Source organism: Prunus dulcis, chromosome 1 (assembly GCF_902201215.1).
Source record: "Prunus dulcis chromosome 1, ALMONDv2, whole genome shotgun sequence".
In the NCBI taxonomy this organism is placed as follows: Eukaryota; Viridiplantae; Streptophyta; class Magnoliopsida; order Rosales; family Rosaceae; genus Prunus; species Prunus dulcis.
Genome location: NC_047650.1, coordinates 30,155,358 through 30,217,778, shown reverse-complemented (window position 1 = coordinate 30,217,778; position 62,421 = coordinate 30,155,358). Strand labels below are relative to the sequence as shown.

At 37.7% G+C, this 62,421-nt stretch overlaps 5 protein-coding genes across 8 annotated transcripts; 3 read left to right on the top strand and 2 right to left on the bottom strand.

The window, feature by feature from the left end:
* The first annotated feature begins 9,903 nt into the window (after nt 1-9,903).
* Nucleotides 9,904-16,062, top strand: LOC117633388 (filament-like plant protein 4). Of its 2 annotated transcripts, none has more exons than XM_034367027.1 (7): nt 9,904-10,347; nt 10,910-10,995; nt 11,305-11,421; nt 11,855-12,116; nt 12,229-14,671; nt 14,926-14,968; nt 15,280-16,062. In XM_034367027.1, the coding sequence occupies exons 3-7, from the start codon at nt 11,320-11,322 to the stop codon at nt 15,721-15,723; spliced, it is 3,294 nt and encodes a 1,097-aa protein (XP_034222918.1). In that variant the 5' UTR covers nt 9,904-10,347; nt 10,910-10,995; nt 11,305-11,319; the 3' UTR covers nt 15,724-16,062. The 2 variants fall into 2 exon arrangements, with proteins under 2 accessions (XP_034222918.1, XP_034222917.1); XM_034367026.1 differs by having other exon boundaries at nt 10,024-10,347; nt 10,935-10,995.
* A 3,869-nt stretch (nt 16,063-19,931) lies between these two features.
* LOC117614691 (auxin-responsive protein SAUR50-like) lies at nt 19,932-20,928 on the bottom strand. Its single transcript, XM_034343579.1, has one exon. It carries the CDS (start codon nt 20,607-20,609, stop codon nt 20,292-20,294), a length of 318 nt encoding a protein of 105 aa, XP_034199470.1. The 5' UTR covers nt 20,610-20,928; the 3' UTR covers nt 19,932-20,291.
* A 7,512-nt stretch (nt 20,929-28,440) lies between these two features.
* On the bottom strand, nt 28,441-31,590 carry LOC117614122 (ATP sulfurylase 2). The gene is made up of 5 exons (XM_034342820.1): nt 30,814-31,590; nt 29,799-30,204; nt 29,307-29,567; nt 28,961-29,047; nt 28,441-28,822 (listed from the first exon to the last, which is right to left on the bottom strand). Exons 1-5 carry the CDS (start codon nt 31,371-31,373, stop codon nt 28,685-28,687), a joined length of 1,452 nt encoding a protein of 483 aa, XP_034198711.1. The 5' UTR covers nt 31,374-31,590; the 3' UTR covers nt 28,441-28,684.
* A 975-nt stretch (nt 31,591-32,565) lies between these two features.
* Nucleotides 32,566-42,424, top strand: LOC117631402 (5'-3' exoribonuclease 3). Of its 3 annotated transcripts, none has more exons than XM_034364546.1 (23): nt 32,566-32,988; nt 33,277-33,379; nt 33,477-33,553; nt 34,315-34,506; nt 34,650-34,769; nt 34,889-34,951; nt 35,099-35,248; nt 36,045-36,209; nt 36,445-36,522; nt 36,625-36,711; nt 37,195-37,455; nt 37,641-37,736; nt 38,243-38,338; nt 38,428-38,498; nt 39,103-39,231; nt 39,308-39,384; nt 39,477-39,517; nt 39,624-39,698; nt 39,799-39,956; nt 40,392-40,496; nt 40,707-40,782; nt 41,223-41,323; nt 41,424-42,424. In XM_034364546.1, the coding sequence occupies exons 1-23, from the start codon at nt 32,785-32,787 to the stop codon at nt 42,094-42,096; spliced, it is 3,198 nt and encodes a 1,065-aa protein (XP_034220437.1). In that variant the 5' UTR covers nt 32,566-32,784; the 3' UTR covers nt 42,097-42,424. The 3 variants fall into 3 exon arrangements, with proteins under 3 accessions (XP_034220437.1, XP_034220429.1, XP_034220446.1); XM_034364538.1 differs by having other exon boundaries at nt 40,380-40,496; XM_034364555.1 differs by lacking the exons at nt 32,566-32,988; nt 33,277-33,379 and having other exon boundaries at nt 33,493-33,576; nt 40,380-40,496.
* Nucleotides 42,425-47,254: 4,830 nt separating this feature from the next.
* On the top strand, nt 47,255-49,506 carry LOC117614123 (cytokinin riboside 5'-monophosphate phosphoribohydrolase LOG1-like). The gene is made up of 7 exons (XM_034342821.1): nt 47,255-47,517; nt 47,990-48,087; nt 48,206-48,236; nt 48,351-48,450; nt 48,594-48,664; nt 48,756-48,899; nt 49,030-49,506. Exons 1-7 carry the CDS (start codon nt 47,383-47,385, stop codon nt 49,111-49,113), a joined length of 663 nt encoding a protein of 220 aa, XP_034198712.1. The 5' UTR covers nt 47,255-47,382; the 3' UTR covers nt 49,114-49,506.
* Nucleotides 49,507-62,421: the final 12,915 nt, after the last annotated feature.

The following is a 62,421-nucleotide window of genomic DNA, read 5'->3' as shown; positions in this document are numbered from 1 at the left end:
AATTCGGCCCAGCCCAACCCGATGTTTTCTCTCTCATCTTTAAAGCCCAGCTCGGCCCATCTCAAGCCCATTAAATTTGGTTGACAAGCCCTAAATGCAACTGCTCATCTGGTAGCATCGCATATATCTCGTGTGGGTGGGAAGTTTAAATGGGATCGACTTTGGCCTGAGTGGTTGTTTGACACTCTTGCTGCTGACGTAAACATTACAATTCGGCTTTAATAAATTTCTTCCATCGTTTGACCGAAAAAAAAAAAAAAAAAAAGGCCCTAGACTAGATAGATAAAGAAAAGAAGACGAGAAAAAGATGGAAATTGTTGGTAAGATGAGATTCAGATGAGATGGCCTGTTTTTAAGTAATAAAAACAGGCAGCTAGGCCTGGGTCCGTGGTTTAAATCGGCTTCTAAGCCCACACAGTATGTTGAGCCTCAATTACTGGACCCATAACAAGTTTGCTGGTGATGAGCTATTTGGGCTTCAAACTAGGCCACACATTTCTGTTTAAAAATATATATAGTTGGGCTTTTTTAATTTGTAGGGGGTTATTATACAGAAAACATGTTGAGGAGATGATGAATCAGATTGGCGGTTGTTGGAGGCCTAAAATATCCACAAGTTTAGTACGGCAAACCAAACACTGCTCCCTCACCGGCACTGCTTAGTTAATGAGGAATTCGATAATTCATATGTTAGCTGTCAGCCCTTTAATACAAAGCTTTGGTCGGCCAAAATGTCGCACTCTAGCTCTAGACTCTGCTCTATATATAGCCTATAGGAGGTGCATGCACAAAATCACTACCTAACAAAACTCTCCGTTTCTTTCTCACTGCATGCCTGCCTGCCTCATGTGACAGAGAGAGACAGAGACAGAGAGACGTTGAAATTGAATGTGGACCGGGCGCATGTGAACCACAAACGTGCAATTACAGTAGCTATCAAGCCAAGATTGCAAGTCTCATGTCTGACCCCATCATGATTCATGCGCCATTTATCATCTCTTCAGACTCAGACTGAGGGCCATCCTCCAAAACGCAAAATAACAAGTGATGAGAGAGAAGCTGACAATTTATGAGGTTGAGAACATTGTGAATGAATGGGACGAGCTTTGGATCTCCACATCTAATAAATTGGACCACTTAGCTCTTTATTTTCATGGTTGCTTCTACTTTATAAATTGGACCACATTTGTTTATTTTTTTTAGTAAAGAAATAGTTCACACGCACAATAAGGACAATATTAGGGTTTTTACTTTTTACAGTCACCATCATCATCACAGCATTAGGCGTGGCAACAAACAAACAAACAACAGAACAGTAGTAGTGGAAAACAAGAATGAATTGAATACGTATAGAAGAAGAATATCAGTTTAACTTGTGTGTTTCCAAAACAGGAAGTTCAACGAACTCTGTAAGAATTCCCTCATGCTCATGGGCCACGTGGTCATTCTCTCCAAAACATTACACAAAAGAAAAGTTGTTACTTCATTCACTCTCACTCCACCAAACAACCACATTTCCCAGAAGAAGAAAAAGCATCATACTATTTACATTACTAATGCATTATATATTAATTCTTTTCGACATAGATATTCAGAATTATATTTCTCTCTCTTTGTTCTTTTTTTTTTTTTCCTGTTTTGGGTTTGTCGTTACTTTACTTTTAGCATGTAGGATGGATGAGTTAATGTAGCTATAGGAGGAAGGGACTCTGTAGAGGTAAAGATTACTTCTCTTAATGATGGATTACCGAAAGCAAAGATAGCTATAATCATATCCCATTATCACTAATATCTATTAGTGAAGAAAACAAGGAAATTTACTTGGCACTTTTCCGGCAAAAGTGATTTATTAAATATAATTTTAATAATGACTTATGCAGAAGAAGCCAAAACCCCATGAATTGTATGTTGTTGCTTTCAAATGATAAAATGAATGAATAATTGTACTGAACAACAGCTAGCAAAATAATAAGTCATTCGTTCTCATTGATAAACACGAGTCAATTATGATTTGCATTGCTTAATTAATGGGTTTGGATAGATTCATTTACCTGAAAAAAGAAAAGCGGAAGAAGAGAGAGAGGGGGGGAAAGGAACAGTAGTAGCTAGTAGCTAAACTAGCAGAGAAAGTTTGTAGGTTGGCTGACACGCAGTCACTGCATAAAATGACTGATGACATGATGGTGTTGTTCTTGTGAAGCCTCGGACAGAGCCTCCTCCTCCTCCTCCTCAGTCAGTATTCAGTAACTAACAGGCCAACAACTGTTATGTCATGATGGGCCCATTGATTCTTAATCTTCCCTAAGCCATGGCCCAGCTTGTATCCTATCAGGTTAGTTTTGGGTGTCAAATCGAAGATGCCCTAAACCAACCCCGACTTAGAATTCCCAACATATTATTTCTTTTGTTTTCTTTTTAGAAGGGTTGTTAAAATTAAAGTAAATACATAAAATGCCATAGAAACAAACAGCCTAGTAGTCTACCTACTTTCGCATTCATCTAAGTCTAGTAATGCATGATCAGTCAATTTTGTAGAGAGAAAATGGATGACACTGTTGTTGGCGTTACTCTCCTACTCACGCTAACTATATGCAAATAAAGACATAATAACAAGAGATATTTAGTGATATACCCATTTCTAGCACTAATATTATAAATAAACCCTACACAATTGAATTCCTATAAACAAACCCAAAAAAAACCCAAAAAATGATAGCTAGCCTTATAGAATTTAATATTGATTATTAAATTACTTTGATGCCCTATTGAGTGCTTTGGGTATTTTTATGAGATTTTGGAGTTTGGCTTGTTTTAAGAAATTGATGGCAGTTTTGTAATTTATAAGAAGTTAAAAGTTTTTTTGTTATGTTGTAAATGGGTTTTGGGTGTGTTTCTAAAGTCCATTTTATATAGGGTATTTTTATAATTTGGGCCCCCATATTGGGTATAATAGTGAATCTCCCTAATAACAACAAGCAATATGATCAGAACCCATAGAGATTTTCCTCTGACAAAAAAGTAAATGTAAATGATGATGATTATGATGCTGATGATCGCTCTGGGGAAAAGCTACAAAAGAAAAGAAAAGAAAAGAAAAGCAGTGTGGATAGGTGACTTGTAGAAGTACCAAAGGCAAATCGAATCCAAGGAAAGAAAAACTCAATTACTTTGGCATAGGAATTGAAAAGTGTGGGTATATGGTAATGGGAAGGTGGTCTAAAGCTGTCTGTCTCTGTCTGTCTTGTGCATTCTATTCTATTCTATTCTTACTAGTTACTATTACATCTACTACGTATGCACCCAAATGCCACTCCTACTCTACTACTAACCTATTCACAAAATTCTTTCGTACCAACCAAGCAAAGGTAGCAAAATTCCCTATTCCCACAACAAAGCATTCAATTATAAATATTAAATATATTATGAATGATCAAAAAACACCACCATTTTAGCAATCATTCTCGTCACCTCAAACACCACTATAACCCAACCCAACGTTTTTTTCAATATGAAATTTTTTTTTTTTAAAAAAACCCTCTATTTTATGGAATTTGAAGGCTGTAAAACACCACAACATTGGTAATACAAATGAATGATGATGATATGTATAATGCTTACGTACGTGCGAGGTGTGCATATGCGTTGCAACTTTTATAAAATAAAATTTTAAAACCTAATTAAGATATTCTCTGTATTATGAAGGCAGAGTTTTTGTATCTTTTTATGATGTGATTCATCTATTTAAATATCTCATAGTAATTGAATAACTATTAAAGATACTCGAATAATAATAATAATAATGTTGTATTGGCAATTCAATACCTTCTATATTAATATATTCATGCTCGTGTGTGTGAGCTTGAGCCATGTAAAGAATAACATTTCACCCTTTCTCGCAAGACCCATTGGTTGGTGGATGCCTCTTTTTAAAATTTCCCTCCTTCCCAAATCTGGGATTGCAATGCAATGCAATGCAAGCCTGTTTAAACTTTGACTGCTTCAAAAGAAAGATAAATTAAATTAATTGAACAAGGGGCGAATATATATACATTATTCTGTTTGTTTAATAAATAATATTGCAGGCAGGCAGGTGATATGAAGTATCTCTTTGACATGCAAAGTCACCATCGCACCAATATTTGGTATAAAGCGAGTATTCTAATTGGGGATGCATGCGCCTGTGCCTATCCTTTGTAGCTGGCAATGGAATTTATTTTACAATTCCATATATAGTTAATAGTTGGCACCTGGCACCGTGAAAGCATCTGTTTTTCAACTTTATCCTCCTCCTCCTCCTCCTCCTCTCTTCCCTTGCCACCACCATGCCACCACCTACAAATCATATAACATCTCAGTAGAGTTTTGTGTCAAAATGACAGCTAAACCACTGCTGTTATAAATTATTTACACCAAACACACCCATTTTTCCCATTTATAGATGTAGATTTGGAGTGCATCAATCAAGTACTTCGGCAAAAGTCAATTGCCCAAATATTCTATTTGTGTACATAATCATATTTTCATTAACATAAAACCTGAATAAAATTGTCAGTGGCTTGGGGACAAACGAAGGAAGGGTCAGGCTGTTGACAAATGCGCAGGCATGACATGACTTGGAATGGATTGTTCTGGTCTGGTATAAGCAAAACTGTGGTTGCCTTGTAAGTCTTTGTATTGTATATCATCCCGCTAATGACTCTTATTAATTGTAGGTGTCGTTGATTAATTAGTTGTGGATATGTTCCTTTAATTTGGATTGGTCGACCAAATGGACTTCTTAATTAGAGAGACTTCTTAATTTCCAATGCATGCATTTTATAATGCCCCATTGGTGTTGTCAGTCATCTGCATCTCATCTATATCAACTATCACTTAAAAGGTATATAAACTGCACAATAAAATATATCTAACTTCAAATACTCAAAAGTCAAAACCTTCCAATTTCCAATCTATATACACTAGGGTAGTTCGGTTTCGTTAGCATATATAATATTATTATACAACTAAATGCACACATAAACAAACAACTCCCATCTTCATATGTCACGTAGTCATACTTGAAGGAAGTTGAGCTTCCATTCCAAAGTCAACTAACAAGGAGGGAGTAGCCCAACTCCTTATGAACCCCTATAAGGTTTTAAAACTTTTTAATATGAGATTTTTTATCTTCACATTCTCACAATACTATCCTAGGTATTCTATAATTTCTTAATGTTTGGTTGATAGGTATTGTTAGAGTGATAATTTTTTAATAAAATTTCTATTTTTCAAATGTGGGATCTTGAGTCCTAACATATTCTCATTATATAGTGTTTGGAATAACAACATTGAAATCGAGATAATAAGGAAATAGTTTTGAACATTTCAATATCAAACTATGTTTTGAGCATTTTACCTATAACATAACGATGATGTAGGAAAACAACGAATGCATGTGAAAAAAACAGAAAAAAGGTACTGGAAAGTTTTATCTCCTTTTCTTTTTCCTTATTTAGAAAACCATAAGTAGGAACAATTTTGAAAACATATCCAGTGGACTACCAACCAAATTTTTTTTTAAAAAAACTCATATTCTTCAATACGTATTTTTCCCATAAAAGGAAAAGAATACTACTTTAGATTCTCCATCCTCTAATCACAAACTTGACTGGTTCAAATGTATCCATAACCACTTTAGATTCTTATACAGTTATTTTAGTTATCCATATTTAAAAAGGAAAAAAAAAAAAAACAGAAACAGTATATACATTGAGTACATTGTGATGGCTGTTCATGACTCGTGATCGTTAGTTAATTGTATTTTCTCCATCTACAAGAAAAAATGATATCGGATTAAACCCTGTCCTGTGTGATGATTTAAGGGAAAGGAACAGAAGCTGTGTCTGTACTTTGACCGTTGAAAATTAGCCAAAGAGGCAAACAGAAAACAACCCTCCTAAATTTTCTTTACAGATATATATACTTGGGTTTTTACTTGCTGAGTTGCTACGGAAAGAAAACAACTGCAGAAATTTTATAAAAAAGGAAAAAACAAAAACATGTGAAGAAGTAGTTGGTAGGTAGGTATTCGTGGAGTCCAAAAGAGAACGGAGAGGATAATCTTGGTTTTAATTTTGGGTTTGTCGTTTTAATAATCTTGTTGGGATGTTTTGTTTTTGTATTGTAGGAGCTTGGACTTGGGTTTGGTAAGTTTTGTGTATTATAGAATATAGACTGTCGTCATTGGAAGCTAAAATTAATAATTTAATTAAGGGCTGCCGACGCTGTCAATTTCGGCAATTAAGGCCTAAGTAGTCGGGTTATATGAAACGCGGTCGCTCTCTATCAACACGTGTCCTAGCCTATCTGAGGTGGGAGAGAGAGAGAGCGAGAATCAGTGGTCCTTACCTGATAAAAAGCCTAAAGCTTGTCTGCGACAATGGAAGGCTGAAACGTGTGGTGCGTGGGGACCACGTGTCTTTTTCCGCCTCGTTTTCATTGGATGCTGCTGCTCCACTATGAACTGTAGAGACGCTCTCTGCCTCTTTATGCGCCTTATCTCTACGCGCTTCGGTGTGCTTGTGGACCCACTCGCTCAATTTTCGGGTCCATATTAAGTAAGCAGCGAGTTTGGCCGGTTGAGTTTAGATAAATTTCACTTGCAAATTGTAATTAAATTAACAAGTCATTAAACGGTGTGATTTGGCTACAAAATTATTCATTAGTATACAATATCACTGGTCATATGATACGTATGTTGTAGAGTACGAGTATGCCTTTTTATTTTAGAGAGAGAGAGAAGGAAAAAAAGACTAGGAGCATGGGAGGCCCTAGGCACAAGCAAGGCGGGCGGCTGCCTAGGGCCCTCCTACCCCAATTTGTATAATATCATATATACATATCAATATTATTTTTAAAAACTATAATATATAAATATTATGTTAGTTCCAAACCAATTATTGTAAATATAAAAAAATTTACCAAATCATTCAATTCAAAACTAAAAGAGGAAACTCAATAAAGGCCCACTAATTGTAAAAACAAAAAACTTGTCCAATTACTTTCAAAATTAAAAAGAGGAAACTCAATAAAGACCTCATTATTTTTTAAAACTTATAGCTGAAATGAATTAACCTAATTGAATCAATTAGGAAATTGAAAAAGATATAGTAGAAAAACTTGATTATGTAAAATTAATTGATATTTTTGAATGGAAAATGCAGTACGAGTGATATTTAAGTGATGTTTTGATGCATTTTTTTAAGTTGTTGTGTAAATTACATATTGATTATTTCTTTTTTTAACTTACCTAAGAAAAAAAAATACATAAATATACATATAGAGTAGAAGGACCCATTTAGGAAGTTCACCTACGGCCTCCAAAACGTAGGACCACCGTTGACTATGAAGAATCATTTTCAGTTTATTATTGCAAAAGATTCTATAAAAGTTTATACAAAACCATTTGTTCAAGGGTGAATTTTAATTGAATAAAAACTAATAGTAGGTAAACTTATTAAGGGTTTATACAAGAATGTGGGTTGGCTAAGAGTTAGAGAACAATTTTGTTTTAGCATGCTTCGCTTCCCTTTGGTAAAGTTGAAACCATGGAAAATTAACAAGCTGCATCTAAATTTTTGTTTTTACTTTCCTCTAAAAATAGTTAGTGTTTGTAGTTTGAATTGAACTGTGTGATTGACCCATATCAACTAAAACAGGTTGACTTTTTGGGAAACTGGGCGCAGGTGGGTTCTGAGGTACGGACGAACCATATATTATCTCATCAACACACAGTAATTGTCACTGTTGATGTTTCACGTTCATAGTCGCCGTCGTTGTGTAACAGTGCCATGGCATAGACACCCTTTTTTGATTATAGACTGACTGTGCCACTGCCACTCCCCACACTGTCTAAAATCCCCGCGCTAAATCATTAAAGTAAAAATTAAATAATTTATTTGTCATTTTTCAGGTGTGTATTAGGTTTGGGTGGGTGAATGCGTCATTTTCGTTTTGATTAGGGGTAAATGAGTCATTGGATTCTGTGATGGCTGCTTAATTAGAGAGAAACTCTCATGTAACGGGAATATCACTTTTTGCTATTCTCGATCAATAACGCAATGACATATAGGATAATTTTTTCACGTGTCATTGTGCTATTGGCCGAAAATAGCAAAACAGTGCTATTCCCGTTATAGGTAAGTTTTTTTCGCCTAATTAACTTCATTCTTCGTGTTTCTGCATCTGTTCAAAATTACAATTGACTTTGGGTCTTCGTTACAAACACTAAGTTAACTCATTTGTTTAACACTCTTATCGATGTTCTGATTGTTGTTATCCCTCACAAGTTCACAAGTTCACAAATTAATCCATAATCAATGCTTATCTTCCATGAAAAGGTGTTATTCATTGTCGGCATAAAATAAGGGCCTTGCATTTTTGTTTTTTAGGTATCGGGTTTTGTCCAATAAATAAATAAAGAAATAAAATTCCTCCGCCATTTAGGGTTAAAAATACAAGAAAAAAAGAAGAATCGCATTTCCTTTTCTTGTGATGATTGTGCTATGCGAGATATTGAAGTCAGCCTGTGTGTGTATTTGCGTGGTGATGAAAGAAACGCACCACTGCACTCGTCTCACTCAGTCTAAACATTTGTAGTAAAAAAAGAGACCCGACGCCTGTGGAAAACGACAGGAGCGCCTTACACTTGCAATCTAACGTCAAAATTCATCTGCCCAAAATATAACACCACTCCAAAACTTACTTTTGTTTGTCGTGCCTTCTTTTGTTTGCTTTGGTTCAAAGTATTGTATTAATCATGTCGTATGACTATTTTCTACGAGGTCCATTGTTTAATGATTGATTGGGCTATGAATCACAGAAATCATCCATAAACAGAAAATTAACAGCATCTTGCCTGCTTTTGTGTTTAATTTGTACAATGCAATGACCCAAGAAATTATAAAATACTATGATAATATAGTTATACGATACATTTTGTACGCTAGTTATAATATGGGTGGAAAACGTTAACAAAGTTTATTTTTCCTATTTTTAAGGAATAATATTAATAAATATTCACTTATATTATAACACGTATACAAGATGTACCATATAATTGTACCATCGTAGTATTTTATAATTGGTGTTGGCCTTAAATTTTTAAATTTGAATTTTTACATTAAAAGAGTTTGGAACAATTTGAGGGGCACATTAGGTGGTCAAAGATTAAGCAAATCTTAAAAATGAATTTTACCTTTAATGCAGGGAGATTTTGTTCCTTTAATTAGGGCCTAAAAACCTATCAAACAGATTAAGGGGTAAAAGTCAAAATAAAGATCCACAACAAAATTATTTGTTGAGGTTGGCCTAAATTACGGGGATAGAAAATAATATCCTAAATTAAATTATACTCTAATTAAAAGAGAAAAACCCAAAAACAAATAATAAGGTGGGTCCAATTGACGACCTGATGTTCCAATCTTATACTTAAAAAATAAAAATAAAAATAAAAACTAACCATGCTGTGACGGTCCACGTAGTGCCTAGTAGCCGCACTGCATTCAACACAAGACATTATAGTGGTGAGCTGGACTCACTGACCATTCTAGGAGCGGTGGTCCAAACCCAAACCCCGTAAAGTTAACACAATGTAAACATAACATACGCCAAACAGCCTTTTATCAAAAAACAAAAAAACAAAAAAACAAAAAAACAAAACAGAAAAGAAGAAAAAAATGAAAATACGCCAACAGCCTAACAGAAGTTTCTAAATATCGCGTTACAGCTCACCTCTTGCTTCCCGCACAAGCGTAGAGGAGGTGGGACTCCCCCGCCATTCTCTTTGCTCTCAGGGGTAGATTCGTCATATGATCAACCAACTTGGCTGCCAGATTCTTAATTAAGTTAAGAAGGAGGAAAAGAAAAGAACCATTCCCCGATGCTTTATTTAATTTGTTTTTGTTGTTTTCTTCTCCTTTTATTTCTTTTTCTTTTTCAAAAATTTATTACTAAATTGAAGGTGATGGTTTTTGGAGCTTTTTTCTAACGTCTTGCCTTTTAAGTGACACCTAAGTCCGAATATTTCACTCTTCTCGCACGGTCACACCCACCACCACCACACCACCATTTTCTTCTTCTTCTTCTCCTTCATTGCTCTCTCTCTGCTCTTCTGTTCCTCCACCTCCACCTCCACCTCCACCTCCGTCGCACTCTTTTTCTTTCTCTCTCCAAAACCGAGACTTACCGAATAAGTAAATCCGAATTTCGGATCTCCATTTCGGAATATCGGAAAACTCTGTGGTCTCCATCTCGGAGTCTCATACTCTCTCTCTATATCGGAGTGTTTCCGAAGCTGCATTTGTTCCGGTAAGCCGATTCCTTAGCCATTTCTTCACCATCGACTTCTTTCTTTGTCTGTTCATCACTGGCATCTACCAGAAGGTTCTCAGGAAAGAGCGAAAAATAAATTTATACATAAAAATAAGAAATAACAAATACGGTTTTGTGTTTCTGATTCCTCCTTCTTATGTTTTCTGAAAACATGCTCTGGTTTTATGCGAGTTTTTACTCTTATCAAATTGGACATGAAGTTTTTTTTTTTTTCCTTCTATTTTTGTCGGTGAGGCTTCTATGCTGGTTTCGACCGATTTCCTGTTCATCTTTTTGTGTTGAATAATTTTGTTCGAGCTCGGTTTCTCAAATATGGCCATTTATTTCCGTTTTGAATCAGATTTTGAGCTTTTTCAGTGTCAGTCTTTTACTGTTGCTCATCATATTAATTTTGGGTTAAATTACAAATATCACTCGTCTTTCACATTAACAGTCAACAGTTGGACATATATTGTCTTTGTTCAAACTGGATCGAATATATCAGTTTCTTCATAATTATAATTTTTTATATTTAATTTATATACCTTCAATTTTTAAGGTACGGTTGTTCTTCAAATCTGTAGGATCTCCAGCTCAAAATAGCGCCGTGTCGAGATCTCGGCATATTCTCTTCTGCATTAGTTGGTATGTCCTTTTTTATGATATGTATCTGCATTTCTGTCCTCCCAATGCTCTTGCAGGTTCTCTTACCATTGTTTGATTTAGTTGACATTAATTTTTTGTTTTACAAACAGATCATCATGAATATCATTCATTAAAAGATTATAAGAGTAGAAATGTAGACTCGTATTATCAAACATTTCAGCTCATTATATCATTACAAGTAATGAAGTTTCCTTGTTTTTCCTAATCAGTCATTTTTGTTAATCACTTCTTTTGTTTTTCCTTTTTCTCTCAACTAACAATTGTCAGTTTAACTCGTAATTTTTGCAGACATCGCAGTCTAATATGGACCGACGCAGTTGGCCGTGGAAGAAAAAATCTTCCGACAAGGCTGCAGCTGAGAAAGCCGCAGCTGCAGCAGACTCTTTTGCAACCGAGGCAGAGCAAGTAAGTTCTGTCATGATATCTTTTTCTGCTTCCCTTTCTATTGATCAGGATTCAGGAATACCTTTGCCTTTCGAACATTTTGCATATTTGCAACATTGACCCTGAAAGTGGGCACTTCTCATGGGTTTTTGTTACGCAGCAACTTCTGCCTTAGTTTGATGGAATTATTTAGGTCTGTTGTATACTAGTTAATTGGGGCAATATTTATTCATTAAATGTTGTGGGAGACAACCCACATTTGTCACTTGCTACAGCCCTGCCTGATGCATGTATGTATGTATACACAGCCTGGGACACAAACATGCTGCTGTTGAGTTTGTTATTTCTTTTATTTCGATAAATACTGTGCTCACCAGCTTATCTTCTTAGTTTCTTTCGAATTTTGGTGCAACATGTTAATTATTCTCTTTTCTGGTTTGCTTATTACAATCAGGATAAATACAAGAAACCAAACTATGTTCAAATTTCTGTCGAGCAATATTCACATCTGACTGGTTTGGAAGATCAAGTGAAGACTTATGAGGATCAAGTGAAGACTTATGAGGATCAAGTGAAGACATATGAGGACCAAGTTCAGTCATTGGAGGATGAAATTACAGATTTGAATGAAAAGCTCTCCGCAGCCAATACAGAGATGACTAACAAGGAGAGCCTGGTTAAACAGCATACTAAAGTTGCCGAAGAAGCTGTCTCAGGTATGATATTGATATAACCCGACTACAGAAAAATTGAGTTCTTGATCAAATTCTGGTAAAGGATTTCTTGACTTGAGAGAACTTGGTATATTTAAGCACCTACTTCCTGCAGGTTGGGAAAAGGCTGAAGCAGAAGCTCTCGCGTTAAAAACTCATCTAGAATCTGTGACTCTTTTAAAGCTCACTGCTGAAGATCGGGCCTCACATTTGGATGGTGCTCTTAAAGAGTGCATGCGGCAGATACGAAATCTGAAGGAAGATCATGAACAGAAATTACAAGAAGTTGTTTTCAGCAAAACCAAGCAATGCGAAAAAATAAAGCTTGAGCTTGAAGCAAAGATATCTAATTTGGACCAAGAACTCCTAAGGTCGGCTGCTGAAAACGCTGCTATTTCCAGATCTTTACAAGAGCGTTCAAATATGCTATTCAAGATAAATGAAGAGAAGTCACAAGCTGAGGCTGAAATTGAGCTTTTCAAGAGCAACATTGAGTCTTGTGAAAGGGAAATAAATTCTCTGAAATATGAACTCCATTTAGCTTCCAAGGAGCTAGAAATTCGTAATGAGGAAAAGGACATGAGTATGAGGTCTGCAGAAGCAGCCAACAAGCAGCATATGGAGGGTGTAAAAAAAATAGCTAAGCTAGAAGCAGAGTGCCAAAGATTACGTGGTCTTGTGCGGAAGAAGTTACCTGGTCCTGCTGCACTTGCCCAAATGAAGTTAGAGGTTGAGAGTTTAGGCCGAGATTACGGAGAAACTCGACTAAGGAGGTCTCCTGTTAAGCCTTCTAGTCCACACATGTCCCCAGTGACTGAGTTTTCTCTTGACAACGTACAGAAATTTCACAAGGAGAATGAATTTCTCACAGAACGTTTATTAGCAATGGAAGAAGAGACAAAGATGCTGAAAGAAGCTTTGGCAAAGCGCAACAGCGAATTGCAGACTTCAAGGGGTATGTGTGCTCAGACAGTCAGCAAGCTTCAAACATTAGAAGCACAACTTCAAATCAACAATCAACAGAAAGGTTCCCCAAAATCCATTGTACAAATCACCACTGAAGGTTCCTCAAGTCAGAATGCAAGTAATCCGCCAAGCTTGACCTCCTTGTCCGAAGATGGAAATGATGATGACAGAAGCTGTGCTGAGTCTTGGGCTACAACTTTGGGGTCTGATCTCTCTCACATCAGGAAGGAGAAGAGCAATCAAAAGTCAAACAAAGCTGAAAATCAAAACAATTTGAATCTTATGGATGACTTTCTGGAGATGGAGAAGTTGGCTTGTTTGCCAAATGACTCTAATGGAGCCGTCTCCATTTCAGCTGGTCCAAACAATAAGACATCAGAAAGAGAGAATCATGATGCTTCAGGAGATGTCACTGCTGAAAAAGATATCCAATTGGAGCAGCAGCAGGATTTAAGTCCTTTGGAAGGTGATCAGGCATCTTCTAATGTGAAACTGTCTGGATTAAGTCCTGAATCTGATGAAAACCAGCTGCCCCTGGTGAAGCTCCGATCAAAAATCTCTATGCTATTGGAGCTCTTATCGAAGGACACTGATTTTGGGAAAGTTATTGAGGATATCAAACATGTCGTCCAGGAAGCACAAGATACTCTGCACCCGCACACTGTAAACTGCATTTCTGAGGAAGTTCACAGCTCAGATGCCATATGTGACAGGCGGGCAAATCCTGAGGATTCTGGCTTAACTACAGAAAAGGAAATCACTTTGTCCCAGCCAGCCAGGGGGACCATGGAGCTAATGAGCGAAGATCTGGCATCTGCCATTTCTTTGATTAATGACTTTGTGCTATTCTTGGGCAAAGAAGTGATGGGAGTGCATGACACGTTTCCTGATGGCGATGAATTAAGCCATAAGATTGAAGAATTCTCTGGCGCATTTAATAAAGCTATTCATGGAAACTTAAGTTTGGCTGATTTTGTTCTTGGCCTTTCTCATGTTTTAGCAAACGTCGGTGAGCTGAAATTTAATGTTCTAGGCTACAAGGGTGTTGAAACAGAAACTAATAGTCCTGATTGTATTGACAAGGTAGCATTACCGGAGAATAAGGTAGTTGAGAAGGATTCATCAGAAAGATATCAAAATGTTTGTGTCCACATTTCTAATCATTCCAACCCTGAAGTTCCTGATGATGGAAATCTAGTCTCTGGGTATGAATCAAATGCGGCACCATGCAAAATCTCACTGGAGGAGTTCGAACAAATGAAATCAGAGAAAGATAACCTTGCAATGGATTTGGAAAGATGTAATGAAACTCTGGAGATGACAAAGTCTCAGTTGCAGGAAACTGAACAGCTTCTCGCAGAAGCTAAATCACAATTTGCTTCTGCTCAAAATTCAAATAGCTTAGCTGAAACGCAGCTAAGATGTATGGCAGAATCATACAGGTCACTAGAGGCACGGGCTGAGGAATTAGAAGCTGAACTGAAGCTTCTGCAAGTCAGAACTGAGACTCTGGAAAGTGAGCTTCAAGAAGAAAAAAGAAATCATCAAGATGCTTTGGCCAGATGCAAGGAACTTCAAGAGCAGTTGAAAAGGTTAGTTGCAATCTTTGTTCCATGAGGTGGCATCTGCCATATGTACTTTCAGAACTGAAGCACCAGTCTACTTAATTAGTTGCATTATATCCGCATTTTAAAAGTAGCTATTTATATGTTCCAGAAACTAGTGTTTTTAGTCCTTGCACTTGCATGACACTGTTGGTTGAAATTGAGTGAAAAAAATTAAACTATTTACTTGGTCTCAGGTTTTGTGATTGTCTCTAACTTCTGCATCTCTTAATCTTCTTTAGGAATGAGCTCTTGGCAGCTGAGACTGAATTCAAGACCAAACAGGTGAGGCTACGTTCACTTTGTGCTTCTAAAATTGGAGTTGGAGAGACTGGCTTTTAACAACTTGAAATGTCGTAGGAAAAAAAAAACACCAGATATTTTCAATCATATCAAAAGAAGTATAGATCAGTCACTCAAGAATTTGTCCTTAGGATCTCTTATCCCGAATATATTTTTATTCAAAGCTCAGTTCAACAGAATTCTAGAACTAATTGGGGTTAGCTACTAGTTTTATTATCTGTCAGTTAGCCCTTGTGCATGCTTTTGTATTTTCAAGATGCTAATAGTTTGAACTTGATATTTTGTCGTTACAGGACAGGGAGTTGGCTGATGCAGCAGAGAAGCTTGCCGAGTGTCAAGAAACCATATTTCTTCTAGGCAAGCAGTTGAAATCTTTGCATCCGCAAACAGAGCACATGGGATCTCCATTCAGTGAGAGGAGTCAAAAGGATGAAGGGTTCACTGAGGACGTACCCACTACCACGGTGCGAGACTCAGATCAAGCCGAGATGGAAGGCACTGCTTTTGCCAATGTAAACAGAGTGGGCAGCGAGTCACCGGTGAATCTGTATGACACCCCATGTAGCCCCTCCGATACAGAGGCGAACACTCTCTTGAAATCACCAGTCAATTCCAAATATCCAAAACACAGGCCTACCAAGTCAACTTCCTCATCTGCCTCTTCTACCCCAACACCAGAGAAACATCAACGCGGCTTCAGCAGATTCTTTTCCTCCAAAGCAAAGAATGGTTATTAGACTTTGCAGCTCGAGAGCCCGAATAATATATATTGGTGGTTGGAAAGACCGTTAAAAAGTAATAATTAGAAGCAGCACCAAAGATGGAGACCTCCATTCGTGTCGTGTGATAGAAAAATCATTTGTTGGGAATTCCTAGGTGTTTGAAGCTTTAATCTGAGGGGAATACTTGTGAAGGTCAGGTAATTTTGTAACTAATGGCTCTGTATATGATATCCATCTGTTAATTTGTTTCTCTCTCTTGCACACCTTCTGTATTTTGGTTAATTCAACCATGACATAGTTTATGGACTGCTTCAAAGTATTTGAATATAATGTATGTCACAGTTTTCATATGAATTCGTTCTTCTTGGCAGAAGAGCTCTTCTTCTTCGGAATTTTGCTTCGGCCATGGGCTTTTAATTTATCTGGTCTTTGTATCCAGGTCTACTGGATTGAAACGTCTAATGGATATGGGTTCTTGTGATAACCCATCGGGGTTTATGGGTTTGGAAAGAATAATGACATGGGCTAAGTAGTTGGTCGAATAGATATAGGGTAGGTAGCTCTACCGTCACATGGTGGTCATCCCCGACTCATATGAAATGTTTTTGGTGTCACCGGTTGTATACACCCATAAGTTTATTGCTCTCTCATTATATACGACTAAGACATTTTCGATCTCCCGGAATTTGAGTACAATCCATCATACACTAGTAGAATTTTGTTTCTTTTATAAGCCCAAAATATTAAGTTTTTTCAATCGATTTATTGACACTTTTTAATTGATATGACTGTTCACCTCATCTGCCACACAAGGTGTTATGAGAATGTAGTATACAAATGTCATAAGAATAATATTATTTAAAAAGAAGGGTTCATGAATCATCATGAGGTTTTTGGTGTCACAAATATTGGGGAAATGTTCCGCTTCAATTAAGGCTAAAGTTTTGGCCTCGATCATGTTCTGCGTTCGTCAGGCTGTATCACAAGAATCGTTCTTGTCGCACGACATCCTTTTTACATGCATAAATTGAATGGTTTGAGGGAGATTTCTGTTTTGTGCACAAAATGTTGTGAAATAATGGTTAATTGTTGTTGTAACTTTCAACAAAGCTGTTAGTTGCATTAAGTAATTCCCTTGAAACAATTACTGTCGATTTCATGAAAGCCCATCCACAGTTTCTGCAAAAAAAATTGTTACAAAGATTTTATCAGTCAAGTGATTAATAATATCACTTGTTTGTACCACTGCATCTTTCTTTGAATTTTGTTGTTGTCCCTTTGGTTTCGTGTAGGACTCTTTCAAAGTTGGGTTGAAATATCTAAGGGTTGGTTGAAGAGCAGTTTGCTGCTCAATCGCTCAAAAAGTTGAAGATGAAGATACAGGAAAAGGAAGGAAATGTGGTAGCCCACGATTTGCCAGAAGAGAAACACAGAAATGTGATATATATGAACCAAGTTGAAAATCCAACATGCCTACCCTACACACCTCCCAACATACATGGCTCTCCTTGTCCAAAACCCAACTCTCTGACTCTCTCCTCTCCAAAAGTAGATAGCAAAAGCTTTATGGTCAAAGCTCAGATTTCAAACAAACCCACTTCAAAATACATGATCATGATTCATACATAATATGAATACAACAACAGCAAACTTGTACAGTCTAAACTAAAGATGAATAATATCATCCATGCAGCATTTAATATGAGCGCACCGTGCACGTACTTCTCGTTCGCCTCTCCTCTGCTTTTTCGTGTTGACATTTGTTTTTCGGTGCTGTCAATTCAAGATGTACAAGGCTTGACTTGATTGATGAGTTTGCTTGCACATCATTCCCTTTTTTTTCTTTTTGAGTTGAAAAAACACCAATGGAAAGGAAAGTGGTTTACCTCATTTTATTTACTACTTTTCCCCTTCATCAGTAGATAGATTCATGCGAAAGTTATTGCCTTTTTCAATCAAGAGACATAAGATTTTTTTATATATATATATAAATATTTTAGCAAGACGTTTCTTTCAATCCATCTGGATGGAAATTATAATATTCATGATCTGAAAAGAAATCAATGAGAATTAAAGGAAGTTAGGAAAAAGCCCTTTCCTTAATTATTCAATTATGCCATGCTTGTTGTTGCCTGCTGGCTGCTGATAATAATGGTGACTTGAGAACTACTTGATTTGATACTTGCATTGCATCATTGAGTGCTGCTGCTCTTCATCTATCCCCTTCTAAGTTGTATTATTAGTCTTCAGTTTTCCATGTTATTATAATCACTAGTTATTTCCCTCTTGTTGTAGTTGTTAACTGCTTGGAGTGGGGAGGGGAGCATATTAATATTATCTGAGTGTTAATTTTACACTGTTGATTATATGTAAATAAATATAATGTGTTTCCTTCCTTGCTCATCCTCCTACTAATTAATACGATAGGCTATAGGGCTATAGAGCTATAATACATGTGAAATTTGTCTCTTTTTCAACAGAGTGGTCCCGGACCCTCCTCCATCCATCTTCTGTTGGCTTTATTACAATATTTGATTAATTAAACCCGCCATTCATGGTTAACTGTATAAAAATCAACTACCCACTAAATGCATGATGAGGGCTAAGATTCATGGCTTCTTTTGCTAATTCCTTAATTAGCAGGGATTAGGGAGGGAGCGTGATACATGAACATGCACAAAATGGCAGATGCAGCATGCTTTTCGAGTCAGTGGTAGCTTCTAAACTTATTAAAGTTAAATATTTAATTAATTTGTGTGTAATTGGAATTGGATACAGCAGAAAGCTTTGCTTGCTTGCTTGCCTGCCTGGTTCACTGAATATATATCTCTCTCTTTTTCTAATTTCATGCTTTCCTAGTAAACGGCCTACTTCTGAAAAGACTCTCCTCCACTACCACTAGCCCAAGTAGCCATGTTCTGTTTCAAACTTCCTGCTAAACAGTAGACTGATGACCTCCCCAAGTCAAAGATTTTAAGCAGATCTTGGGGCCTCCTGCCTTACCATTAAGTATAGATGTTCGGTTCATTTTAGCCCAGACAAATTATGTTAGAGAAAAAGAAAGCGAGAATCTTTTTCAAGGCATGGCATGGGCAATTTCTTTGTATATTCTAATTTACGTTGTACAATTTTATCATATATCTGGATTGTTTTGTCATTGTCTTTCGTCCATCCATAAAATGTTTTCCCTATAATTTCCATGTGCAGGTGGGATATGATCTTATCTTTTCCGTTTTCAATAGTATATCCCATAATTCCTTTGATCCGTCAAACCAACAACCTAAGGAATTATAAGCGTATCCTTTAGAAAAACTTTAATTTAATTTATAAAAAATAAAAATAAAAAGCATAATGTGACATTATTTTAAGTTTTACAAGAACAAAGCAATTACTTTTTCAGTTTTCAACTCAACAACCGGAAAAAGTGAGTTGGTTCAAAGGGCACAAAAAGTCCGGACATCGATGCGATGCGAGAGAGCATGTACATGTACGGTATTTGAGTACAGTACACTGCAAACTGGAGAGACTGGAGGACTCGCTGAAATTACCATTCTACCCTACAATAACGCTGTGTCTGGAGAGACTGGAGGACTCGCTGCAGCAACGGATGGAAGAAGCTGATAATAATCTTTTAATTCCTTCCTGGTCCAAGCTCCAACAGTGGTATTGCTATAAAACCAAACATTTATATGGAGGAGGAGAAGGTCAAGTGGGTCTGAAATCTGAACCATCCATTTGGTGGGACAGCAATTAAAGGTTGCTATAATGCAACATTTGGACCAAATTCAGCAGAATATTCCATGTTATTGCTACCCCCACCCCACGCCCAAACCAAACTATAGAAAATGAAGTGCAGAACCAGATTTTCATTGGTGAACAACCCTAAAGACATACATGATACATGGATGCAGATTCAGGGTACTAGTGGTGTTTTGAAATTTGTAGACTGACTGACTGACACAACACAACATTGTGCAATACTTGATGTGATGACCCTCAAATCTAAAACAGAACATGCATGATCGTATCGATCTGCTCCATATTTTATGTTGCTTGCTTGCAAAATATTTCTCAACAGAACAATCCGTTAAGAATCTCTGTTGCTGTTTAACAGTTTTAACCGCTAAACTGTTGAGTAAAGTTAACCAGAGAGAGACAGAGCAGCATAAAATATGGGTATGCACGCACATCAGACAAAACCCAGAAAAGAACACAAGAGCAGGTGAAACAAGAAAAAGGGTGACAACCCCAATTATAATATTATTAATATTCCTTCTCCCACAGGGTACATTGGTGTACGTACAACCCCACACCACCACCGTGAGGAAAGTTTCAAACTTGATCAGATTTACAAATTCCAAACCCCGATAATATAATTTCAATGGGTTTTTCTTGAATTTCTTTTTGGGTCAGACAGAGAGAGTTGTAATTTCAAATTTGTAAGAGAACAATCCCATAACAGAGGGGGGAAAAAAAGAGAAGCAGTAAAGCAGCTTCATCTTGAATCTTCAGCCATTTTCTCCCAAAGCAACTAACAAGCAAGGCTAGGCTAGGCTAGTGGTGACTTGAAAATCTTGTCTTTTTCACCTGAGCATGGATGTTAATGACTGAAAAGCAACTTCTTCACAAGGAATTGTGAGACCCATGTCGTGGTCAAATCCAAATTCTTCTTCTGCTTGATGAAGCAAGCTTTGGAACTCGGGGCGAGTTAAGAAGGAGATTGGGATAATGTATCTGCTTCTGTTTTCTCCAACATAAACCACAAAATGGCCCTTGGGGACATCCAAAGGGAGGCCTTGTTCATCATAGTGTTGCTGTTTCTTCCCCAAGCTTGAGCACCTCTTGAGAATTTGCTTCAGCACAGCTGTTTGTGGAAGTCTGTTTGATTTTCTGATAGCCATTTGATCTGTTTTTCTTTTTGAGTAGCTTGTGTCTGTTTCCTCAAATCAAAATCAAAATCAAAATTAAAATCAAATTGAGGATTTGGAGTTTTGAGTAAAAGGTGAAGAAGGTAGAGGGGGTGCGTGGGGGTATTTATGGTGAGACACTGAGGCTTGAGTTGAGAGGGGAGAGAGTAGAGAGAGAAACAGTCATGTGGGGTTGTAGGGATATAAGACACAGAGAGGGTGTTTATAGGTGTTTGTGTGAGCTCAGAGACATGCAGGGAGCCAACCCCATTGGGTTTACATCCCCTTGTTGCCCTCCCAAAGGACAACTTGGTCCCTCTTTCCTCTCACTGACTTCCTCACATTTCAATTTTCATGTAACTCTCTCCTCTCCGGTAATAAATTTGTCTTCATTAATGTCCTTTCACTTTGAGAAACATCCCACCAATTTCCTACTATTGCTCCTTTTCAACTTATTTACTTTATTTAGTCCTCTTCCATTCAAAATTTTGTCCCAGGATAAAAGGGAAATAGGGCAATTTCCTGGAAATTGATATTAAAAAGTAGTAAACTCTAATGCTATGTCCAGTCCAGTGTGTACTAGTCTAGCAGCCTGTAGCTACAACTTTTTCCAATTCTCATGCTCTCTGTTTAGGATGCTATTTTTTTCAAGTTTCAACTAAGGCCATTTTTAGTTATAGGACTAAATGTGGTTCTAAATGTGACAGTAATTCAGAACTGGCCCTAAATGTGGCCCGGTTGGAGGGCTAAAGGGCCAAATGTGGCCTCCAACTTTAGCCAAAATTTTGTTTTGTCAGTAACTGGAGATGAGTTTTGCATTATTTTAGGACTATATTTAAGATATATTCCATTATTTTCCCAGTTGGGTTTGTCTCCTCTTTTTGTGTCGTTTTACACATTCTTCCATAATTTATTATTATTTTTTTGTTTCAGCTTTGAAATCCCCCAGAGCCCATTGGTAACTTTTCCCACATCCCTCCCTCTCTCGCTTTCTCAACAAGTCACGAGGACCTAAGCATTGTTGTTCTGATTCTGAGTTAATTATTCCAGGCCCTGGCCCATGAACAATTCCGCTTGCTAATTGTCAATAGTTATAAGTTATAACCTAATAAGGCTTTTAAGTAAAACTGGTAATTTCCTAATCCTAGACCCAGTCATAAACCATTATTTCCATTCAAAATGAGTTAATTGAAAACTGCATGTGCATGCATGTAAGCGTACGACCAGTTGTAGGGCTTGGTCATCTTAAATGCCGCTGGGTTCATCATTTGGTGTGTTGTTCCTACTGTATATAAATCATTGGCAGATGAGAGGTGCAGTTATTCACATGCATATAGCTAGCTAGTGATGCATTGCTTGCAGGATTTCAACGGGTTAATAATCCCGAGCCCCACCACCCCCACCCGCGACAGCAACGTACATTACACCAAAATAACAATGAATCAATTGACCAGTTACAAGGATCATTATTCTTAAACCTTTCTGATGGTATCTGCTAAAATATGAATATGGTTTGAATGTATTAGGTTATCTTTATTATTCTTCATAAGGAGGTATATATAAGAGTTTACATGTGCTATACAAGGAATTAAATACAGTAAAGAATTATGAAAGTATCTCATAATTATATAATGATTTATAAACTATATAAAAATAGGAAAGTAAATTCCTTAATTAATAAGGAAGTAAATCTCCTTGATTAATTAGGAGACTCACATCAACACTCCTCCTCAAGTTGGTGCATATGTGTCACAAATGCCCAAATTGGTAAGTGAGTCATAAAATACTCTTCCACAAACAGCTTTAGTTAAGATATCTAACAACTGATCTTCTGATTTTACAAATGGTAGGCGAATGATCTTCTTCTCAAGTTTTTCTTTGATAAAATGTCTATCCACCTCAACATGTTTAGTTCGATCATGTTGAACTGGATTATGGGCAATATCGATGGCTGACTTGTTATCACAATGTAACTCCATTGGCTTTTCTAGCTTGAACCCCAATTATGTCAATAGTCTTCTTATCCATAGTAATTCACAAACTCCTTGAGCCATTCCTTGATACTCTGCTTCAGCACTAGATCGAGAAACTACATTTTGTTTCTTACTCCGCCAAGTGACTAGGTTACCTCCCACAAAAGTGAAGTAACCTGAAGTAGAGCATCTGTCAGTAACGGAGCCAGCCCAATCAGCATATGTATATCCAACAACTTCGAGATCTCTATTTTTGGAGAACGTTAACCCTTTCCCAGGTGCTGACTTTAAGTATCTTAAGATTCAATCAACTGCATTCCTATAGGACACACTGGGTGAATGCATAAACTGACTAACCACACTCACAGCATATGCAATATCTGGTCTTGTGTGAGCTAAATATATCAACCTTCCAACAAGGCGTTGTTATTGTTCCTTATTGGTTGGTTCTTGATCCATGTCTTCACATAACTCGTGATTCATCTCGATAGGTGTATCAACAGGTTTGCATTCTAGCATTCCTGTTTCAGTGAGCAGATATAATATATACTTCTTTTGAGACAGAAATATACCAGTTGTGGACGTGGCTACCTCAATTCCTAGAAAGTACTTCAGATCACCTAAATCTTTCATCTCAAATTCTTGAGATAAATACTTCTACAGTTTCAGTTGCTCTCCTGTGTCGTTTCCAGTTACGACTATGTCATCCACATAAACAATCAATGCAGTAAGTCTTCTTCCATCACGCTTCAAGAACAAAGTGTGATCTACATTACTCCGAATATATCCAAAATTCTTCATGGATTTAGTGAATCTGCCAAACCTTGCCCTAGGGGATTGCTATAATCAGGCGACCGGTTGCTATAATCAGGCGACCGGTTGTTTTCAGTCTGAGACGTTTCTGCAGGAAAAAATTCAGAAATTGGAAAAGTGTTAGCATTTTGATCCTCCTCCTGGACGGCTGAAAAATATATGTCGAATTTCCAGAACACAACATCCATAGAAGTATGGACTTTCTGACTCGGATGATGATAACACCGACACCCATTCTGATGAGGTGCATAGCTGATGAAAACACATTTTTTGGCACGGGGATTCAATTTGCTGTGTTGGTGATCATGTAAGTGGACGAAGACCACACAGCCAAAGATCTAGGGTTCCAGGTTTTTGGTATGAGGTATTTGGAGATGGTGGTAGAGTGTTTGAAGAGAGGTTTTGGAAATTGAGGATACTTGAGGGAATTCGATTGATAAGGTATGCTGCAGAGAGGACGACTTCTCCCCAAAAAGACCGAGGCATATTCGCACCAAAAAGAGAAGCACGAACCACTTCCAATAAGTGTCTATTCTTTCGTTCAGCCACACTATTCTGTTAGGGAGTGTAAGGGCATGAGCGTTGATGTATGATGCCATGATTTGGTAAGAACTGATTAAGATCATGGTTGAGAAATTCTTCGCCATTGTCAAACCGAAGAACCTGAATTCTAGTATAAAATTGTGCCTCTACCATTTGATAGAACTGTTGAAATTTGGAACTGACTTCCCCTTTCGTTTGGAGAAGAGAAACCCAGGTCATACGTGTGCAGTCATCGATAAATGTGACAAACCATCTAGCTCCCCCAGGAGTGGTAATTTTAGCCGGTCCCCAAACATCAGAATGAACAAGAGAAAATGGAACCAAACTTTTATGTGAACTTAAGGGAAAAGGAACACGATGACTCTTGGCTAGTTCACAGATGTCACACGTAAAACTGGAGATATCTAACTGGGAAAATAAGGAAGGAAATAGCTTCTGTAAATATCCAACAGACGCATGTCCAAGACGTCGATGCCATAACCATACTGCGGAAGTTTGCTTCTCAACACTTGTACCCCCAATTTTGTAAGCTTGACTAAGGCTCGCTTCACTGTCAGAGGCCAAGTCCAGATAGTAAAGTTTGCCCATCCTAGTACCACAATCAATCGTATTGCTGCTGAGGATGTCCTGAAAAACACAATGAGTAGGCCAAAATGTTACAGTGCAATTCAAAGCCGTAGTAATTTGGGCAACATACAAAAAATTATGATGTAAAGATGGAATAATCAACACATAATCTAGAGAGAGAGAGAGAGAGAGAGAGAGAGAGAGAGAGAGGGAATCCTCCCTAATTACTGGGGAAGGGGTACCATTGGCATTAGACACCACCAATTGAGAAGACGGTGTATGAGAGGTACATTGTCCAGGATCAAAGGTCATGTGATCAGTGGCTCCGGTGTCAATGACCCAGATGTGTTTCTTTGAAGAACTATGCAAAACATAATCATGGGAACCTGTTGTGGCAATTTTGGAGGATGGGGAACTGAATGCATTGGTTTGGGAAGATAAGACGATATTCATGGCAGTGGAAGGATTTAAGAATAAAAGAACAAAAAAAAGAATTTGTGTTTAGGGCTTTGGGATAAGAGGATATGAAGATTCGGGTATGAAGATTTGAATCTGAAGCAGTAAATATGAGGAATTTGATTTAGGATTTGGGTGTGAAGAAATTTGATTTGAGGATTTAGGGTTTGTATTTGAAGAAATTTTGATATAAGAATTTAGAGACAACCGAGGATCGATTACTCTGATACCATGCTAAAATATGAATATGGTTTGAATGTATTAGGTTATCTCTATTCTTCTCCATAATGATGTATATATAAGAGTTTACATACGCTATACAAGGAATTAGGAAAGTATCTCTTAATTATAAGATGATTTATCAACTATATAAAAATATGAAAGTAAATCCCTTAATTAATCAAAGAAGTAAATCTCCTTAATTAATTAGGAGACTCACATCAACACATTAAACATTTCCTTGAGAGACTTTTCTGGTAAACACACACAAGGAGAACATGAAACACGAGCATTGAAGGTGCTTGTACTGCCTTAAGTAGGAAAACAAGAAACAGAGACCTTCGCAAACAGAGGGAGGATATAAACATAGACGACCTACCGGTTCCAGCCACATTAATGTTCAATTTGAACACCAGTAGAAAGAAACTCAACCATAAAATAAAACCATTAAAATTTGAGCCAATTACGCAAGCAAAAAACATGTATCCAAAATTCATGAAAAGGGCTTCTTAAAGCGAAAGCAAGTAAGAAAAGCTAAACTAACAGAATTAAAAGGGCTGGCAAGCTGGGAAATGTGGGGTCTTTTTCTTGAAGATATTCTTCTTCTAGCTCCTTAATCTAATATAATGAATTAGCTTGAGGATTACACGGCAAAGAATTGATGATAGACGTGTGTAATGTGTTGTGGTCCTTGTGCTAGTACTAGCATCAGTACATCCAATACCAAGACAGACAGGAGCCTAGTCATAATCAGCTCTGCCTCTGGCTGGCTCTATGCATAATTAATTAATTGGTATGAGGTGGATTCATTCAAGAGAGATGCCACTGCTGATTGCTGATTGCTGATTGCACCCCCACCCCCATGTTCTGAGGCCCAGAAAACAGCTTCTGTTTCTCAACTATAACAATGCCCTTTTAAATGCTGATATACGGCTATGTCCTGCAATGTCCTCTCTGTTTTTTTTTTTCCCAAGCTGCAATGTCCTCTCTTCAGTCTTTACTAAAAGTTTCTCCCTTTCCCATTTACCAACCATCTTAATATCTTCAGACCAAAAAAAAAAAAAAACCATCTTAATATCTTTTTATTATAATATAAATGCATAAAAGAGGAGTGAAAAAATCAGTTCATTTTATTTATAGTACTTGGGTTTCGACGGCTATGATTGCATTGCATGCGCCTACTACATCACGTTCCCGTTTACAGAATTAACAGACTCATCATCATGATTCACGAGTGGTTAACCCAAGACTTGACAGTTGATTGATTGCATTTGGAGGTCTTCATTGCAAAGCGTGTTCATATATGTCAAATTTATATATCGATTGTTAATGTCTATAAATTATAATTTGCCCCCAAAAACAAAACCAAGGAAAATATTATTAATCACCGTCACACTGATATTTTCAAACTGAGTATAAATGAAGTACGTGAGAAAATTGACTTGATGACTAAAAATAATGGTGAGAAGCTAATTGAGCTGGTATGAAATTGGAGGCTATAAATGCAGAGTTTTGACTGGGCCATAGGCTTTGCAATGTTCAAAAGAAACTACCCCCCATGTTCTGCGGTTTAGATTGGCTGGTAAATGGAGGATAAAAACAGCGAAACACGAGGATATGGACCCGCCATTTGTAACCCAAGCACACTCACTGACTGAGACGACTATATACTGGGCTCTCTCTCTCTCTCTCTCTCTCTCTCAATTACCAACCGCTTCTTTTTTGATTTAATTCTAGGTCCAGACTCCAGGGTAGAAATTAGAAAATGCACCAACTATCACATGTCTTTTCCCCCAACATCTCTCTTCTTCTTTGTAAAGAAGAATGGACCACACAATATTAAGGCACTTGTTACACTTGAAGCTGAAAATAAAATCGCCCAAATGTTGTTGCTTTGTTGATAGGATTCCCTCATAATATTTGGTAGGGAAATGGTTCTCATGACTCATGACTCATGATGCAGAGTGAATAGAAAACGATCCTTCATGTTCATGAAATGCCAATCAGACACAAAAACATGTTCCACAGTCCACACTGAGACTTAAGAAAAGTTTGAGTTCGACTACACTTTGGTGCCAAATGGCATAAAGCTACATATTGTACCATATGCCTCTCTACCTACACTTGACCTACATCTACATATAATCTGAACCCTACATCGTCTCATCTATACCATAATCGATCTATATCAAACCCATTAATCTTGCTTACACTAATATGCAAACGTCTCTCTTCAAATTCAAATTTGATGAGAATGGAATTTATGGAATGGCCCCATTACAGCTCACCTTGGAACTCAGAGCACCAAAGGACTTTGCAAGGTTGTACCTCAACCATCTGTATGTGCACATGTAATGTATTACAGATAGGGGGAAATTTTATATGTCAAGTTCAAATTAGTCTATATGGTCCATAACTGACCCACCATACATATATACATAGCAGGGACACCATTCTACTTAGAGGGTCCAAAGCCAGGTTGGATAGTTTGTTGCATGGTCACCATTATAGCCCAACTACAGCAGTGAGGAGGCATAAATGGAGCAATAAAATATAGGAACCAATGAGTTTTGACATAACTTGCTAGCTAAAGTAAATTGGATAGCCAAAAAGCAACTACCCATATAAGTCGATTAAAACTTTACAGTTAAAGAGATCAAAATTTAAGAGAGATTGAACTTGAGACCTCTTTCAATTTTAATGAGAGAAATATTACTAAATTAATAACTAGTTTGTTCAAACTTATAAGGAGAAATTTCAAGTTTTCAACCACCTCTCAAGTGAAGCAAGAAAAGAAGAAAAGAAAAAGGAGATTTCAAACCTCTAACTAGTGCTCACCAGCCTTGTATGAAAGTAACAGTGCTAACAAACATATGAGTTTGAGTTTCTGTTGACTTCACCATGTGGTCAACGCACTCAATAATCGTAACGAATAATAATGCAGGTAACGAATAATGTTGTGCGATTTGAAAACCACACGTGTACGTATACATACACACAGACACAGGATCATAAATGAACTGTTGCTGTTGGAATGATTATTTGCAAATTAAGACAATTAAATTAGTTTCACGTGCCAAATAATAAGTTTCATGGCTGGTACTGGTAGTACTGATCCTTGTTCCGTTCGAACAGACCTGGGCTTAATAGCATAACAATGGAAGGCAAGCCAAGCATTTTCAATATGAAATCGAATGTGACCGGCCCAACCCAAATTATATCAGCTACGTTGAGGTTAAAAAAGCAGCAGGAGCAGGACAAAATAAGAATGCATAAATTGTAGAAAAAAATAAGTACTTGCCCATTATATAAATATAACCTCATAAACAAAAAAATTGGGTGACAAAGGGAAAAAGAAAATCAATATTTTACAGGCATTCGTTAGCAAACACGATGGGTCGGTTATAATCTGGCTAGCGGCTACGTTCTTCTCCTGCTAGACTGGAATTAACTTAGCTGACTGAAACTCTGGTATTAATTTTATCATTGATTTGATATCTAAGTCGACAAAACGGCTTGTTGCTGTGATGCCTCTTCTGTTTGCAAGCTCTCATAATAGTTGACGAGAACCTTCCATCCCCCGGGACACATAAAACCATCAGGAGGGTTTTCTCCGCTCTTTGCAAAAGCTCTCATCTGAAACAAGAAGTGTGTTTACCAAATTCACGTTGAAGATATGAAGACATATGATTTTCCTAATTAATATGGCATTTACCATGAAGCCTTAGCCACAGATACACCATTGACAGCAAACAAAAGGACTTATGTCCCTACCTTGGTTCCAGAGATGAAGAGGAAATCTTTAGCACGCGAAGGATCAAAAAATGCCATCTTTTTCTCCACATTGTCATAAGCTGCCACCTGCCATATATAATTCAAAAGAAGAGTAGTTGGCAGGCACACACAAAGGAGCAAATTATCATCTGTCATTACAAGTGTTGTATCCAGCAACCACCACTAAATCACTGATGAAGCTACTACAATCTCAAGAGCCAAGTGAAATAAACAATTGTGTTGCAGGATATACTACCAAGTAAGAATTCATCAAATTTGAACTAGTATAACTCTGATGTAACAAATCCGTCAGTCAAGACTAAAAGCAGCGTGTAATTTCACCTACCCTGAAAGGCAAAATATTGAGCTTCTCGAGCCCAGGAGCCATGCTTAACACCTTTTTCCCATGGTCAGGGTCATATAAATCCCTCTTCTCTGTTGGGTGTCCCATACCGGCAGGATCACGGCCCACAATGTAGAAATTTGCGCCTGCATTTATCCGTGCTTTGGCATGCCACTGTACCTCAGTTGGGCCTGCATAGTGCATAGGTGATGGGAATATACCCACAATGGTTGTTTCAGGGTCAAGAACTCCATCTTCTAGGACCTGAGCAGAATTAAAACATTTAAAAAGTACCCATTGCAAGAATCACAATGCATCTATGGCACTTGAATGCATATGCGAAAAACATAGCCAATCAACAAAATGGTGAAACACCAAAATGTAAATAGATGATTTGCAGGTTATACGCAACAGAATGCTATCATTTCTGGTGGCAGGTCAAATGCTTAGCGTATCCTAGATCGAAATTATATAAAGGAAATGCATGGTGGTGACCTTGCTATGTTGCTCCATCCGAACATCCAAGGGCACATCATCAGGCTTTGTGAAACCTCCTAAAGGATGAAGCAAAAGAATTGGATTCTTGTAGCCCATTTCCAAGAGTCGCCTGCGTGTATCGTTCATCAACAAAGCATGGCCGTTATGCACAGGATTTCTCAGCTGAAAAGCAAAAACGGCATCAGCCTGACGCCTATCAAATTCTTTGCGGAGCTGTTGAGGAGAGAGTCTGTAGTGATCAAGCCCATCGTTATATTTGATATGCTCTAATACTTCCAAATCGCCGCCAATAAGCCAGTTTCCAGCTGGTGTGATGGCCTCCTCAACATATGGCAATCCCGGAGCGGTTGACCCCCAAGTTCTAGCAATCCTTTCTTCTTTGTTATGCTTGTAAATCTCAATGCTACAACAAATACAAATATAAACGAAAGCTAAGGGATAAGACTAGATAAACTCGGTAAGGCATGCATTTATATTTGTAGTTTATGAAATTTAACAAGATTTTATGTCAATTACACAGGATTTGTGAGAGTCTCTCAATGAATTAGTAAGAAATGCACCTGTTTAATTGTGTTGCATGTGTGTACAGTTCAGTGAATTTCTAAAGGGTAAAATAGTGGATGCCGTATCAGATGTGTAATTACAATAAAGAAATATGCAAATTGACTTTTTAAAATCAGAAACAAGTCCCCATCTTTCACTGGGAACTTGATGCTTGCTTACGCTGTCTGTCACCATACATAAAGAAATACATAATATGACATTTCTTCTGCACGAATTTAGGTGATTATCACTGAATAATATATACAATTAAAATATTTAAAAAAAATACCCAGACGGCATAAATTTCCATGTGCAAACAATCTATACGGCTATTTAGAAGATGAACTAGATTTCTTAACTATCACTATCACTGTACAGACGGAAAAAAAGAGAAAGAAGAAGACGGAATCAAATCATCAAACACTAAACAAGGATTAAAGTAAATAATCGTGCTTGACCAGGGTCTGACCTGCTTAATATACCAATTAAATCTCCATTAGGTCCAAGCAACCCCACATTAGGCAACGACCCAATTCTCTCCTTAGTCTCGTCGTCAATAGCCAACACAATGGGAAGCGACATATTGACCACAGACCCATCTTGGGTTCTCAAGGAATTGAAGTGCAAGCTCTGCAAGTACTGGTCCTCCCTCATGAACCCTCTCAATGGGCTGGCCCATCCCTCGCTGACGACGTGGACCCACTCAAGATCAACCTTTGTAAGATTCACCTTGGGCAGTGACTCTGCCTCCAAGGCCTTGGAGGCTTTCTTGCTCTCCGGCACCACAAGATCAACCAGAGCCCCGCCGTCGGGGTCAATCAGCGAGCTCCTGATGGCGGGTTGACCCGGTAGAGCAGAAGCATGCATTGCGGAATTGTTGGAGACGACGGAGAGTAACGGGTCGCAATGGTAAATGGGTTTGGTTCGAAGCTTAACCTTAAAGTTTGCGACTTTGGTAGTGTTTTTGGAAGTGTTGAGGTTGAGATTGAGGTAGGAGGTGGTAACGTGGAGTTTAATGGTCAGAGACATGGTTGTTGGGATTTGGGAGAATAGTGCTGCTGATGGAGTGGTTGTAGTACAGAAGAGATCCGGTTAATCTGGGAAATTGTAAAATGGCCTCTCAATTTGGCGAACATCTTGGTCTGGTGGGAGAGAAGAGCAGGGAATAACAAGTGATCTACGGACCGAAACAGACCACGCGTTTGCGCTGAGCCTTTGATTGATGCCTGCAGCTGCTGCTTGGTTTTTTTAGTGGTCTCAAACTTAAGTACGTTGGGGACCAGAAGAAGCCTTTTGTCCATTGTGAGGTTTTCATATGGGCCTCTGCTTTGAAAGCAATAGAATGTGATTATTATAAAGCAAATCAAAGCCCAGCCCTCCATCCACACTCAGTGGGTTTTTATTTGATGTACTTTTGCTTTTGGTGGGGTTGGTGGGAAGATTTGTGGAGTGACTGTGAGTGTAGTTTAGTATATGCAAATAGTGGACGTCACTTTCTATTCCATCATATATTATAAAGTTTTGACTTGAATTACATTGGTCAAAATCCTATTTATTGAACTTTAATCCTCGTTTGTTTTCCCCTCCACTTGAACAGCTTCAAATCAGAATGCCAACGAATTCAGCCTACAATTTTGAGTACATACATTCCTTTTCCTTTTCTCTATTATACATGAAGATGAAGCAATCTCCACAAGTCTTCCACAAACAAAATATTGTCATTTGTAGCCCATGACTGGGGGACATCATTGCTTTGGTAGTGCCTTTTCAACAAGCTTTATGGGTTTACCAATTACTATAAATAAAATAGTTAAATAATCTAGTGTTTTGAGTTTCACCAATAAAATGTGTATTTTAGTTTGCGAAAAATAAAAAATTTAATCCAACATATAAAAAATAGAGTCTTATCAAGTAAATAAGGCCCTCACATAATAGAATTTTACGTTGGAGGTGATCGTTGGCATATGGGCCATGTTTGATCGGCCGGTTATAGCAGGCCTTCTTTTTTTATGACGCTGGACTTTCGGTTTTCGTTTTTGGAAACTTTACGGAAATTGTCGGTCGTCTCTAGCTCAGATAGGATAGACAACCGACCTAGGAGGCTACGACTCATTAAAATCCCACTGTTGTAGACATAAAAAAACCCCAGTCTGTGTTTCTTTCTTTTCAACCAAAAATAACCTCGAAGCATCTGCTTATTTTGTCCAATTGGTAGGGGTATAACCGTCCCGTCACTTGGTTTCGTACCCTAATTCGCCCCCAGCGAAGCAATTTCATATCAAAGAAAGACTAGCGCACGGTTTCTGCCTTCGCAACTTTCACATATAGTCTTCCTCCGAGAGCTTCAGTTAGGGTTAGGGTTGCGGTTTTCTTTAACTTTCTTGCGCCTTCTTTTTTGTTGATTTGCGAGAGAGGCCTGCTAGGCTGCGAGCAATTGACAATGGGAGTTCCAGCATTCTATAGATGGTTGGCGGAGAAGTATCCGCTCGTGGTGGTCGACGTGGTGGAAGAAGAACCCGTTGTAATCGATAACATATCGATTCCGGTTGACACCAGTAAACCAAACCCTAATGGTCTTGAATACGACAATCTTTACCTCGACATGAACGGGATTATTCACCCCTGTTTTCACCCCGAAGATAGGGTACGCTTTGATAGATTGATTTCCTTGCTTTGTTTTTTCTACAATGTGATTATGAATATATATATATATACATGGTTTATTTTCTTGTGTTGATTTTGTTTGCTGTTCGTGCATTTATTCGAATTGCAATTTGTATACTTTGATTGTTCAACTACAATGCCTCATGTGTAAAGTATTTCCCCCTTTTATTGGAGTGAAAATTTGCTTTGAATTTGCTTGTCTATGAAATTCTTTATGTATTTTCTGTTAGAGCTGTATGTCTTAACCGTGTTATTTTAACTGATGCAGCCTTCTCCATCAACCTTTGATGAGGTATTTCAGTGCATGTTTGACTACATAGATAGACTCTTTGTGATGGTGCGACCTCGAAAGCTATTATACATGGCTATTGGTGAGTGTTGGAATGGGAACTGAAATTTCCTTTTGTACAAGCGAATGCTATATGGTGTGCAATTTTTGTAATACTGATTATTGTAAACAATTGATAGATGGCGTTGCCCCCAGGGCAAAAATGAATCAACAGCGGTCTCGGCGATTTAGAGCTGCTAAAGATGCAGCAGATGCGGTACGTCCTCTTGTGGATGCTAGGTGGGTCCTCCATGTGTTTGCACGTGAAGGGCTTGTATTTTTCTTGTAACTTCTCATTCTTCTATAAAGTAAGGTTTGTTCATCACAAACAACTGAGAGATGAATAAATCTGCCCATATATCTTGCCTTTACTAGTAACTGAACAAACAAAAGCAGTTTGTTCCCTTGGCACTACAAAATTTCCTCTGTAGCTTATAGTGGAGTATCTGTAGGAGTTGAAAAAATTGCATCTTATAACTATTTCTAGTGTTATCATCAATTGTGATTATATGCATATTCTTCGTTTTATTAGTTATGTTTGTTTTAGTTATTAGTGTCGCAGTTTGTGTTATTTTTAGACGACCCAACAACCTGTTCCTTCTTTGCTCATAACTCTTGTGGTGCTTGTATGGGTTGTTTCTTGAGTGGCCCATAGATGTTTCGATTGCTTGGCAGATATTCTCCCATGATTCTCTTTTCAACCTTAATCAAAGATACCTTTTGTTTTGGAATGTGCATTTGCCATAAGAAATTATATTTGGGGGATACACAGTCTTGAACCATTTAGACGATGCCGGGGCATGTTAATCTCTATTCCTCTCTCTCATTCTGTGAATATGTTTTATTGATTTCTTGAATTCTTGCTTGTAACATTTTTTTTTCAGTTAGGTTTTCCAACCTCCATTGGAAGGGGGGAAGAAAGTAAGAGAACAAAAGCTAAGCATTTCCATTTTTTAATTTTTGGTTTCTCTTTTATAGGCAGCTGAAGAAGAACGGCTACGTGAGGAGTTTGAAACGGAGGGGAGAAAACTTCCACCCAAACAGCAGTCGCAAGTTGTTGATTCTAATGTTATCACTCCTGGGACTCAATTTATGGCTGTTTTGTCAGTTGCATTGCAATACTATGTCCATCTTAGACTAAACAATGACCCTGGATGGAAAAATGTTAAGGTATTTTCCTTGTCTTGTTCCCTTGTCTTCCTATAATTGTGTGGTGGTTCCTTTGCAATTAATATCATGGACATCTTTTTTATTACATTTTAATTGCGATGAATGTTCTACTTTTAACAAATCTTTTATTTTTATTTTTGAAGGTTATTCTTTCTGATGCAAATGTCCCGGGCGAAGGGGAACACAAAGTTATGTCATATATTCGTCTTCAAAGAAATCTTCCCGGTTATGATCCAAATACACGCCATTGCCTGTATGGTTTGGTATATTTCTTCCTTAAGCATTTGCTTGTACCCCATATTCATTTATGCATTACTTTATAAATTGCCCTGATTATGGTTGTAAAAAGTTCCATACTCTATTAATGGGTGGTCAATTACAGGATGCCGATTTGATTATGCTTGCTTTGGCTACTCATGAAGTTCATTTTTCAATTCTTCGAGAGGTTTGCATTTATGATTTTGCAATTTTCATTCTAAAAATCAAATCAGTTTGTATTTCTGTATGGTTACTTTTGTTTAGTAGATGGTTGCCTTTATTTTCATCTTGATTCCAACTAATGCTTGTGGCCTTTGGCAATGCTACATTTTAGGTTGTTTTCACTCCTGGACAGCAAGACAAATGCTTCCTATGCGGTCAGATGGGTCATTTAGCGGCAAATTGCGAAGGAAAGGTGAAACGGAAGGCCGGAGAGTTTGATGAGAAAGCTGATGGCGAGGCTGTGGCCAAGAAGCCATATCAGGTTAGGTTTTTTGCAATGCACTTACCGTAGAGTATACGGATACCATAAAAGAAATGTTTAAATCTCAAAAAGTCCTTTTAAGTTATTATTTTGCCCGAAAGCCCCGACTCCCACAGATTTACCCTTTGCAAAGGTGAAAAATACCAAAGTGTATCTTTTCCCCCCTCAGCCTATCTACTAAAAACTATAAAAGATAGTAATAGTAATCGTCAGATTTCTCTTGTGTGGTATGGTACCCAAATCATTGGTATGAAAGAAAAAAAGGGAGGCTGTCTGTGTCTAGCATTATCAGGTTAGGTTTGATGAGAAAGCTGATGGCGAGGCTGTGGCCAAGAAGCCATATCAATTTAGGTTTTTTGCAATGCACTTACCGTAGAGTATACGGATACCATAAAAGAAATGTTTAAATCTCAAAAAGTTCTTTTAGGTTATTATTTTGCCCGAAGGCCCCGACTCCTACAGATTTACCCTTTGCAAAGGTGAAAAATACCAAAGTGTATCTTTTCCCCCCTCAGCCTATCTACTAAAAACTATAAAAGATAGTAATAGTAATCGTCAGATTTCTCGTGTGGTATGGTACCCAAATCATTGGTATGAAAGAAAAAGAGGGAGGCTGTCTGTGTCTAGCATCATACATTGAAATTGAATATTGGGGGTTGTGATTTTGGGATTGCGAATTTTCAGTTTAGAGCACTTGTGAATGTAGGTTTTGTTGGATAGAACTTGTGGCACATGTTTTGTGTATTTATGAATAATGCGTGACACTATATTTAAGCTCTTATCTCTGTTTTGGCAGTTTCTCAACATCTGGACTCTTAGAGAATATTTGGAGCTTGAGATGCAAATTCCCAATTCCCCAATTGAGATTGATTCTGAGCGCGTCGTAGATGATTTTATATTCATTTGTTTCTTTGTTGGCAACGATTTCTTACCACACATGCCGACACTGGAGATTCGTGAGGTATGCAACATTTTATTAAGCCTAATAAATTGGACTATATTGATATTTCTTTCCCCTATCATATTGACAGAGGTATATATGAAAGTTTTTATTAAAAAAAATATTGTCCATGTAGTAACTTAGTAGGGTGGTAAAATAACATAAAAAAGATTCTTCTTGTGGCCTTCTCTTGGTGATGAGGTAAATAAGAGGAGAATATTATCCTGTTATAATTTTCTCGTTTGTGATTTTTCAGGGTGCGATCAACTTGCTTTTCGCTGTATACAAAAAGGAATTTAGGGCATTGGGTGGATATTTGACTGATGGAAGCAAGGTATGTAACCGACTGTATTGCAGGCTATTTAAGTAAATAATTTACATTTGGCTTTACCATGTCCTCTGTAGTATTCTTATTTTTTTGTATTTTTTTCCTCAGCCGAATTTGAGTCGAGTAGAGCATTTCATTCAGGCAGTTGGTTCTTATGAAGATAAAATATTTCAGAAAAGAGCTCGATTGCATCAGGTTTGTTCTTTAGTTGCCACAAGAAGCTAACTTGAGGGGAACTTCATCTAGTTACCATATTTGTCGTTCATTGAGTGAAGCTAGGCAAGATCTTGGTTACTGGCCCTAGCTGCTGCAGTCTTCTTATCTTGTTCCCACCTTGTTTGATGTGATTGTATAACTGCTTTGATGTTACATGATTTTGTGTACGAGGGGAAGAGACTTATTGATTGACATAATTGGTTAGTTTGGTATGTTTGTTTAGGCTGTTTAGGTTAACCTCTAAGGTCCAGAAAGAAGTGAAATAGTGCTTATTGATTGACATAATTGAAAAGGTAGGATTCTAATTATGATAGTAGCATCTTACTGTCAAAGGTTTTAATGGTGATGAGACTGCTTTTTGTGCATCCTATCATTTTCTGAGGTGATCATATTTTATTTATATAATTTTAAATTCAAGCCACATTTGCTCAACACAATCCTCCCCTCCCCTCCCCTTTCCAGCGGCAGGCAGATAGAATAAAGCGTGAGAAGGGGCAATTGAGAAGAGGAGATGATGCAAGGCCCGAAGTGCAACCAGATTCATTAGTTGCAGTTTCTCGTTTTCATGGTTCTCGTCTTGCTTCAGGTCATTCGCCTTCCCCCTATCAACAATCTGGAAAATTTAATGGTCAAGCGAATCCTCGAAAGGTAGCACGTTTGTCTTTAGAGGGGTCAACCATCGGTGCTGCTATTGTTGAAGCTGAGAACAGTCTTGAAGGAGATGTATGTTGTTTATCATAAAAAATCAGTTTTACACAAAACATCTATCGTCTGACATATACAGGCTGATCTTTATCGTGTTATTTCATAATAATTATATTACAAATAGGATTTAATGTCTAACGAATTCTGCTGGTATACATTAATAATTATTTGGTCCCTAAGCTGCCACCTCTTTTTGGTTATAGGTAGATGGAAACAAAGAAGAATTAAAAGCAAAGTTAAAGGAGGTTCTGCGCGAGAAATCTGACCTTTTTAACTCGGGAAATGGTGATGAAGACAAGGTTTGGTTACTTGTTTTTAACTTGCGAGAAATCTTATATTGTGTATTTGGTATTGCTGTAGATGTTGATTGGTACACATTTTTTGTATATCGAAGTTGAAAACGTATGTGTTTATAAATCGTTTGAAAGCTATTTTGAGATATTGAACATTTACGGAGTGTGCATGTAACTTGCAACCACAGTAGCATGTGTACCTGCAAGCATCACTTGTGGACAATGTTTTGTTTTTGTTATTTTTCATAGAGTTTGATTTTTATGTTTCAAAAGTATGGTAGTTTGACGAATAAATGTTTAACTGTTGTTATGCATATGGGTCTTGTTGCATTGCCATGTTTATCTGTATAATTCTATGCTAAGTGAAAACAGAAGAATTATCAATTTCAAGCTCATTATATTATCTCAATACTATTCAGTTTCATAATACTGGTTAAGTTGATAATTGATATGCATGAATTATACAATAGAAGCTTGCATTATTAATGGGATTCTTTGTCTTATTTCATTAGGTTAAATTGGGAGAACCTGGGTGGAAAGATAGGTATTATGAAGAAAAGTTTTCTGCAAAAACTCCTGAAGAACGTGAAGCAATTCGAAAAGATGTTGTATGTATATGAGTTCTTGTATTGCTTATGTCAAATGTTTATTTGTAAAACCCATTTGTATTTTTCTCATGTTTGTGCTGATTGGGTAGGTTTTGCGATACACGGAAGGTCTATGTTGGGTGATGCACTATTATTATGAAGGGGTTTGTTCATGGCAGTGGTGAGTAGTTTGTGATCTCTACCTTCCTTCTTCTCGTATGTTGCTATGGTAGCTCAAGTTTCACATTTCCACTATGATGTGTTTTTGTTCTTTAGAATTGATGCGTTGATGTTACTGAGAATATACCTCACAAGAGGGTGGGTCATACTCTCATCATTCTGTAATTGAGGGTTTCTAACTATGTATTCTTTTACTACTCTAGCATTTGTTTTTTTGGCTGAAATTATCATCTGGATGTGGTGGTTAGTGCTGTATAAGGATTGGTTTAAGCACATGCAGGGTTAGATTATCACACAAAAACAGTAATAACATATTGAAATAATGTTTGTTTTACCATTGAAAGCAGGACTAAGCAATGTAGTTCTAAGATGTGAAATGCCAATAGATTGACTTTGGTAATTTCTTTTCAGATTCAATCGCTTAAACTCGAGGGTGATGTGGTGTTTTATATTTACACGCTGATGTGGTTAAAAAATAAATCATATTAGCTGTATATTATTTTTTAGGGGAAGTTACATAGATGATTAATTTGAACAGAAATAAATATCTGCATCGATGATGTTAGTTAAATATCTTTATCATGCCGATGAATGTCCCTTTTCAGGTTTTATCCCTATCATTATGCACCATTTGCATCTGATCTCAAGGACCTTGACCAGCTAAATATAAGTTTTGATTTGGGCTCTCCCTTTAAACCATTCAATCAGCTGTTGGGGGTTTTTCCTGCTGCAAGGTGCGGTGTTGATTTTTTCCTTTTATGTGTAAAAGATTTTCCATCAAGCAATGCACTAATGATAATCCATTTGCAGCTCCCATGCCCTTCCTGAGCAGTATAGGAAGCTGATGACTGATCCAAACTCACCTATCATTGATTTTTACCCTGTTGGTATGTTTTCTGTCTAAAGATTGGCGGTTTAGCTCTTATTTGGGGTTGACTTGCTTATTAAGACACTTCTCTGAACCTTTGTTTGGAACCAGATTTTGAAGTGGATATGAATGGGAAGCGGTTTGCTTGGCAGGTATCTGTCTCTTATTGTAACTTATTTTGGTTTTATGCATGATGGGAATTATGTATTTTGGACGACTGTCAAGTGTAGTCTCTGACATCTTTTTGCTTTTCTGAAGGGTATTGCGAAGTTGCCTTTTATTGATGAAGCCCGTCTTCTTGCTGAGGTTGAAAAACTCGAACATACATTAACGGTATGTAATCTTTTGAGTTTGCGTTACAGGCTCTAACTTCCTCTCTTTGTGCTCCCAGTAGTATTTGTTTTTCAACTCCGCTTTCATTTACTGAGTGCAGGAAGAGGAGACCCGTAGAAACAGTGTGATGTTTGAGATGCTTTTTGTTACATCGTCTCATCCTCTCTCTGTATGCATATATTCTCTTGACAATCGCTGTAAACAGTTGACAGACAAAGAGCGAGTTGAAGTTAAGGAGCAGATCGATCCCAAGTACAGGTTTGTGCTGCAAATCTATACATTAAATTGACTTTATGCTTTGGTGAACAACTTTTCAATACTATTGGGTATTGATTGGTTGTTTCTCTTGATTTGGCAAAGCTTATGCTATTAGATCATACGGCTAGTATTCCATATTGTAGGTGTGGAAGATTCAAGTTGCTTTATTATGTGTTTATATATAATATTATTCTTGAGGATCATGCTCTTTTTTGGTATATTTTGTTTGAATAAGGATATTTCTATCCAGAAAAATCCGATGTTTTAGTAGTCAAATTTTGGTATGTATAGATGGAAATCATTTTCTGTGCCAGCTGTTATGTCCCTATCTGCTACATGATTATCAAGTTTTATTTTGTTCTCTGTTTTTCATGTTGACCGTATATTTAAGAACTGTTTGGATTATTTTCTGATTTTATTTAGGGATGCATGCAGTGAAGGTATGAACGGTTATATATCTCCTTGCACTGGAGAGCCTTGTCCTCCGGTGTTCCGGTCTCCTGTTGAAAGCATGGAGGATATTATGGACAACCAAGTAATGTATGTTTTTAAAATGAAAAGTTTATTTGCTATATTTTATGGACTTAGCTATAAAGATTTCCCTAGATTTCTCATCACACTCTCCCTGTTCTCTAAAGCTCCATTTATTAATATAAAAAAAGTGGCTTCATTAATAGATGTGTTTTTATTTATTTATTTATTGAAGTGATCGTGCATTTCCGAAATGTAATGTTTTCCCTTTATGTTCAGATGTGCGATATACAGACTACCAGATGGGCATAAGCATATAACTCGACCACCTGCAGGTGTTATATTTCCTAAGAAGGTAAATCTTGTTTATATTTATCTTAAGATGCTTTTCAATCAGAATTTTGTTATATGATATACATATGAGTGGTGATTGTTACTTTGTGTGTTTTTTAATGCGTTTACATGACTTGGCTATTACTGTAATTTCAAGCAACATTAAAGTAATCAAAGTAACAATACAAATGTAGCTGATGACAAACCGGCTTGAACAATACTGCTTCTCGCATTTTAGGATTCTCTTTTAAGCGTCTCACTTTGTTACTTATGGTCGGATTTAGGATAATAATCATATGATCATATACATCAATATTTAGCAAGTTTGAGAGTACAGTGATTAGCAATGAAAAGAACAAGGGTTATAGGTGTTGACTTTTCTTTCTTTATGGAGAATGTAGCTGCACTAGTTTGATGATGGTTCTCGTTCTAGCATATCAATTTACATCAAGTTAATTTCAGATTGTGTCAGTGGGGGATTTGAAGCCTGCACCTGTTTTGTGGCATGAAGAGTCTGGGCGAAAGCCATTTGAAAATGCCAGAAGGCCATTTGACAATGCCAGGTTAGACCCTGCTCCATTATCCCGTTTGATAAAAGGCAACACCCTGCCTCCTACCCAGCAATTTATCTTCTACAATTATGGATTTTGCTTTCGTTTTCAGGCAGAACCCTCCTGGAAGCATTTCTGGAAGACATCTCGAGGAAGCGGCACATCGCCTTATTGTTAATAGCTTACAGCCTAAGGTAGACTCCAATGGGTATGGCAATCAGATGCATGCCCTTCGACCATCTTATGTCGGGCCTCCGAATTACCCACCACACCATTCCTTCACCAATAACGGAAGCTATGCACAGGGACACAGTAGAATGCCACCACCTAGAACAATCCACCATCCTCAAGCTCAACACCGAGCTTCCAATGTTAATGCCATCCCAAGACATGGTGACCCTGCATATAATGATCGACATTCTTCGTCAGCTGCCCACCATCATCAGAATAGCTCTCATACTCAACATTATGAAAGGAGTTCTGGGCAAGGATACCACCATTCAGGAAATCACCAGAGCGGAGGACCAATCTACCCTCAGAGACCTATTCCACAAGCTCCACCAGGGGTCACTCCTGTTCCTTATCAAGGCGGGTATAACAACTATCAGAATTACCAACCATCTGGACCCCCTGCTCAAGGTTTTGATGGCTGGGTTCCACAGGTTAGCCAGAACCCGGGCAGAGGGTATGGCCGCCCTCAACAGTCTGGAAACCAGTACTCCGGATTGGACAGAAGAGGCCATAGGAGGCCACCTCCACCCCAGCCTGGGTATGGCCACAAGTAGAGTGAGTTTCTTCTGCTTGTGCTGAAATTGTTGTACTATATACTCGGATGTCAAAATGGCAGCATAAATTATTTTTCGATTAGTTGTGTTTCTGTTACACTATAAGCGCTATCCATGGAGTGGCGACTCGGCAAAGTATTGGTCGGTGGAGAGCAGATTGTATAAGTGGGACAACCCCAAATTGTCGTAACAGGTGAGATTCGAGTATTGAGTGCATTGAGTAATTTATTTTTTCAAATTGTAATCGCGATAGTGTACTGAGTTAAATTTTTTCTAATTGTAATAGCTGGTTGCCATGATAAAAGCTTGGGTTCGTCTGTTTTTTTTTTTTTTACATAAAATTGGGTTGAGTCAATTTTGTTTAGTGCTTTTTTCTTAATAGGCCGTGTTTATGCCACCCTACAACATGTATGTGCTAGGCCCATAATCATCTCGTGTGCTTCTTTTTGTGGTTACAATTTCTGTTGGCAGCAGAAGACCAATAGGCCCATTATAACATTAGGGCAGCCATGCTCACCCTATCTCGTACATTCTCGCCATTAGCGTCGTTACCCTAAGCAAGTACACATCCTCTTGCGATCTAAATACAAAACCCTAGAATTAACACAGGAAAAATGTGTGAACAAAAAAATTGGGTAACAGTGCTCGTCCCCATTAATGACGTCGCGGAGAGATCATGCATTGTCGCCATTGACGGTGTCCTACGAAAGCCGCTTTGTTCTCCTCTGCCATCGAAAAGCCCTAAACCCAAACGATGCTGGTAACTATCAGGAAGCTAGCATCGATATAGTTGCTGTATTTCTGAGAAATACTAATCATCGATCTGTCTCGAGAGAAAATCAGATCGCGCAAATGTAGAATTGAATTCCTAGAAAATTACAGAAGCAAAATTTTCTCTAGGAAATCATAAACCCGGGCCTTAGTTTTCTATTGAATCCCTAGCCCTGGGCCTCAAGGAGTCGGCGTTATGAATGGCCCAAGGCGGGTCCCGATAGTTATAGTCCTTTTACCGTATCAAAAGACATTTTTGTCCTTGATGTTGTAAACTGAAATTGTTTGAGGAGAGAATCGAAAAGACCTTTTTCTCCTCTGCCATCAAAAGACGTGTCATGAGTGTTAAGTGTTTTCTTTTTTTATTATTGAAATGAAAATACACAAGACACCCAATTCTTTTTTATTTTATTTTCATATAAGTGATATTAGTTGAGGAGAGAATCGAACTAAGATCTCAGGTGCATGAATAAATACTTTTAACCACTTGAGTTATAAATTCTTTGCATACTCATTTTCTTTTGCTAACTATTTACCCCGTCCCTAGATATGGCGACAAAATTAACTTTATAAATAAATAAAAAAGTACCCCTTCCCAACATGTTTGTCATGAGTCATGATTATTGGCCAAAAATTAAAACATGTTTGTCATGACTTGTTAACCTCTTGTTATGTATGCATGCGTCTCATTATTTTATTGGTAATATCATCTTCCATTAAGTATTGTCCCTGTGCTGTGTAGGCGGATGATGAACAACAAAACAAAGTGTGCAAAAAGAATTAATAATAGCATTAAAATTGAGTGTGGTAGTAAATCTCACCCTTTGAATTGAATTTCTATGAAGTTAGCACGAAAAACTCGTACGCATTTGAAGTCATAAATGTCCTGCGAAGAAGATATGCGCGATAAAATTGAGAGTAATCAGATTCAGAACAAAACCAAGCGCACGAGTGCACCGCAATCACAGCTTGTAATGGTCGGGTGGTGGGGAATTTGGGGACCCATTATTGCTCCTCTTCTTTCACAAAATTGAAAATTGAAATCCAATCTCTCTCTTACTTTTTATAAATTGGAGATAAAACAGGATTAGTTTTGGAAATTGGAATGTTTGATATCCACGTATTGAGTTGAGTTCATAGTCATACCTCCATTTCTCACTCAAACATTTATCCGAAATATTATATTTATCCGGTCCACAAAAAGAGCTGCTGCGATTGAATGTATACGGTCGAGCATGACCTAATCCAGTAAAGATTTGGATTGATGGATGATGATGATGGGGCCGTTGCTTTGATTATTAAATACAAGTATTTTCCGTGAAGAATATTATTTTTATTAGAAGTAGGAACGCATTAAACAAATTTAGAACTGGGCAAGAAATCCTCCTATTATTTATATATATGAAGGAATTTGAGCAGCAAAGCAAACCCCATGAAGGAAGGAAGGAAGGAAGGAAGGAATATATAATTGATAAATATAGGTCCTCATGTAGTCATCTATGACGCATGTTGGTGTAGTGAATGTCAACAGTACTGATTCATCATGGCGATTATATTATTCCAATTCTATATATCTAACCCTTCACACTTTTCTTTACAAATCTATAAATTAACAATCGACCCCTACTTCCAGCGTGCATGGCATATCTTGTATGGAGGAGGAGGAAGAAGAAGAAGAAGAAGTAGGGTTTTCATTGGCCACGTGGTCTCGTTTACTTAGTCATAGAATTCGGCGGTGGACAACGAATCATGAACATGCATTGGTCTCTCTGATCTGACTTGCCAACTAAAAGAAGCCATGAAACGAAACAGATTAGACTCAAAAAGGTCATGACTGGTTTCCTCTTATTTTATATTTTTATATTGGATTATATTGGAGGAGTCGTTTTATTCTTGTCACGCTAGCTATACTAGGGCTAGTTTCCCAGATGAGTCGTCAGTTGGTTGGGGATGTGTTCAATTCTAAACGACATTATAAAAAGTAACAAACCAGTCAAATTCTTCAACCCACTTGTTAAGTTGTTAGTGAAGGACAAAACTTCCCTTTATGGAAACAAATTAAAAAACCATATAGAAATGAACAAATCAAACCTGACTCGTTTAGTCAATTAATGGTAGATATATAATGGTGACATGACATATATGCCAAGAAGGCAGGTAAGGTTGAGAAGGAAATGAATATTTTAATGGGTTTGATCGGAGAAACCAGTCACCCCACCCTTGAAGTTAGAATGGAATTTTAATATGCTTTTTAGACCTGCAACTAAAACACGTGGTTATGAGGCGGATTAGATGAGCTTGTGGGAAAGGAAATTAGAGCTCTCGACTCTTTGAGTAGGGTGTACCAAGTTTCGTATGATAAACAAAGCTTATGCATATTTACATTTTGGTTTGTGAATGAATGAAACCCATTAATTCCTCCTCTTTAGGCAAAAGATAATCGAATGCAATAGTCAATAAAGGAGCCATTCACGGCCCAAAAGGTAAGCAAACCATCTCCTCCTCTTTATTGCATGTATCATGTATGCAAACACAAATCAATATACCCCACCAACACTCAGAAAGACAAAAATAAAGGAATATATATACTTTTTAATTTCATCAAAAGAACTAAAACATCAAAAGATAAGTTACTTTGGAACATTCTAAACTATTAGAAAATAACGTCTATCATTCCTCAGCATTATGCAGCACTGAACTTTGATTGGAAGGGAATATTCTCCATCTGAATCCTTGCACTGGATGTTTGAATTTCCATGTGAAAATGTATCTGGAACATGCAAAAAATTCTCCAAAAAAAGTTTGGGATAAGGTCGGCTTTACTTCATTTCAACCATCTTTTGTCTAAAACAACTTTATATGTTGTCGGAATTTCCAACTATACAATACAACTTCTCGAATATTACATGACTTTTTCCTCTTTTCCTGAAAAAAAAGAAGAAGAAAGAAACTGAAAATCTTAATCTAGAGACGTGTGCCACGTGATAGCACAGTGATATATATACACACTCGCAAGATATGGTAATTGGTATGTAGATAAAACAGGATGAATCAATTTATTTAAGATTAATTATGAAAAAGTCAAATTAGACTTGATGAAATTAAAATAACTGGTTCAAGTGCAGAATTCTACTTATGGTGATATATAAATATATATAATTACTTTGAATAGGCTTTCATGTAAATAAGATTTAATAAATAGATCTACATATGATTTAATATTTATGAGTAGCTAGGTACCACCTGGATATTTAATTTGCAAGTTGAAGAATATGGGAGAAGAACATGGCACGATAAACCATCTGGCTAGCTAGCTACTATATCTGCCATTTCCATTTGTATTTTAAATTACATGATTAACAAATGGATGTATCATAATAAGTAATTGTACTTTCAGAATCTTCCAAGCATATATTGCATGTCCTCGTCACTATATAACTACACCATAAGTTGCTGTACGCTTCATGTGTCCCAATACTGCTCTCAAGTTTACAGTTCAACTATTCCCAAGTGGATTTTATTATAATTATTAAAACCAGCTTTAATTAGCAAAATAATCCAATAAGCATGCGAATATATTAATTAATCTAGAAATCAAGTATGTGATATACTCTTAATTTTTTATATATAAATAAAAATAATAGATTGCATTTATAATTTATACACAAAATGCCGGTACAAATACATATAAACACACAAGATTATTATAAATACATAAATATAAGTGCGAGAATAACACCTGCAACAACCTAAATAGCACAAAGCGTACCTCCACTGATAACCATAAAAGGACAAAAAAATTCTGACATAAAAGTCGTAAGTTTTCAAAAGTAAGGCAGAGAAGGGGTATTTGTGCATCTCAAAGCATATAGAAGAGGGGAGGACGAGAGAACAGTGACCTCCTCCCTCTCAAAGTCTGTGCGGCACTCGAGACGTCTTTTCATGAGAGGGAAACTGTGGGAATATTATTTTTAGAACGAAGGAATTAAAAATTCTTTTTGTGGTTCGTATTTTAATTTCACGTTAAAGGTTAAAAACTCCATTATTTGTTTCAGGGATTGGGATTTAAAGGCAAAATTCCTCTGTTAAACTCGTTCGTTTATTTGTTTGCAATTTTCATCCTTTCGATTCAGCAAGTGCTAAACGAAGCAGGCATTAAAGCAAAAAATTTAAAAGAATATCCCATACCGTCATTCTGTTCCCAAAATTAAGGAGCGTACAATAACTCAGCGTCAATATCAACGTGAAATTCATTCTCACGAGACGAGAAATTGAGAGATGTGATGTGATGTGTGGGGCATTCGTTTTTTCCCCTTCCTTTCCTTTTTTCCTATATAAAAAAGAACCAATAGAACCAATTTCATTCCCTCTACTTTTGGCAATGGCTTTCAATTCATAGGGATGGCTGGCTGACTGTTGAACACAACAAACTCATTCACGTTAAGGGCCTCTCTCTGTCTCTGTCTCTCTCTCTCTCTGCAAAGAAAACCATATTGGTTTCAGGCCTTCCCTCTAATGGAGAATAATCAACAACAACAACAACAGGCTCCAATGAAATCAAGATTCAAGCGTATCTGTGTTTTCTGCGGTAGCAGTCCTGGGAAGAACCCAAGCTACCAGCTTGCTGCTATCCAACTTGGCAAACAACTGGTACTGTTGCTTCTTACTGTTTCTAAAGCTTATAGCTTTATTGTTGTTTCCCCTTTCACATATTGAATGAAGCTCATAACTTCATAAGCAGAACCCGTAATCTGTAAGAATAATTGATATTTATGTGTCATTTTTGAAGTTAATCGAAGATTCAGGTACCCAGAAGGCATTTTCAATTGGGTCTGAGGGGGTTTTGAACTTTGAGCCATTGATTTGGCTTTGAATTCAATCTTTCTAGTCCGAATTCATAAAAAGTAGTAATCTTTCTAGTATCTTCTGATTGTTGGGTTGGGTTGGAACAGTGCATGATGAATTATTGAGAAAAGTGATGACTGGATATTTCCTCAAGGAATTAAGGAATAAACAATCATAAAGTGATATATGAATGATGGCGTAAATGTTGGGTCTCTTGTAATTATATATGTTTGAACTGAGGCACGTCTGTTTACTAATATAAAAAGAAACATTGCAGGTTGAAAGAAACATTGACTTGGTTTATGGAGGAGGAAGCATTGGATTGATGGGTCAGGTCTCCCAAGCTGTCTATGATGGTGGTCGCCACGTGTTGGGGTAACTTATCCCATTTGCCATCTCTCTCTCTCTCTCTCTCTCTCTCAGCTGCCCTGCCCTGCCCTGCCTATAAGATTTTCTTTATAGTTAATATCTTTAGCTCTGTTTTCTTTTGCAGAGTAATTCCCAGGACTCTCATGCCAAGAGAGGTAATAGTTCAATTTCTTACTGGTATAAGTTAGTTAACTGGTCGAGTGATTAAGTAAGATCAAGTTTATAATTCAAATCAAATCCCAAAACTCAATGTGTATATGTAATCTCAGATCACAGGAGAGCCTGTGGGAGAAGTAAGAGCTGTATCGGGCATGCACCAACGCAAAGCAGAAATGGCCCGCCAAGCTGATGCATTTATTGCCTTACCAGGTATCCAAAAACCTCATAATATATTTAATTTAATTTAATTTAATTTAATTTAATGTTCTACATGGACGCGCGCGCACACACATCATTTAGTTTCAGATTATATATTAATCATCCATATTCCATATGTTGATGTTGGTTAACAGGTGGTTATGGAACCTTAGAAGAACTATTGGAAGTCATCACTTGGGCTCAGTTGGGAATTCATGATAAACCAGTAAGATACAAGAAATTCAGCTATCCTCCTTGTACTCAACTAAATTAGATAATTAGGGGCTGATTAAGAAAGTTAATTATTTTTAATGCAGGTGGGGCTGTTGAACGTAGATGGCTACTACAATTCACTGCTATCGTTCATAGACAAGGCTGTGGATGAAGGTTTCATTGACCCTGCAGCCCGTCACATTATTGTCTCTGCCCAAACTGCCCAGGAACTCATGTGCAAGCTAGAGGTGCATTTTAATATCTTAATTGTCATCCCTTAACACGTGGCTAGCTACTGTTAAAGGAAAAAACTGATGATTGATGGGATCTGGCCCGTCCATTTTTATTTCTTCTGACGGGTTTGATTTGTCCAACCAGGAATATATTCCTAAGCATTCTGGGCTAAGTTGGGAGATGGAGCAACAACTGGAATTCACTGCAAAGTCAGACATTTCTCGTTGACAAGTTTCCCTTCAATTATATTATACAGGCCATGAGTATGTCGTGGAGGATTTATGACCCTTAGATTACAGCAGATTTCTTCTAAGATACACACAAGCAAAGCAGTCTCCCCCCAACCCCATATGTAGATGTGGAGCTCCATTAGGAAAAGAAAAAAGAAAAAAGAAAAAAGGAAAAAGAAAAAAAAAGTGCCCACAACACAGTTGTTTTAATTAGCTGTGGATCATCATGCTTTGAATTTCTTTTTTCTTCGGAATTTTTGATTTAATTTGTCAATTAGAATCTGACCTGGATCACAATACCTGTGATTTGATTTCTAGTTCCTCATGTCGGTGATTTATGATATTTTGTATATTTTATTAATTTAATTTATATTATAGTTTGAAGAGTTTATGGGCTGTTGCAAGTTGACGAAAAACAAAAGCGAGTGATAGTGATGGAGAGAAATTGCATAAAGATCAGATCAACAAGCAGAAAAGAAGGGGAGGATGCCCTTTTAAATTCTTTTAAGTGTTGGAAATTGATTGTCACCTAATAAGTTCACCATTATTTTGGTTGGTTCTTACATTTTATCAGTGTACTAGAGACATAGCATTACAATATTTATTTGTCTATATATGAGCTCAAGTGACTAAAACTCGATGTATATAAGCTCATGCGTTCGATGCTTTTCAATAATTAAGAATTCATTTATATAAGTTCATGTGTTCGATTCTTTCCTTCAGTGTAGTTTTCATTATAATTTTTATAAAGAAAAATGACAAAGGAGACGGGGAAATATAAGGAAAAATTACTTTTACTTGTTGGGTGAAGATGGAAAGGTTACGCATGAACCAAGCTGTTGATATTTTGTGAACTTTATCCTTTTTTTGTGAGTGAGTGGTCTGAAGAGTCTTCGAAGGTGGAGATTATTTTTCGGTGGTGGACTCTGGTGGGTTGGTTGGTGACTAGGCTGGGATGATTCATTATGTAGAATAGTGGACAGGACACCTGTCCTCGACCGTACCATGTACTAAAGGAATGAGAAAAGCTATGGTGATGCTGGAAGGAAGAAACTAGGTGGCCTGGCAGTGGCCCCTCTCTCTTTCTTTCCATGATGGTGCTGCTGCTATTTTGGCCATAGATGTTCTAATCGCTTAAGGACAGTGAACTTGTGAGAACCCATGTGGGGGAGCCTAATTGTGCAGAAAAACTTATATAAAATAGGAATAACATTATTTTATTATTTTCAATCAATCCCATATTGTCATACAGAAAAGTTATCACACGTGATATATCATGATTGACTGGAAATAGTAAAATAGTGCTATCCTCGTTTCATGCAAGTGTTTCTCTTATGAGAATGTGAAGGTTGAGAAACTTAGGAAGAGCTTATAAGGAATTGGACTACTTCCCCTCATTACAAATTGGTTTTGGAGTGAAACCTCAACTTTTTTTATAGTATCAGAGCCATATTTCACGTGTTGGGCCTAACGGCCACACGTGCTCTCACATCACCCAATATATATGTTGTCCAAATATTAAGTTTGAAAGTTTGCAACATGTGCAGGAGCGTGTTAAGAGTGTTTGTTCCATATTGAAAAGTTAGATGACCTAGCCTGGGGTTATAAGGAGTTGGGCTGTCCACGTGTGAAAGCTCAACAGCCACACGTGCTCCACGTAACCCAATATGTGTTGCTTATGTGTTAAGTTTGAAAATTCACCACACGTGTGTGAACGTGTGAGAATATGAATGTTAAATTGTCCTAAATGAACTCATAAGAGCAAGCCCAATGAAGGCTCTAAACGGAGCTGCACCACCTTTAGGCTTAGCACATGGGGTAAAAAAGTCATCCCCAATAAAAGCAAGTTAGGTCTTTAAAAACTCAAGCATCGACGGAGGGTTGCATCCACCTCCATATATATAGGGCTCTGGTTGAAGACATTGAAACCAAGCGGGGCCCATTACCTGGAAAGTTGAAGCCTACTTTAGGTACTGCCATTTACTCGCTTGCGCACCTCCTTATGGTTACTCACCCGGATATGCTTTACTTGGCTGACCTTGTGTGTTTTTTGTTTCCTTGTGTCGGTGTCGGACGGCCTTCTTACGGCTTTTTTGGCGCTCACTTGATCCTGAATTCTTCGAATACGCCCGTCGCGCCACCCGGGATGATAGCCCACATCCTCAATCTATACAAGCAAGCTGTCATACTTGCATGTCGCCCAAGCCTTGGCGACATATATATTCCGAATGTCCCACATAACCATCTATGCATTGCATGGTGTCGCAACCCATGCGTACCGGCATCCGAATATCTTCCTTCAATATTAGACAAGGCCGAACCCAAGCCAAGTCCCCAGTTATCCTTCAACAATCTTATGCCCGCCCTTATGACTATCTCTAATGTCATAAGGATGCTCGCTTAGTGCCACAAGGGTGTAAGCACCAGGGGTGGTGGAGAGCATGACACCATGTCACCCCCTATATAGCATTTTATGCATTTAGCCTTCTGCTAGGAAGGAACATCACCTATGCACGAGGAGTCATAATTGGGCATAACTTCTTCATACGAACTCCGAATGGCAAACCGTCAGTTGCGTTTCATGCGTCTCGACATCACGAACATATTCCGTATTTTGGGTTTCCTCAGATTCCTCCCGTAACCTTTGGAAATACCCAAAATACCCTTCACAAGTGCAACTCGGCCAACACCTACCATTCTAGCTCTTAAGCTATCGCCCGTCCACACTTGGACTACCTCATAAGCGCATAGATGTCCCAACGGAGTCGCGGTAACACTTGTCTAAGTGCGACCCGTGACATTCTCCCCCACTGATAATGTCGACGTCCTCGTCGACGTGCCTCACTGCACCGCCGACTACGGAATCACGATAGCACTCACTTATGTGCGATCCGTGACATTCTCCCCCCCTGATAATGGCGACGTCCTCGTCGACTTGCCTGCTGCATTGCTGCATAACAACACCATATAGGATTATCTTCTTCTCTTCGCTCCAAGGACCACAAAGCACCCCTGCCTTAACCCTTTTCAACTTTCTCTTTCAAAGTTGTATTCCTTTCCCTCTTCTTGGGCCGAGACCTCTGTCTCTTGTCGCACTCAACCTCTGAACAATCACATAGCTCGTTGGTCAAGTACTTCCCCATTCTCCACATTCAAAGAGATGCACCCCGCTTGGGTGTGACTCGTAAGCCAACCGTGTGTCCTCCACAGCACCTCCATTTCGTGCATCTGCACTGCCATACCTTCATGGCATTCAAGGTTCTCCCCTACTTCTCGTCGGCACACCATCACTTCAGGGTGCCACTCCAGCAAAGTTCCACAACACTTAGGCCATAACAATTCACCAAGGTTAAACATCATCCCTACTATGAGTAGAACCACCTTCCTACCACCGCCCCAAACTTGGACTCGGCAGAACCATTCCTATAGCATCCCCACGGGAACAAGTAAGATGTCAACACCCAAGTTACTCCAACTTTGCCTGCCATCAAGTGCGGACATACCCTATGTCCTTAGCAACCATGCCCCTAAGTAAGATTTCGGGATCCCCTTCTTTTGGAACACTCCGTTGTTCCGGATATCAATCAGCAAACTTATGTCAAACATTGTGCCTCACACCTCCATTCTCAACAATTGTGAAAGCAACCACTTGAGTGACTCCCTCATCAAAGCCTAGCCCGTCAACAACTTACTCCCTCAATGGAGCCTAGCTCATCAGCGACTTACTCTCTTCGAAGACTGCACCATCTTGGTCTTGAGCTTCCACAACTTCTCCACAAACAAGGCCTTGCACCATTCGTTCGACACTCATCTCCAATTGAATTCAGTCCAATTACTGATGACATGCTATGGTTCGAGTATAGCCTACCTCCAGCACTCTCACCAAACTCACCCTGCCATCTTCCTCAACCCTTAGCCTGGAACACGCAACATCACTTTGTCAACTGTGTCTCCTCCAAGGCTCCTCCATCTGTTTTGCGCCCGTGCGCTTGCCATACCTCAATGGCATTCGTGGGTCTCCCCCACTTATCTCGTCGACGCACCCTCACGTCAACGTGCCTCCGAAGCGAAGCTCTACTACACTTTTAGGCCTTCACACTTCACCAAGGTTTGATGTCATCCCTACTACAAGTATAACCACCTAACATCGCCCAAACTTGAACTCGGTAGAACATACTTCTGTAGCATCCACAAGGGAACAAGTAAGACATCCTCCCTCTAGTTACTCTATCTTTGGCCTCCCATCAAGTGCGGACATACTGTGTCCTTAGCCACCATCTTCGCAAGAAAGACTCAGGGATCCACCTTTGGAACACTCCTGCATTCCGAATATTAGTTAGCAACCTTGTGTCAAACATTGCACTTCACCCATCCGTTCTCCACAATTGCAAGAGCAGCCACTTGAGTGACTCCTTTGTTAAAGCTTAGTCCATCAGCAACTTACTCCCTCAATAGAGCCTAGTACGTCAGCAACTTACTTCTTTGAAAGACAGCCCCCTTTCGGCCTTCAGCCCTCACAAATCTTCCCTGAACAAAGGTCTCGCACTGTCTGCTCAACACTTGTTACCAACAAAGTTTGTCACAACCTTCAATGGTATGCCACGGTTCGAGTGCTAGTCAATCTTCAACACTCTCACCAAACTCGTGCTCCCATCCTCCCCACATCCTGAACTGAACAAGCAACATCACTTCATCACAAGCCAGTACCCCTGCCTACCCGCTTTCCGGGCGCTTGGTGCACGGATTAGAAAACTAGGCAACCGAGCAGCAACACCAACCATCATCCCACATCTTAGAGTCATCCTTCTTGATGTCTTCTCAAAACTTCGAGGCAAACTTTTGGATACCTTCACCCTTCCATAGGATCCAGCACCAAGACGGGTTTCCATCAACCGTCACACAACTTGATTCCAACAATCATCTACAGTGACGTTGGGGTTCTTCATCCAACTTCACAAGTCCACTACCCATCACAGGCAATGACCTGCTACCTTGCTATCAAAGTTGTCCCATCACCAATCTCTTCTAGGTACGAATCTCTCACACAGAAACCACCATCTGAATCGATCAGTTCTTCGACATCCTTCTCTGAACTACCATCTTGTCATGGAGCTCTGATACCATCTGAGCTCTCGCTCTGATACCATCTGTCACGGGACGAGCGAGCGGCGCTGCGCGGCGGAAGCGAAACACAAATTCTCGCCACTCGAAGCACGCCCGTGCGGCCCAGGATCCACCTTCGGATCCCAGTCAGCCTTCTCCCACTTCATGATCTTCATGACTCTCACAACTCCGCGAGAGGTTTACCTTCAAGTGTCGTCTCTTACTAGACAACGAGTCACACTACCGTGTGACAATACAATCACTCCGCATCCGGCAACGAACCCTCGGCGCCCATACATCAAGCGTTGCATAAGACACGTCAACTGCATCGACCACGTCGCATGCTTTCCTCATGTCTCGCTCATGTCCAAGTCAAGACATAGCGATCTAACACACCATCGGTTTACCCACACTTCTGTCGGTCATTCCTTTAGCGTTCACGATAGCCCACATCCTCAAGCTATACAAGCAAGCTGTCATACTTGCATGTCGCCCAAGCCTTGGCGACATATATATTCCGAATGTCCCACATAACCATCTATGCATTGCATGGGGTCGCAACCCATGCGTACCGGCATCCGAATATCTTCCTTCAATATTAGACAAGGCCGAACCCAAGCCAAGTCCATCGAGTATTGTCATATGTCTCGCTAGCCGATGGCATAGCGAATGCCATATGTTGACCTCACTCTTTCCAACGATGCGCAATACGAACGGCCCCGCGTGTTCGTACTGTCCTCGGGAATTCCTTTCCTTCGGAGGCACAGATTATCCTTCAACAATCCTATGCCCGCCCTTATGACTATCTCCAATGTCATAAGGATGCTCGCTTAGTGCCACAAGGGTGTAAGCACCAGGGGTGGTGGAGAGCATGACACCATGTCACCCCCTATATAGCATTTTATGCATTTAGCCTTCTGCCAGGAAGGAACATCACCTATGCACGAGGAGTCATAATTGGGCATAACTTCTTCATACGAACTCCGAATGGCAAACCGTCAGTTGCGTTTCATGCGTCTCGACATCACGAACATATTCCGTATTTTGGGTTTCCTCAGATTCCTCCCGTAACCTTCGAAAATACCCAAAATACCCTTCACAAGTGCAACTCGGCCAACACCTACCATTCTAGCTCTTAAGCTATCGCCCGTCCACACTTGGACTACCTCATAAGCGCATAGATGTCCCAACGGAGTCACGGTAGCACTTGTCTAAGTACGACCCGTGACACTTGGCAGCCCCTTTTTGCTTCTATTTCTTTTTGTTCTTATAGGCTGCCGAGGATGCTGTTACTTTTTGTATTTTGTATTTTCTGTTTGTTGTTTCCTTGTGTTTGCTTTCAATTTATATTATTTTTCAGAATCTCATTCAAATTTTACTTTTTTTTAAATTGAAATGTTCATAATAATAATAATAATAATAATAATAATAATAATAATAAATATATTAAAAAAAACATAACATAAACATTCATGATCTAAAAACTCTACAACCAAACTTTGAGAGTATAAATCACCTAGCAAGCCATATCTAATATGAAATCAAAGTAAGAGTGGAAACATTAAATAAACTAGGGATTCATGCAAGTCTCATTTGGTCCCAATCTTTATAAGTCTATGAATGTGTGCACCAAAGACTCTCTAAATCCTATTTGAGAGAAAGATAAGATGTTCATGCCCTTGGAGCGAATCTTGAAACCAAGAATGGTGTTCAAGTAGAGGGAGTGGTCCCTTTGTTGTTGGCTCTCCCTTTGATGTTGATTCTCCACCTTGTAGCTCTCCAAATAGGTACAAAGATATGCACCTCCCCAAAGCTACTCTTCACCAAGGATTGAATGGGATGAGAGAATGAGTAGATAACAAGTGAAGAGTGGTGCTAGAACCCTCACTTGATGTGATAGATTGAAGGGGTTAGGGAGAGAGAGCTTGATGTTTTCTCTCTTCCAATTTCACCAACTTGAAAACCCCAGGATGATAGGATTCCATAGCTAGACACTTATAGGATCAAAAATGTCACAAGAGTGACAAAAATGCCCCCAAACCCTAGTATAGCCACACACACACCCCCTCCCTCCTTTGTGTGTCATCTTTTGCTATCTTGGTCCAACACATTAATCCTATAATGTGTCACATATGTGCCTAAGTCCATATGGTCAAATCCCTTTTGAATTTTCAAGTCATATAGGACCTTTAATTAAAGTTTCATAACTTTAATTGAATAATTAAATTAATCTAATCAATTTAATTACTCTAGTGACTTGACTAATTCAATCACTCACTTGTCTAACAAGTGTTGGTCCCGGTCATCCCTAGTTGACCATGTCAAGTGTCGGGTCAATTGTTTGACCTTTGACTTTTGACTTTGACCTTTGACTTTCACATTGACTTTGATCAAGTCACAAAATCATTCATTCTCTTCATAATTTCCCATATCAATTCCTTTTCGGTGTGCGATCTTATAGGTTCTAATTAGTGTGGCAGTGGGTATGAATGATTCACTCTGAATCAAGTGTGAATTGTATCCCTCCATACAATTCTCCCTATTGGTGAGGCTAATTATAATTAGTCCTTACAAGGCTTCCACAAGCCATGAGTGACACCTAACATATGTCATGGCTACCCAAGCTAAAAACAATTCATTTAGAGAACCTAGTCAGTTTGTGATTACAATGCAATTCGATCATTCTCTAATTCAATACTCTATGTCATATTCTTGGGATATGGTAAACTTGTGTCAAAATCCCTAATATGACATCTCTTGATTATATGATTCAATTTGATGAAATTGCAAACGTTCTTATTTCAATTTCCATCCAATACTTTGGCCAAAGATTCACGAATCATATCTTTAGAGTATTCTATCTTCTTACTAAGAGGAGAGATTCTTTGTTGTACATTCATCTGTCTCTGCGTACACGCTGAGAATCCTGAAGAACACTTTTAAGTCACATCATTTTGATAGGACCGTATAGTGCTCTCAAAGAGAAACAACATATACCCAAGACAACTGTGATGTCTCAGGTCTAAGGATTAATTTGCATTATCACAACTTAGAATTCTTTGTTTGACACTTGTGAGTAAGACTTCCATACAAGAATTCTAGAGTTGATCGCGTTCAGTAGACTCCATCTTCTATAGAGCACCTACACATTTGTCTCAGTGTCTCTACGCAAACGACTTGAGACTAGTCATCTTCCCAATTAAACAAACATAATCTATACTAGTCTTTGCGGGTCACCATTGTCCAATTGGTGATCCTATGATCAAGAACATTTTAGGATACGATATTTATATGTATGGAAAGGTCTCTTGCATCTAACTTCTTTAGACAACTTTCCATTTATATCTTAATCCATGGACTTGTTACTTTGTGTACGTTATGTATCTAAAGCAACGTTCTTGCCCTTTTGATTATTATATATTATTTTCTTTAGAATTATGTATTTTATATTGACTTCTGGGGCATATATCTAACAACTCCCATCCCCATCATCATTAACCACACACCCATGATTCATCTTTTCCTATCCAATCACTCATCCTTCATCATCAACACACTAGGTATTGATCTTTCTACTTTTGTAATTATTAATTTAGTGAGTTATTTATTAGGAAATTCTGTAAAAATTGGAAATGGACTTGAGAAAGATTCGGTTGGCTTCAAATCTGTGGAAGAACTGGGTACGGTTTTGGGGAGAAAAAATTTATCCAGTGTCACTGTCTCTCCTCCAATATAAGGAATCTCTTTCCTTTTTTCTTTTTCTTTTTTTCTTCTCTTCCTTCAAATTTATTATCTGTTGGGGAATTTTGGAAAATTATTCATGGTGGAGCTGAGAGAGACTGTGTTGTTTCGATTTTGTCAAGAAACATTGAAGGTGCGGTTTGGGGGAAAGCTTTTCGGCATCGCTCTCTCGCCTTCAGATATGAGGAATCCATCTCCTTATTCAGCCTTTTATTTTGGGTTAACCGGTGATTTGCCCCCTGAATTTGTACCTAACTTTCGATTTACCCAAATCCTTTTTTTTAAGAAAATTAAGGATATGAACCTTTTTTTTTTCAGCCAATTTCCCCCTGCCGTCTAAATCCTCAACATTTCATCCAATTTGACATTAAATCTGAGGACAAATTGGTCATTTCCATATTAAAATAAAATCAAAACAATTTGAAATTTGAAATAATAATGATAGAAATAAAGTTTTTTTTTTTATTTAAAAAAAAAGGCCACCTGCCAACTCTCTCTCTCCTTAAGCCCTACAGATCCGCCCCTTTCCAGCCCACTCTCTCATTCTCTTCCTCTCTCACTCTCCCACAAATCCTCTAATGAACCTCCATTGTTGCCTTTGACTGAGACGATAGAAAAACTGAGAAAAGAGTTGGATACTGAATTTCAGAGGTAGTTAAAGCTCTTGGCTTGAAAGACAGGTTTGAGACATTGCACGAGGAATTTTTAAAAGTAAATGAACAGAACCAACTCATGCATCTAGCTCTAAAAGAAAAGATTGAAAAGCTTAGGGAGGAATTCTGTCACGACCCGATCCGAGAATAAAGAATATTCCCAAACTAGGGTGCGTGAATTGAAATAAATAAATAAAAGGACTGAAAAATTGGTTAAAATACATTACCATTATATATATGAAAAAAAAAATATATATAATAATAATCTTACAAGTATAGAAGATATAAATAAAAGTTTATCACTTTAAACTAATCCAATTTCTCTGGTTTTGGCTTTGTATTGTCCCCTAATTGATCTGAAAAAACAAAATAGGTGAGGGATGAGTAAACCAGCTCAATGAGTAGATTATGTAATATGACAGTCAAGCAATGCCATTTTACACACTCTAAAAAAATATAATAAAAAGATACACAATCCAAATCATATCACATCATTACTTCATATCTTGGTTATCCTTCACAAATTGTACCCAGCCTGTGACCCCTATTGGCCTCACTGCCCTATGTTCCCTTTTGGTACATTTATCCTTTGGATACCCCGTCACTGAAGTTCTCATGCTCCATGAATAATACATACTTCACAAAAACTCCAAATAATATATATTGTGAGAAATATTGCACAAATTAGACATGCTTGACTTGAAAATAGAGAGAGATTTGTAAAGAGAATATACTCATGATTTTCACATTTATTACAAAATAAGAACTTTTAGAACATATTACATAACCCACTCACTATGATAAGTATGAAATATTGCAAGACAAACACACATGGTCTTCATTTTGTTTCTTTTTCTTCCTTTTCTCTCTCTCTCTCTCTCTCTCTCTCTCTCTCTCTCATGGTAGAAATCTATCTTAAAGGATTGGAATGAATGATTGAAGTAAGGAAGTATGATACTTATAGGAGAGGATATGCATGCACCCAAATAATATTTATATAAACAATATTTTAAACCACCAAAAAGATAAGATAAAAATGTAGAGATATTTAGTGATATACCCATTTCTAGCACTAATATTATAAATAAACCCTACACAATTGAATTCCTATAAACAAACCCAAAAAAAAACTAAAAAATGATAGCTAGCCTTATTGAATTTAATATTGATTATTAAATTACTTTGATGCCCTATTGAGTACTTTGGGTATTTTTATGAGATTTTGGGGTTGGGCTTGTTTTAAGAAATTGATGGCAGTTTTGTAATTTATAAGAAGTTAAAAACTTTTTTGTTATGTTGTAGATGGGCTTTGGGTGTGTTTCTAAAGTCCATTTTATATAGGGTATTTTTATAATTTGGGCCCCCATATTGGGTATAATAGTGAATCTCCCAAAAATGTAAGGGAATAATGTGACTCATCCCCCTTTGACCAATGATATCACAACACCACCACCAAAAGATAAGATAGAAAGATAGGGAATAATGTGAGTCATCCCCTTTGGCCAATGATATCACAACATCACTTATTACTAGCATGTAAGGTGGCATGGAAATGATGATTTGATTAAAACCAATTCTAAGTCTCTACACATGGATACCAAAAATGGTGTCATCTTTCAATCAAAAGGATAATCTCATGCTAGGCTTAAGATTTAATAACATATAAATTTTCAATTAAATATTTAAATAAGAAAATTTTATATTAATAAATAATTAATATGTAGTATGCATAATTATATATATATATATATATATATATATATATATATATTTTATAGGTTCTCACAAATTCAACCAGGGGCTGTCGTCAACTCCTAATTATGAAAACCTAAAATATAAACTTGAAATGTTGAAGGAATTATGTCTTACCTCCTAGATTTCAACCACCGCCATAAAACTCCTAAAAAACCCAGATCTATGTCCCACCTTCAAGATTTCATCATTCCCCTTCGTCTTATCTCTCAGCTATGCTCAAGGAACAAAAAAAGCAACAGATATCTGATACACAAATCCCAGTTTTATTTATTTTGCTTTCTGATTGTTTTTGCTGTAAGCAATGAGGGTTTCAACTTCCACAGTTGAAAAATATTGAAGCAGAAGAGAAATAGGGTGGAGATAAAGATTTGTTTGTTGTTGAAGAAAGAGGGGAAAGAGGAGAGAGAGAGGAAGGGTAGGTTTGGTTGTTGTCGAAGCAGGGGAAGAAGATAGAGGGGGGTCTGGGGGTGGGGATAAGTTTTTTTGTTGTTGTTATCTTTCTCTTTAATTTTTTCTAAAACATAAATTTATTTTTAATGATTTAACAGAAAATTGGGTGAAATGTTGATGATTTAGACGGTAAGGGAAAATTGGTGAAAAAAAAAAGTTCATATCCTTAATTTTCTTTAAAAAAAGGATATGGGGTAAATCCACTGACGGACCCATAAATTTTTTAGCGGAGGTGCAATATAAACTAAATATGAAAAATAGTTTTTCGGAATAACCATTTTTTCAAGATAATTTTTAGCGGCTTTTATTCCTTACACATCAAATAAGAAAACTTGAATGACTTTTAATGAGAGTATGGTATTCAATTGTGACTTTTAAATAGTCTTTAAAAGTTTAGTTGTATTCAATTGTGAGTTTTAAAGAGTATGTAAAAGTTTTGAGGTATCTAAAATGTTAATGACTTTTAAAAACTTAGTGAAATAAATGACTTTTCAATACTTTTGAAGCTAATTCTTACTACCAAAAGTCTTGCTAATTTACACCAGACTTTATGAAAATATTGGGAAGCTAGGAAAGATAGAACCAAAACATCTCCAATTCTTTCTTACCTCGTTATATCAAGCAGCAAGCAGATATATCTTTTTTCTTTATGGTTAGGGCTCCACTTTGGTATCCCATCTTGTCATCCACTTCCTTCAGGTTAGTAAAAAATCTTGAATGTTTTTCTTCTCTTCTCATCCACACATGTACTTTCCCTCTATTGATAAATATTTCTTCTATTCTTTTATTCACGCTTGCATCCTGAAGCTTATCAATATTTCATCACAAAGCTATGTTTAAATATAAATATTTTATTATATTGATTGTCTCATATGCTAGGTTTGCATACAATATTTTATTATATAATTTTTTGCCCTTAAACCCATTAATTTATTATTTAGGTACTGTTTCTTGACCCATAATTCGTTAGGTGGATAATTTTTTCATATAATATTCTCAATTTGATTACATCTCATGTATTGGGCTAGGAGAATTGCGTGAATATAGACTCTTGTAAGTTGTAATCTAACCATTTATGTTGATTTGTAAGTGTTTATGAAATATTATTGATGATTGAGTAATATTTATTTCTTTTGATAAGAACATGTTACTTATCAATGTGATTAGATTTGATAAATAAAAATTTAAAAGGTGCATTGGATGCATTTTACCTATAAGCTATTATGAAAATATACACAATTAATAAGGATTTGTATCCAATTGTTTTTTTTTCCCTAATTTTTTGTTATGTGCATGCCGACTAGTTCATTCAACATAAAAGATAAATGCTATTCGTGAAATAAATTAAAAAAATAAGTATTTAAAAGTCTATAAAACTCTATGACAAAAGTATATGGAAGTTTGTCACTTAACTTTATAAAGTATGTAAAAGTCATTAAGAATTTGTCAACTCTAGGAAAGTCACTCACTTAAAAAATGTCTTTAAAAGTTAGAATTGGATACACCCCGAGTATGAAGTATATATTGACTTAATGGGCCATCATTTTTAGCCTAAATCATATTTTGCACTAAAACCGATTTTTCATATTTTGATTGGGTGGGAA

Coding starts and splice junctions, on each gene's coding strand:
- LOC117614122 (XM_034342820.1), bottom strand. CDS start 31,373: ATGTCTCTGACCATTAAACTCCACGTTACCACCTCCTACCTCAATCTC. Junction 29,568..29,798: donor GGATGGAGCAACATAGCAAG/GTCACCACCATG, acceptor AATTCTGCTCAG/GTCCTAGAAGATGGAGTTCT. Junction 28,823..28,960: donor TCTTCATCTCTGGAACCAAG/GTAGGGACATAA, acceptor TTCTTGTTTCAG/ATGAGAGCTTTTGCAAAGAG.
- LOC117614691 (XM_034343579.1), bottom strand. CDS start 20,609: ATGGCTATCAGAAAATCAAACAGACTTCCACAAACAGCTGTGCTGAAG.
- LOC117633388 (XM_034367027.1), top strand. CDS start 11,320: ATGGACCGACGCAGTTGGCCGTGGAAGAAAAAATCTTCCGACAAGGCT. Junction 12,117..12,228: donor TGCCGAAGAAGCTGTCTCAG/GTATGATATTGA, acceptor TACTTCCTGCAG/GTTGGGAAAAGGCTGAAGCA. Junction 14,969..15,279: donor CTGAATTCAAGACCAAACAG/GTGAGGCTACGT, acceptor TTGTCGTTACAG/GACAGGGAGTTGGCTGATGC.
- LOC117614123 (XM_034342821.1), top strand. CDS start 47,383: ATGGAGAATAATCAACAACAACAACAACAGGCTCCAATGAAATCAAGA. Junction 48,088..48,205: donor GGTGGTCGCCACGTGTTGGG/GTAACTTATCCC, acceptor TTTCTTTTGCAG/AGTAATTCCCAGGACTCTCA. Junction 48,900..49,029: donor AACTCATGTGCAAGCTAGAG/GTGCATTTTAAT, acceptor TTGTCCAACCAG/GAATATATTCCTAAGCATTC.
- LOC117631402 (XM_034364538.1), top strand. CDS start 32,785: ATGGGAGTTCCAGCATTCTATAGATGGTTGGCGGAGAAGTATCCGCTC. Junction 34,770..34,888: donor GCCATTGCCTGTATGGTTTG/GTATATTTCTTC, acceptor GGTCAATTACAG/GATGCCGATTTGATTATGCT. Junction 36,210..36,444: donor CGACACTGGAGATTCGTGAG/GTATGCAACATT, acceptor GTGATTTTTCAG/GGTGCGATCAACTTGCTTTT.